Source organism: Saccopteryx leptura, chromosome 4 (genome assembly GCF_036850995.1).
Source record: "Saccopteryx leptura isolate mSacLep1 chromosome 4, mSacLep1_pri_phased_curated, whole genome shotgun sequence".
NCBI lineage: Eukaryota > Metazoa > Chordata > Mammalia > Chiroptera > Emballonuridae > Saccopteryx > Saccopteryx leptura.
This window is the reverse complement of record NC_089506.1, coordinates 38,225,130-38,286,077: the sequence shown is the minus strand read 5'-3', so window position 1 is coordinate 38,286,077 and position 60,948 is coordinate 38,225,130. Positions and strand designations below refer to the sequence as shown.

General features: G+C 40.3%; 1 protein-coding gene across 7 annotated transcripts; it reads right to left on the bottom strand.

The window, feature by feature from the left end:
- Positions 1 to 14,592: 14,592 nt before the first annotated feature.
- On the bottom strand, positions 14,593 to 52,092 carry ANKRD10 (ankyrin repeat domain 10). 7 transcript variants are annotated; one of them, XM_066380554.1, is made up of 7 exons: positions 51,722 to 52,092; positions 47,376 to 47,528; positions 41,957 to 42,048; positions 40,698 to 40,733; positions 29,683 to 29,918; positions 19,351 to 19,446; positions 14,593 to 16,199 (listed from the first exon to the last, which is right to left on the bottom strand). In XM_066380554.1, the coding sequence occupies exons 1-7, from the start codon at positions 51,929 to 51,931 to the stop codon at positions 15,724 to 15,726; spliced, it is 1,299 nt and encodes a 432-aa protein (XP_066236651.1). In that variant the 5' UTR covers positions 51,932 to 52,092; the 3' UTR covers positions 14,593 to 15,723. The 7 variants fall into 7 exon arrangements, with proteins under 7 accessions (XP_066236651.1, XP_066236647.1, XP_066236652.1 ...); XM_066380550.1 differs by lacking the exon at positions 51,722 to 52,092 and adding an exon at positions 51,003 to 51,677; XM_066380553.1 differs by lacking the exons at positions 14,593 to 16,199; positions 51,722 to 52,092 and adding exons at positions 16,276 to 16,972; positions 51,003 to 51,677.
- Between the last annotated feature and the right edge of the window lie 8,856 nt (positions 52,093 to 60,948).

Here is a 60,948-nt window from a genome sequence, read left to right as displayed (position 1 = left end):
GAGTGATGAGATGTCACTTCTGAGACTAGGCTTCGAGGACTGTGGCTTCTGATGTGGGAGCCCCTTCTCATATTCTTTTTTGCTCATTTAGAGGAAAGCTAGCTGCTATAATGTGAGTTTCCCTATGGAGAGGTCCACATGGTAAGGAAAGAAGGGAGGCCGCAACAAGCAGCCAGTAAAGAACTGATGTCCTCAGTCCAACAATTCGTGAGAAACTGAATCCTGCACCAACTCTGAGAGTGAGCTTGGAGACAGACCCCCTATGGCACTCTGAGATTAGGCTGCTCCCTGTCTGCACCCAGCTAGGCTGCACTGACATCCTGATGCATAGAAACGGAGAGATAATAAACATTCTTTTAAGGATCTAAGTGCTCGGTACACAGCAATAGATACCTAACACAATGTCACAGTGTAAACTGTGAATGTTTCTCCAGCATACTACTAGAATTGGGACTACTGGTTCTTGGTGTGCATGTCTTCAACTTTATTTTGATTGTCAGGAAGCTACATGTAAAGATATTGGATCAGAAATAAGACAAGTAGTGACTCAGTTATAACTCAAACCAGTAAAGTGATTTTTAATTTGTGCTTGGCCTAAATTAATATAACTAAATATCATTCTCAGCATTCTTCTATACCACTGTTTTTACTATTTTGTATATGGTTGCTGGTCGCAAGTTCCACAATGATGAAACATCCAAGTATTTGTAGTAATTGTGCTCTACAGAATGAATTAGCAAATGCTGAGCCATGGCTTCTAGGGGAAATACAGGGCTAGGTTCCTGAAAGCCTTTGGTCATATCTTCACCAAACCAACCATTCATAAATTTGTTTTATGTGTGTTTCTGTTTAAAGACACCTAGCTTCATATATATTATTGATTCTTTAACATTGAACTTAGGGCCAACAGCACTTTAACTCCTGACTGAATGAAGCACTTTCTCTACAAGGCATCTGAAAGCCTTCCTGCACTTAGAAGGAACCCTAGACAGTAACTCAGCACTATACCTGGGGGCCATATAAGGAAATCTTATCAACAAGAAGCACAAAAATGTAACACTATTCCATGAAAAGGACACTTGTTAGAGTCTGAGAGCTGGAATGAGAAGACCTTGTTCACCTTGCAGCTGCAAACATGTGTTGGGCGACTCAAAATTTTCACTACTCTGCATGTGTCTATGAACGACCGCAAAAACGCCGTGAGTGTGGATTTTAGGGTTACAAATAGATTGTAGCAAGTCAGTGAACGCACAAATTTGGAATCTTCCGATAACGAGGATCAACTACACATATATCTGAATGACTCTAAGATCTGAAAGCGGACTGTGCCCTAATCACGCCCCGTTGTGATTTGTTTTAATGAATTTCTTCCTGGCACATCCAGAGTGGATGCTGTGCCAGCTGTCGACTCATAGCTTCTTAAGCCCACATTCACCCTTACCCCTGCTCTGGGATAACAGACTGAACCCCAAGCTTGTCTCCATCACTGTGGGCATGACGCTAAGCTCTGTCAGTGGAGGGCACTAAGGGACCCAGCAGGAGGATGGAGCCTCTTCCTGGTTGAGATGTGTTTTGCATTTTCTTGCCCCGCAATGGTGGTGCATGCCCATGTGGTTGGTAGTGGTGGGGTAGCTGGAGGTACTCTGACTCAGTCATTCCCTCAGTGACATTGAAGCCAGGGCCTGGTGACCACCTCGCTGTGACCGTCCCACATGGACTCCAGATGCTCCAGGCCTCTTGATGGCAGCAGTGACCTCTGGGTGCCCACGCCAGCCTCAGCTTCCCTTCATCGCAGAAACGTGCTCCCTGCTTGCTGGGTCTGTGGACTCTCCCTGGTCCAGGCATTTGGGGCACATCACCATCCAGGGGGCTGTAACCACAGCTCCCCCTTGAGGCTCCAACTGCAGCCTGGGCCAGGGACCCCTCTGCAAACTTGTGCTTCCTTAGTCCTCCCCCTCAGCCCTGGCATACATTTAGAACTGTCTTCCCAGCTGTATCACTCATTATTCTCCCTTTATAGTTTAGTCATTTTTCTATATTAAACTACCCTCTAACTTACTGTGCGGTTTGTCTGCTGTGGGGTCCCAGAGGGATACAGACGTCCCAAGGATACCGTTTCTCCTTCCCCTGTCTGAGACCCTCCCCTCCCAACCACCTTCAAATCCTTTACCCATTTCATTCAGCCTTTGCAGCTTCTCTTTCTTAACCTCATTCCCACTTCTAAAACCACCATCTAAAACTCCTCATTTCAGATTACCCACCAAAGCAGCTAGCCTGTTTCTTTTTTTTTTTTTTTTTTTTTTTTTTTTTGTATTTTTCTGAAGCTGGAAACGGGGAGAGAGTCAGACAGACTCCCGCATGCGCCCGACCGGGATCCACCCGGCACGCCCACCATGGGCGACGCTCTGCCCACCAGGGGGCGATGCTCTGCCCCTCCGGGGCGTCGCTCTGCCGCGACCAGAGCCACTCTAGCGCCTGGGGCAGAGGCCAAGGAGCCATCCCCAGCGCCCGGGCCATCTTTGCTCCAATGGAGCCTTGGCTGCAGGAGGGGAAGAGAGAGACAGAGAGGAAGGGGGGGGGGGGTGGCGAAGCAAATGGGCGCTTCTCCTGTGTGCCCTGGCCAGGAATCGAACCCGGGACTTCTGCACGCCAGGCCGACGCTCTACCGCTGAGCCAACCGACCAGGGCCTAGCCTGTTTCTAAGACTAGGTTTCTGAGACCTAATCAAGTCTTAGTTTCCCACCCTATGAAACCAAAGAGAGGTTTGTGCAGATGCTCATTCCTGCATTATTAGTAACAGAAAAAAAAAAGACACCATAAACATCCCACTTGCCTGAGTCAAATTTATTTGTGCGTATTTGAGGGGAGGCAGTTTGCCACCTCAAAAAATGCCTTTTGGGATATTATTTTAAGGCGGTTAATTTTAAAAAACAAAAGTCTTGGGAAGAAATTCTGATCTTCCCCTTGCTTAAAAGAATTTGGAGCAGTTCCTCTGTCCATCATTATAGATACCTATAGTTTACCATGAACTAAATGGGGGAGACACAAAGGAACCGAGTCAGGCCTGTTGGATAGAAGTCCTGTCTGGGTCACATTGTCCAAGGTGGCCAGCAAACATTTGTATTCATCTGGATTGCCTTCCTCCCCTTTGCAGTCCTAAACCACACAGACACACCCTTCTCCTTAGCTTCCTAAGGCGTGTAAACCTTAACTGCCCTATTTGTCCTGGGGCCCCATAGTTTTATGGACTGCCATATAGACATAATACATTTAGTTACCTTCTATTTATCTGTCTCATGTCAATTTATTAGTCTAGCCAGAACTTAGAAGGGTAGAAGGAAAATTATTTTTCCTCTGCTACAAATTGTTCTGTTGCTTAATAGACTGGTCCTTTTGGTGCATCATTAAGACAAAGTCTGGCAAATATGCATCTTTGAAACTTAAGATTGTTTCTAGTTCTCCCCAATTACTGTTTCTCACCCTTAGACTCCAATCCAACCCCGTCCACCTCTGCGTGCCCTCTTTAGCCCTCACCTTCTCTGCAGCCCAGCCAGGGATTGATGAGCAAATGCCCAGTACACTCTAGTTCTCATGCTGCATCTTTCCTCTGGCCGAGACTGCTCTCTGCAGGGCGGGATCTCTCCCGAGCCCTCAGAAGTGCCTGGGTTCTTTCACACCGGCCCCTGTACTGCTTCTAGACCATCACCCCCTCATCACCCTGGGCCGTTCCCTCCTCCCTTGAGGGTTTGCGTGCCTGGCTCACTCTTGCTCTACAAGTTACTCAAGTCATAACTTGGGGCTATGTCAGGGTTCACAAAGTGATTCAGTTCCTTGAGCTCGTCTACTGTCTCATCCCTTCACTTCCCTGGCTGCATTGCCGTGACTATCTACCCACCCGTCAGGGCCCTCACTGCAAACACGCCCCAGCCCTCATCCCCTACTTTCCAGCCAACATTCAACAGCCAGAACCACCAGCACCACTGTCTGTGCCACTTGCCAGCCTTCTGTTCCCTCTAAGACCCCTCGCACTCCCGCCTCCACCAGCTTACACCTGTGCCTTATCCCAGCTACTCCAATGACTTTCTGTGCTTAGCTGTACTTGCTTAGCTGAACTATAATTCAGATTAAGTCCAATGTGACTACCAACTCTTCTGTCCAGTATCACTTTTAGTTGCATAGTTACCAACATGAGATGATACCAGTATCTACACCCCATGTCCAGCCTGTTGACTCTCACCTTCTGTTGGGTAAATAAGTGTGTTGAGGTTTGCTTGCTTGTCTTTTGCGTTGGCGTGGGGCAGCGCCATGTGTGTATAGTCTACGGAAGGCTGCGGTGCTTGCCCTCAGGGCGGCAGATTGCAAATTGTGGATTGCCTGCTTCCATGGGAAGAGTGATTGTTTGCTGGAGAAGGGGTCCCCCCCCACAATAACCTCAGGCCTGTTTTGTTGGAGAGTCCTGAGAGAGGGAGAGAGTGCTGAGGGGCTTGGTTTGGCCCAGCCTGTTTGGCTGGGGAGTGCTGAGGCAGGTGAGGGCCTGTGAGTCTGGGTGAGTCTGGAGAGCTGAGGGGCTTGGGAGCCCTGGGAGAAAGGGAAGCGGTTTTCCTGCCTGTTTGCTCATCCCTGTTACAAGACTTTAATAAATGGAATGGCCCATCATTTTCTGGCTCCACTGTTCCTTTATCGTCTGCCCGAATCCAGTGAGAACCTGCTTGGCCATGGCAGTGCCCCCCCCCCCCCCCGCCCTACAGCTGGTATAGTCAGCAAGATAGGGATCAGATTGGTATGGAGGCACAGACACCCTTGAAGAGTGTGGTAGACTGGTCGTTGCTCCCCATTGTATGGTTCCCCATGGCTGTCCTTTTGGGGACCGTGGGCTGGCTGTTTTATTTATTTATTTTTAAAATTATTTTTATTTTATTTATTCATTTCAGAGAAGAGAGAAAGAGAGAGAAGGTGGGGAGGAGCAGGAAGCATCAACTCCCACATGTGCCCCGACCAGGCAAGCCCAGGGTTTCAAACCAGCGACCCCAGCGTTCCAGGTCAAGGTTCTATCCACTGTGCCACCACAGGTCAGGCGGGCTGGCTGTTTTATACAACCCTGCGAGATGCTGCCCAAAGCGAACAGCTCCAGGATGATCTGCAGACCCAGCAGCAGCAATGGCTTGAACTGGACAAGGAGGCCGACTGGGTTTGAGAGCTGCAGATGCAGGCTGAGTACCAATGGTGCCTGGAACTGGAATGGTCTCTGGAGAAGGAGGCCAAATGGGTTCATGAGTTTCAGTCTGCCCTGGAAATTGAACGCTGGCAGCAGCAGTCATTGGAGGAACATCTGCAGTTTCAGCTTTAGGCTGAGAGCCGGTAGCTGCAGGAGTCAAAGATGGAGTTGTGTTGGCAGAGTGGCTCTGAGTCCTGGGGGCAGGCGTTTCCAGCTCCTCTTCTGAGGATGAGGAGGCTCGGGCTGAAGCTGCGTCCATAGGTAAGAACCCAGGAGCAAAGAGTACCTCCCTGGTAGGGTTGCTGCGATTGTAGGACATAGGGGTGGATGGCATCGTGCTCTCCAGAACAGAGATAAAGAGGTTGGCCACTGTTGCCACGTGCTCCTCCTCAAGGCTGTGTCTTCAGAACTGCCATGACTACAGGGATGAGGGGGGAGGCCTGAGGCCACATGTGAACCCAGTTGCCTGTAATGGACTTTTACCTTGATGATTTGCACAGACAGCTGGACTGATCACTGAGAGGTGTAATGGACTCTTAGACTGCGGCCAGAGGGGGTACTTGCTCCCTTGTTGAATGGACATGCCACTTTTGAACAGTATGAGACCCTGATGGGGGTGGGCAGCTTGTGGAAGCCCTCCTGCACCAGGTAACTGCTCTCATCCAGTTGCAGAGGCACCAAGGACACTTTAGTTTCCATGGACACAGCCCTGGACTATACAGGCCTTCCCACCTACCGTGGAGTAGGGGGCTAGAGACGGACCTCCAATGTGCACCTTGGCAGAGTGCTCAGGGAGACATTGTGAAGGGCACCTTTGAAATTGTTGTAATTGTATAACTTGTGCTGTTGCTGCAGTCTGCTTATGTAATTTACCTCATTCCTCACACAGGGATACTTGTGGTGTAGACTGTGAAGCGAGCAATCCTATAGGGGTGGAATGTTGGGTAAACAAGCGTGTTTAGGTTTGTGTGTATTTTGCACTGGCGCAGGGGAGTGCCATGTGGGTATAGTCTATGGAAGTCTGTGCCATGCGTTCAGTCTGTGTAAGGCTGTGGGTGCTTGCCCTCAGGGCAGCAGATTGGAAATTGCGAATTGCCTGCCTCCATGGGAAGGGCGATTGTTTGCTGTTTGCTGGAGAAGGTCCCCTCCCCACGAGAACCCCCTAAGCCTGTTTTGCTGGAGAGTCCGGGAGAGGGAGAGTGCTGAAGGGCGTGGGAGCCCCGGGAGAAAGGAAAGCGATCTTCCTTGCCTGTTTGCTCGTCTGCTGTTTATGAGACTTGAACCCTTTGAGTGGTGAGTTTTTTTCATGCTCACGGACGGACCCCTGGGAGTGAGGTTTTTTTTTCAAAAAATGAAATTAGTTTCAGTTACAGTTTTATTAACTTAAAATCATGTTTGCTTGATAACCAATTTATGGAAAAAGAACATACATTTGCCTTTTTTTAATGTGGCGATCATGCTCTGGACCAGGGGTTGGGAACCTTTTTGGCTGAGAGAGCCATGAACGCCACATATTTTAAAATGTAATTCTATGAGAGCCATACAATATGTTTAACACTAAATACAAGTATATGTGTGCATTTTATGTAAGACCAACACTTTTAAAGTACAATAAGTCTCTAAATTCTTTTTAATAATGTTATGCTGTTGCTAACAAATGATGAATAAAGTACTTCTTACCATTAATGCGACTTCTGGTGCTGCATGGTTTTGCTGATGGCTTTGTTGTCTGGTTGATACGTGGTGAGGTTAAGCTTCATGCAGGCGTTGAGACTTCCATCCATTAAACGTGATCTTAGGTTGGTCTTAACGTTCTTTAGATGTGAGAAAGACTGCTCACATGAATACGTAGAGCCAAACATTGTCAGTACAGCAATACTCACATGCTGCAGTGTGTGGTATGTGATGGGAAGCGCGTTCCAAGTTTTGACAATCAGCTGGTCCGCAGGTTGAAGTTTTTTCATTTCTCCCCACTTGTGTTCGCTCACCAACTCTGCTTACTGTCGTGCAAGTCTTTCCAAATCTTCATTCAGTGACTTGAACTTATTCACCCACATGTCTGAGGCCTTCAGGTCAGCAGTTTGTAGCTCAAAATCTCTGACGGAGACACCAAGGATGTAACTCAGGTCAGTGCTGTCTACTGCACACTCGTGTGGATGAGTGATGAACTTAAAAAGACGAGTGCGCTCACGAAATTCTCCAAAGTGCACTTTGAATGACTGCAGGAGATTAGATGTGAAGCCCGCTAGCTGCTGGAGATCAAGATGTTGAGCAGGATCACTTGCTGTGCATGCATCTTTAAACTCTTCCAGTTTTTCAAAGTATAGTAAACAACTTGTTTCAATGTCGGCAATGAAGAGTTCCAGCTTGTTTTCAAATGCAAACACTGTTTGTTGAAGGGATAAGACTGTATTTCCAATGCCTTGCATTTTCACACTGAGCTGGTTCAGATGTTCAGTCATGTCCATGAGATAGTAGAACTTCAGGAGCCACTCAGTGTTAGCTAACTCAGGGTGCTCGATTTTTTTCATTTCAAGAAAAAATCCGGATTTCGATCAGACAAGCTGTGAAATGGCTGAGCACCTTCCCTCTTGACAACCAACGCACACTGCTGTGCAGAAGCAGACCAGGATAATTATTCCCAACTTCATCCAGCAGTGTTTTAAACTGGCAATCATTTAAAGCTCAGCAACGATAAAGTTGACCACCTGAATGACCAGTGACATCATCTCACCAAGCTGCTCGCCACACATCTGAGCACAAAGCGCCTCCTGATGTAGGATGCAGTGAAAACTTAGGATGGGTCTCTTTTCATGTTCATGAAGAAGCGCTACAAATCCTGTTTTCCCCCACCATGCACAGAGCACCATCAGTACACACCAAAATAAGTTTATCCATCGGTAGATTGTTTTCTTTAGTGAATTCAGTGAAAGACTTGAATAAATCCTCCCCTCTTGTTGTCTCTTTCATAGGCAAAACAGCAAGACTTCCCTCATGTAGTGTGTCACCGACAGCATACCTTGCAATCACGCTGAACTGGGATAAATGGCTTACATCTGTTGACTCATCCAAAGCGAGAGAAAAGAATGGTGATGGTGCTGCATTTATGTCCTTCACTTGTGTTGCCTCAATTTGATTTGCCATCATGATAGTACAATCATGAACAGTTCTTGCTGACAGAGGCATGTCTTTTATTCACTTGATTATCTTGTCTTTATCTGAAAAGTTGTCAACAAGTTCATTGGCAACATCAAGCATGAATGTTTTGGCATACTTTCAATTTCTCACAATTGCTAAAGCACCAGCAAAGCTAGCTGAATTCCAGTCATCTTGTTGGGTCCAAACACAGAGTTGCTGCTGACTAGCTTGCACTCTGCACAGTAGCTCTTGACATGCTTTCTTCCTGCTGTATCCTGCTGGATATCTTGATGCAAATGTAGTATGGCATGTGTTGAAGTGCTGCTTTATATTTGACCGTTTCATCAATGCAATTTTATCATTGTATATTAGACACACTGCAGAACATGCTCTCTCCACAAAGGCAAATCCCTCTGCCCATTCCTGCTGAAAAGTACAATACTCCTCATCCTTTTTTTCTTTTAGCCATCCTTTTTGTCAAAAGGGTTTCTGCAGTTAGCTAGCTGACTACTTGATTAAAAGGAGGAAAGTTTATTTCCTGACCTCACAACAACCCGTGTACGTTATGCATTATCCAATAAAAATTTGGTGTTGTCCCGGAGGACAGCTGTGATCGGCTCCAGCCACCCGCAACCATGAACATGAGCGATAGGAAATGAATGGATTGTAATACATGAGAATGTTTTATATTTTTAACATTATTTTTTTATTAAAGATTTGTCTGCAAGCCAGATGCAGCCATCAAAAGAGCCGCATCTGGATTGCGAGCCATAGGTTCCGGACCCCTGCTCTGGACGGTCAGGAGGCATGAGTACCTACATGAATATTCAAACTACTTAAAGGGTTAATAAACAGAATGGCCCTCTATTTTCTGGCTCCACAGTTCCTTTACCGTCTGCCCAAATCCAATAAGAACCTGTATGGCCATGGCAGTGGCCCCCTGCCCCCTTACAAACCAACTCCTCAATGTGTCCCTTAGAAAATTGGAGGAATCTGGAGAAAGCTTGCACAAACTTGCACCCACACTGACCACCTAGCCCTCTGCCCGCTTCATGGTGAGGAGAACCCTGCCATTTCTCTCGTCCTCAGGAAGGCCCACCTCTCACCTGCACACCAGTCCTCCTTCTGTATCTTCCCATCTTCAAACTCTCTTGATGACACGTCCCCTTTCCCCTATGGCCTATTTCTTGGCTCTCCTTTTCAGGGAAACTCTTCAAAATGTATTGTTTCTGTTTCCTATTAGTCTTCTCCCATTTGCTGTTGTCTTCATAACAAAAAATAATAACCTAGAGAAAAGCTGATAAATTCAATAAACACCCCTCTAGAGTCCCAGCACTGATCAGTCACTGAGATCTCATTGCTCCAAACACTGAGGGCAGTTATTCAAGCAGTTCTCAACTATGAGCTGCAGACTCCTGTGGGCCTCAGGCCATTTTAGGGGACCCAAAAGTTCACTAGTATATTACCAAGATGTGATTTCCTTCTTTCCTATGTTGACACTTGCACTGATGGTTCAAAAGCAGTGGTCAAAGCCTTAGCAACAACTGTCTTGGTTATCATGATATTCCTCACTGTTTTGCAGTTTTAAAAAAAGTCATTTAAGGGTGTCCTTGATGCAGTAAAAATAATTTTTTAAATCTGAACCAGTGAGTACATTCTGTGTGATAAAATAGGAAGTATGCACAAAGGACTTTAGTTGCATACCAGAGTACAATGATGTCTCCAGGAAAAGCACTTGTGTGGCTGTTGTGTTACAATGTAATTTTTTTTTTCTGAAAATATCATTTTTATGTCAAAAAAATGAGACAAACTATGGTTATTAAGACGTGTTTTGAAGGTGTGATTTCAAAAAATTAAGTGAGCCTGCCACTTCAAGGAAAACAACTGACAGGTATTTGTGGCCATTGATAAAGTCTGAGCTTTCAAGCAAAAATTAAAATATAGCAAAACTTGTATCCACTACCATGTGTTTCACAGCTTTCTGACTTTTATGTTTGTCCATGGTATGTGATTTTTAGTATTAAATAATGGGATGTTTCAAAATTTGGACAGTCTGCAGAACTCAGGTAAAAAATATTTTCCAAATAGCTAATGTATGATGTTATAAAAATCAAACATGGTTAGAGGTTCATTCAAAGTTCAAGATAAAAAGATTTAATGTAAAAAAAAGTAAATTCATTAATACTGGTTTCTGATTCAATACTGCAATTAACCTTTAAGAAACTACCACTACGGTTTTGGTGTTAGGTCAAATCCCCATGACTAACTGCAAAAGCTATTAAATATCCCTCCCTTTCTCAATTACAATATCTGTATTAGGACAGATTTTCCTGAAGTACCTCAACCGAAACATTTATTTAGTATTACTTTCAGCCAGCAATGTTCTAAAGTTTCAGTGTAGTCATCTTAAACAGCTTTTAAGATATATTCCGAGTTTTTTTATGGTTTGGGTGTCTAAGGTGACCAATCGTCCTCCTTTAGGGAGGACAGTCCTTCTTTTGTAAGTTCCGTCCTCCCTTGAAAAGTGTCCTCCTTTTTGATATTGGAAGATTAATCTGTAAATGTCCGTATTCGATTGATGCAGAGTGAATCCATTGCATGTGATGTGACGTATTTGTATTTGACATGATGATTAGTCAAGGATCAGTACAGTGCGGCGAGATGCGATTATGAGACGCATGCGCTCCACACGGGATACCTTGAGAGCGCGCAAACAGCTTTGTGTACTTTTTACTGAAACATGACACGGCACATACGACATTGTAGACTCATGATTATTTCTTTCTCAGTGAATATTCCATCATAAACAGGTAAGCACAATTCACGTTTTATTAATTCGTTATCTATTTAATAATTTCCAAATACGTATAATTTTACTCACAAGTATTTTCCCAAAATTCGAGTTTTAAATTGGAAATCTAACCTCAAACCAAATTAATAATGCATTTTGATTAAATAGTTGCATAAAACAGACGTTTAATTAGAAAATGATAAATACATCCGAATATCACTCCAAATTAGTGGTTTTGTTCAATATTTAGTTTTACTAAATGAGTACTTCTTTCTTACAATTATTAAAAATTAATAGGCATGTAAGCATAATTACAGTATAAAATATTACAAATGTTATGCATTTATTATATTATAGTGTATTATTGTTGTTGCAATGAATAAAATGTTTCTTTTATTTACGATATTGTTTTCTTCAATTTATTTTTGTCCTCCTTTTCATTGTAAAAAAGTTGGTCACCTTAGTGTTACTATGAACGAATTTTTATTTCATCATTTCCCAATTGTTTGCCACTAGTATTTTAAGAATACAAGCACTTAAAAGTCTTCAGACCAAGATGAATCAGTGAGCTATTATAATATTTCAGAATGAACTTAACTTAGGTGAGTTAAGCATAGCAAAATATAAGCTTATTTTTAATCAAGTGTTAAAACGTCCTCCTTCCTCTTTAAGTTTTAATTAAATCCCCCCCAAATACATACAAAGTAGACAGAATAAACCTTCATGTACCTAATGTCAATGTCAGCTCATACCCAATCCTGTTTGACCTTTGTCTCCACTCACTTTCCTACACTATTTTGAAGCAAATTACAGGCCTGATATAATTCTATCTTAGTTTCCTTATGTATCTCTAAACAAGAACTTAGTATACTAGTAGTGTCAATGACTCTGCAGTACAATATGACAAACTTTGTATCAATACCCACTAAAGTATGGATATTGCCCTACAATAGATTCCATGCAATATTTTTTCCCTAAAAAAGCAGTCATTGTCCAACTTCCAAGACTAACCAAATGTCTTGACCATTGGCATCTTTTTAAGAGATTCACTTAATGTTTTCCAGCAAATATTAAGTAGGAAGTTTCTGAAATACCTTAAATTGTCAAGAAGGGAATAAATGGCATTAGGTTTCAGCTCTCTTGTTTAGGGGTGGAAGTAGTTCTTGGGTCAGTTGGTAAAAAATATTTCCAAGGCCACCTGGGTTTGGAGCTTGACTACCTGGACCTGTGTGGACTTGGGAGAAGGTGGTGCTGACGGTCAGCATCTTCTGTTCTCACAGTCATTTTTGTGACACTTCCAAAGCCTAACGTTCCCTCTTTTGGTCTGAAATTTTACAATATGAGGTTTACAACATCTTCAGCATATGTTGGTGGTTTAGGTTAAATGAAAGAAAATTCAGTCTCTTCTGAAAAGTCAGGTCAGTGGTTCTCAAACTTTTTGAAGTCGGGGCACATTTAAAGTCCTACAAATAATTGTAGGCGTACTATATACAAATTTCTGAGAAATATGTTATAATAATTAAGTCAAATATTAAAGAAAAAAAAGTCCAAACGTGCTTTTATGGTAATCCAATGAAATAAATATGACAAAATTAAATTTATTCTGGCATTAAAAACATTTTTGTTATATTTTTTGTTATGCTTTTTAGAATATGTAAAAAAGGGGTTAAAAAATAAAACAACAACAAAAAAGTTATCTTTTTATATATATACATTCTTAGTAAGATTTAGTAAATTTGGCAGGTCCCAGTGTGAATGTTTTTTTTTTCATTCTTGTGTTTATGAGAAACATGAGCCTGATGTGTCCTAAGCAATTTCTTCAATGTTTGGACATATATTTGAAAAGCAAATTCTCATTTCCTCATTAATACATTGAAGAATTCCTTTTTTTACTTTTAATTGTGTTGAGTGCAGAAAACCCCCACCATACATATCATCTTAACTTTACACCAAAGGATAGAAGAAACTTGCCTCCAGTCTTCCCAGGAACCTGGGGGGTAGTGTAAGCAATCCAGCACCACAGCTTAACAGCCTTTTGCAACCTAATCAGGCAAGTGAGGTGGGGGGTTGGGCAGACTGTCGGCTTATAGCCAATTCCCCACACCTCTGTCCCCCCAAAATCTAAACTGCAAAAACCCTATTGGTTTTTTGGTCCCCAACAGACACATATTTCTCTGGAATACCATAGGGCACACCTGGAAATCTAGGGTGCACCAGTGTGCCCTGGCGCACACTTGGATAACCAGAGTCAGGCACTCAATTCAGAAACATTCCTTGGGGATCCCTTAGGAGACATTGAAATAAAAAAGTTTTACAGTAATACGTGTACAGTAAAATGTGTTTTAAATAACAAAGAGGCATGCCAAATGGCTATTTAGTAACTGTAAGTTAAACTTTAAAAAGGCCTATATTCAGCCTGACCAGGCGGTGGCGCAGTGGATAGAGTGTCAGATTGGGATGCGGAGGACCCAGGTTCGAGACCCCAAGGTTGCCAGCTTGGCGTGGGCTCATCTGGTTTGAGCAAAGCTCACCAGCTTGGACCCAAGGTCGCTGGCTCGAGCAAGGGGTTACTCGGTCTGCTGAAGGCCCACGGTCAAGGCACATATGAGAAAGCAATCAATGAAAAACTAAGGTGTCCCGACGAAAAACTGATGATTGATGCTTCTCATCTCTCTCTGTTCCTATCTGTCTGTACCTATCTATCCCTCTCTCTGACTCTGTCTCTGTAAAAAAACAAACAAAAAACAAATAAAAAGGCCTATATTCATTAGTATATGCTGACTCAAAGAAGTTCAGTAAATACAGTAGCTGAAAATAACACAAGGACCTTGAAACCATGTTAACACAATAAATTTAAAAAAAAAAGGACAATATAGTTAGCTGACAGGAATTTATTATCTGTCGCCCCTCCAACCCCAATCCAACAAGACAAAGCTTTCATAAATGTAGAGTATAAATCAAAGGTGGTAAAGAATACTACATGGGGGGGATCAGAAAAGTAAAATCTTATATGCAAAATGAAAGGCAATACTACATTTTTTTTTCTGTGACAAAGAGAGAGGGACAGATAGGGACAGACAGACAGGAAGGGAGATGAGAAACATAGATTCTTTGTTGTGGCACTTTAGCTGTTCATTGATTGCTTTCCCATGTGCCTTGATGGGGGGGGCGGGGACGGGTGGGGGGGGCTACAGCAGACAAAGTGACCCCTTGCTCAAGCCAGGGACCTGGGGTTCCAGCTGGTGAGCTGTACTCAAACCAGATGAGCCTGTGCTCAAGCCAGTGACCTTGGGGTTTCGAACCTGGGTCCTCTGTGTCTCAGTCTGACGGTCCATCCACTGCACCACCACCCAGTCAAGCGGCAATACTAAATTTCTACCTCCGTTCCCATTCCTTCCAGATACCCCCACTCTTCACGCTTGGAAAGAAACTACAGCCTAGGAAAAGATTGAGTGTGAGAGTTTTTTATTCAATTTGAAAAGGACACTTTAAAAACAAAATGTTAGTAATACTCTAGAACATTGGGTTGTTCATTTGACATTTTCTCTATCTTCACCAATTTTTATTACAAAAATCAGAAAAGTAAAAATTTGTTACAATATTTGCACAGTGTAACACTAGTCACCTAAACAAAAGCTAAATTTCTATAAAACCATAAACTTAATAGTTTGAGAGTCAAAATTCTCTCAGTTTACTGGATATACATAGTGATATATATTTGAAAGCAGAAACCCCCAAAGGACAAAAGAAGGAATAAAGAAAATATGTCAGAATAGTCAGTTAAATATTTTGACCTTCAGTTCCTACAAATAGTAAAGTCCACTACATATAAAGGAAACTGTTCTGTGGTAAAAATTCTAAAGACAAAGTAGGAAATGTGTAATAAAAACAGTTAGTCAAAAGTCAGTCCCAGGTTGCGTGTGTTTTCAGTGAAACCCAGGGAGTGAGTTACATTATTAAAGAAGGGACATGACTTATGCCTCCAAACCACTATGTATGTCTACAAGTAAAACCTTCACAAGGCAAGCTGCGAAGTTTCAATGAAAGACTTTCAAAAACACAAATGTTCTTTTCTTTATACAAATCACTGCAAATAATCTTTGTAAAGCTGTACCTTGCATAGGGTAACAGCTGTCCTCTGTCAAAAACTCTGCAGGAATGAGTGAAAGCAAGCTTTTCAAAATGATGCCCATGTGCAAAGAGTTAAATTACCAAGCACCTCACTGCTGCCTCCAATTCATCTTGATCATATATAATTTGACAAAAGGAAAAAATGCCAATTTATGGCAACAGTATTCAAAAGAAAATATTGAGACAGGCAGTAGAAAAATTAAATTCCGAAAGTGCATCGTTTAAGAGGCCTGCTGTCCTTGGAAGAAACAACTGTGCACTAAATAAACCCTACTCATGCATGCACTAGGACTCACAAGAAACTTGTCAAATACGTTTATTTTTTCAGAAAGTTAAAGTATAAAAAAATAGGACAAGTTGTGGCATTCCTTTAAGTTGATGCAGTATTAGTATTCTGAGTCAGTTACTAGGAAGGATCGATGCTTCCAGACATAGCCGGGCCACTTGTCTAAGAGCCGCGGTAGAGGTTCATGGTGCCCAGGATGGCACTGTCGTATCTTTCTTCCACCTTCACAGAATTGGAATGCTCTATTACACTATTAAGCTCAGGGATGCTTTCAGCAGTGTCCCCAAACCCATGGTAATGTCCATAGTGCAAGTTTTCCCCAATATCTTCTACCCAGGAAGGCCTGTTAGCTATGCAGCTACTCGGACTCCCGTTCAGGTGCAGAGAACCGCACATCTCGGGGTTAACGCTCATGGTCTTTTCTGACTCCTCAGTCCCATTAACACAGAGAGAACCCTGGCTACTCGGAAATGGCCGTCCCGGAACTAATCCATTGCTAATTCCATTAGATCCTGTTAAGCACTGGTCATTCCTGCATTCCATCCCATTGAGCTGAGTCGTGGAAGGGAAGTCCAAATGTCCATTGATGACACATCCATTTGTCAATGTATTCGATACGGAGCTACTGTTTTTCATATCTGCATTAAGAAATACACCTGTCACCAAAATTCAGAACCAGAGGGGAGAAAAAACTATAAAATGCTTCATTGCTGCTACAATTTTAAGGAATTTATTTAGTTTCTTTCCTTTTAAACAAACCAGTTCCTTTTCCAAAGTAAAAACTGTACATAGGTTTAAAAATAAAACACAACAGTAGCACTTGCCTGGTAAGATAGGAAACACTTATAAATTTCAGTAGTGTTCGGGAGCCAAATGAAAAAATGTAAGTTGACAAATGTACTGCATGAAAAATACCAATAGTACAGAAAAGCTGTCATAAAAACTTCCCATTAGTGACTAGTTTCAAAGAATGGTTTTGAAAATCACCCCTGAAAAAGTCCTTCAGAACCGAATGTTAAGGATTCCACAGAGAGCTGAAAAAAACCCACAAACTCTCCAGCTCTCATGAAGCAGGTGAATTAAGGCAGCTCCTCGGACTAGGTGAGCTAGTGTCATACCTCACAAGTAGGGAAGCATACACAGGAATATGAAAAGGAATTGTTTTTCCTCATGACACTCAAGGCTATATAGTACTTCTGCAAAATGCCACATAGCAGCTCCGCAGAGTACAGAGACTACAGGAAGGAGCTAATGGTTCTCATGCATACAGTCTTGGGCCAATAGCAGTTCTGAAGAGTTTCTTCTGAGTTCAGCAATTACGGTGATTATGATATCCAAGGTTCCACTTTCAAAACCAACTTAGGTTGGAAAATGTTGCTAGTTTAATCTGCATCCATTAAGAGAAGGATGTCTTACCAAAAAAAAAAAAAAAAAAAAAAAGTCAATCACAGAACACGTGGGCACAAGAGAATAGGCAATTTAAGGTATTTTTCTGTATAATGCAACTAGAGTTAATAGTCAATTTCACAGGAATTCACAGAATAGTATATAGTATAGAGAATGATCTAAAATTACATCTTGCTCGATAACACTAAAGTTTATCACAACGTTCTGCACTGTTGAAGCATGGTATGATAGTAAACACAGAGAAGCTGAGCTATGAGATGAGGGCCCATTTTGTACATAAGATCACCCTAACACAGGGCACACCGTGTGACTCTCCCCAGGAAGCGCCTCCTTTCAGGTTCACCACCTACAGACCTCTGATCTGCATTTGAACACAGGTTTCTGCATGTCCTGCAAAACTCCCTGCCAACAAAAAAATCACGGCTTGTTCAGTGAACAAAAATATCTTCTAAACATTCCATTAATCATTGATTTTCTGGCAATTTAAGTGACAATTATGGTTTAATAATTGCTATAAATTCTTCAGAGGATTGTGAAATTAAAAAAAAATTAAATGACAGCTTTTCTATTTAGATAAAACTCAAGGCTAGAGAACAAGTATTTCAAGAACTGAACATGAAATAAAATAAAAAGAAAAAAAACCAAGTTGTTCCAGGGAAATATTTATATTAACTTTTAACAAAAAATAAAAGTATAAACTGTTCTTGGGTGATAAAACTCACAGAGCTAGTGGCAACTTTGATAGTTAGGAAGACAAATACTGGTATACCACTAACAAAGATGAAAACTGCATTTCTGGGTGATGGGTCTGCAAAAGTAATGAGCACCGCCTCAGAGATGAATGCACGAGACTCGCTTTTTCATTTAATGCTCTGTGTGCAGTTTTCCTGTAGTGGCCAGTTAAAGTAAATTAGTTCTATTATACAATCTCAAAATCAAGGTTAGTTGATAACCTTGATTCATTATGAAAAATCTAATAAAACTGAGCATGAGAATAGCAGACATGCTCGAGACTAGCTAGACACCACCTCACTTGGCCAGGACTCTCACACCTCTGGCCATCTCTAATCTTGTCCTTCGTTCGGTCCCAAACAGCCTTTCAGGACGCACACCTCCCTCTCACCCGCTGGCTTATCTACAAGTCATCTCGAGCGATTTAAAATTTTGTTTATTCAGTCAGACGGTTTTATAAATGAAATGGTGGAACATATGGGAATGCTTACTTGGCACCTGTATATATATATAAGCTGGGCTTGAAAAGAGTGCGGCTTTTCAATGTTATGTTCAAGCCTGGTATTAAATTTAACCCAAAACGTTTGAAGATTCAAGAATGATTATGCCTGTCTCTTTTAAAGCATGTAGCAATGCCATTTTTTAAAAGCTAACTTTGAGCTTTGTTTCATTTAATTATTTGGCAAAAACAACAATTGTAGCTTCTAGAATGATACACATTTATTTTACTGAAATGATTTTTTTCATTTCAGGGGAACAAAATATGTAATCTTTTATCCTCAGTGAAGAATTTAGCATAAAGATGTATTAATAAAACTTTTTAAAAGCCAGTATTTCTAAATATGGTACCATGTTAAAAGAATGGCTAAAATGTTTTCATGGTCACCTAAATCAAAGGATGATTAAAAAAAGCATTAACTAAATGGATAAAACTTTATTCTAAAAGCTAAAAGAAACTAAGCCTTTGCATTTTAAAAACTGATGATTATCAATACTAAAATTTAATGTACTAAAAATTTTAGCAATAGAATGTGTTGTGAGACATGGTGTTCATTGTTTATTACTAGGCCTAGAGTGCAAGGCACAGAAAGCAGAACCACCACTGAGTGTCAAGTGACAGACTCTACTGGCGTGACTGGTTACAAGTCAAAACCACAATGTTTACTAGTTCTCAATATTTATAGCGAGTCATCCTTTTTGCTGTTTATCACTTTGTAATTACCAGCATCAGATAATCCTTTGATATATTCACCCAAAGTCCTCTATCAGAAAATTAAAAATGCAAAATCTTATTAAAATTAAACAAGGCACATTAAGCAAAAGTTTAAAATCAAAATAGAAAGATTGCACTTATATTTTTCATATCCACAGAATGCATCAAAAACACTTATCCTTGTATCTACAAACTTGCCCAAGATATGCAAATTATAACATTCTTTAAAACACTGGACAACAAAGTGCAAAAGTCGATTGAGAGAAGCTTATGTTAGAAATAATATGCATACTGATTCTTGCAACGACAAGGGGTCTGCATTGCTGAAACAGTATATATTTCTATTTCTTTTAGTCCAACAGAACCACCCTCCTGCTGTTTGGTGTCTTCGACCATTGGACTGTTGTTGCAGCTAATGGGAAACTGTCCACTCCCACCTGTTACAACAGCAAATTCTCTATCAACGAGCATTTTGTCAGGATCGTCTTCCACCTCGCCGTTCACTGGTGGCATGGAGTAATCCAAGCTCTGAGCTGCACAGGAAACAAACACAGTTTTAGATTGCCTGTACATACAAGACTTTACGACAGATGTTCCTCATTCTTTTTGTTAGGGCACTGAACATTCCACAATTGTCAAATAATTTCATAATCAACAGATGATGAACTTAGTACACTACCAAGAAACCTTTCCAGTGTATTTCCCAAAGTATGCAGTTTCAATGAAAAGTCAAGGAATTTAAGATGCCTATTTTAGTTTTACTGATAACTTAAACTCTCATTTTAGACTGTTATCATCCAGAGACATTTACAAAAACATCTCTAAAATTCAGCACTCTAAATTATGCTCCAAAATATTCATTTGTTTTTCATAAAGAAATACTAGAACAATTCTTTTTTTTTTTTTTTTTTTCATTTTTCTAAAGCTGGAAACAGGGAGAGACAGTCAGACAGACTCCCGCATGCGCCCGACCGGGATCCACCCGGCACGCCCACCATGGGGCGATGCTCTGCCCACCAGGGGGCGATAATCTGCCCATCCTGGGCGTCGCCATGTTGCGACCAGAGCCACTCTAGCGCCTGGGGCAGAGGCCACAGAGCCATCCCCAGTGCCCGGGCCATCTTTGCTCCAATGGAGCCTTGGCTGCGGGAGGGGAAGAGAGAGACAGAGAGGAAGGCCCGGCGGAGGGGTGGAGAAGCAAATGGGCGCTTCTCCTGTGTGCCCTGGCCGGGAATCGAACCCGGGTCCTCCGTATAGAACAATTCTTAACAAAATAAATACCATGGAAATGATTCACACACAAGAAAATATTCAGTAATTTCAGTAACAGAAAATAAAGTACAAGTCACCTCTTGACAGGCCTGTCAATGCTATCCCAATGTGGCACTAGCCCCTGAGCTTCAGGATACAGTAAAACTGGGGGGGGGGGGGTACATTAGTCTTAGTTTCAAGATATTTAGAGCTGAAGCTACATGTACATTTCTTATAAAACTGTCATTCCCGGTATCTTAAGATACTTTCCCTCCAAGTATTATAAATTCTGTGCAAACCAAACCAAACCAAACCACTTCTTCCTGCAAACTCTAGTAACCCTCACTTCTCAGGAGCAGCCACTTCCATCTGATAAGGACAAATCTAGTCTTCAACATGTTTTTTCCAAAATCAGATCCTAACAATCACTTTTATGCTTTATTCACTTACCATGGCATGAGTGTATGCCATCAATTAGGTACAAAAGAATATTTGAAGTTAGAAATCTACTGTATTATAACTCTCCTACCACCAAATTTCCAGTTTGGGTTGCTTCAGTTTTCTTTCCTATCATGAATATCTTAACTATCCTTATAAAAAAGCACCTTTGTACACATTTCTGGTTCTTTACTCAGATAAATATCCAGCATTATTTTGGGGTCAAAAATATATACAACAAATAAGTAACAACTTTTAGTGCTAAGTATTCCAAGTAAGTAGGGACTTGAACTTTGAGCAGCTTTAATTACTAGTTTAGAAGCACACAAGTCATTTCTTCTGTGAGAGCAGAGTGGCAAGAAAGGAGATGAGATGCATCAACTCTTAGTTGTGCCACTTTTTGGTTGTTCACTGCTTTTCAAACAGGCCTTGACGGGGAATGGGAAGGCCCCAGGTGAGTTAGTGACCCCTTGCCCAAGCCAGCAACCTCAGGGTTTCAAATCTAGGACCTCAGCATCCCAGGTCGACGTTCTATCCACTGTGCCACTGTGGTCAGGGACAAGTCATTTTCAATATAGAAATTAGCATATTGCAGATTATTCCCTTAACTGTTAAGACCATAGATGACAATGTAGTCTTAGTGAAAGAGAAACCCAGATTCTGAATTAGTATGTGGAATAGAACAGTGTTATTTTGGGGTTTTAAAAATATTTGTTTTTCAGATTTTATTTATTTAAGAGAGGAGAGAGAGAGAGAGAGTAAAGGGAGAGGGGAGGAGAAGGAAGCATCAACTCCCCTATGTACCTTCACCGATAAAGCCTAGGGTTTCAAACCAGCGACCTCAGCGTTTCAGGTCGACGCTTGATCCACTGTGCCACCACAGGTCATAAGAGTGTTATTTTGTGTAGTTGCAAAAAAACATGTCTGTGCAGGTGACGAGGCCAAAAGCATTCTACAAATATAGATGCTTTGAAAAACCAGAGGCATTAAACCATGGATTTTTAGCCTTTTCCACTCAATGCTTTTTGTAATCCTCCACAGGCCCCAAATCAGTATGAAACAAGGAACTTTTAAGAGATTAGTGGTAAATAGGCCACCTTAAAAAAGGGTGGAGATGTGACAGGAGGTCAATCCGATACCAACTGACAAAATCCACACAACTCTCAGTTCTTGAGAGATAAACCTGCAGTCAGTGTGGGTCTGGTTTCTTCCTTCAACCCTCTCCATTGTCAGATAAGCCAAATAAGCAGTTAACTGAGAACTGGTGCAGACTATCGTGGCAAACCCACAAACATCCTTGTAAAAAAGACATCACTGGGGATGCAATAATGCTTTAAGTAGCCACATCCTTGTCTGGTTTTGTTCTGGAATTCCAGTGCCACTGTCTGCTGGGGAAAATGGCAACCAAGTTGTATCTGCAATTCCGGATCTGTGAAGAGCAGGTTTAAAAAAAAACGTGGACAGATGGACATGAAGGCCACCCCCAAAATCTTTGCAAAAGGACATTTGTCAATTCATCCCTTGAGACCTGTGCCTAGTCTAGTACCCCATGTCAACAAATGAAGCACACACTCTAGCCATAAAAGGCACAAACACAGAAAGCAACCAATAAAACCAAAATGAATCACCATTTCAGGGAAGAGGTGGAAGTGGGACATGAAGGAAGACCAGCCACGAGGGGGTCCCGAGTCAGTGGCCAAGTTAGTTTGGGGACATTCAACACAAAAATGTGTATATAAAAAGGAGCTGGGACACAATGCCATTTTAAAGCAAAAACTAGCCCTTTCACTCAAGGCCTATGAGGTACAGTAAGGTTCCATTTAGCAGATTATCTTTTGTTAATATAGGTAATTTCTCATTAGAGGATAAAAATTAAACAAAACCAAATGCTTTTATATTTTGCTACTCAAACTTTTCAATGTGGGAAGCTCTTTAATGTGCTAGGCATATGTTAACACAGCCAGCCAAGAATTTCTTTCTCCGTAGATAGACAATCTTTGTAGCGAGCTGTTCCCACAAAATAGCTGCATGGCTATTTCATTACTTTGCTGATAATACAGCTCCCCCAGAAGCTTGGGTAATATATTTTATAGTCTTCACTTCTTCTCAGCACCCACAGAGTACTCAAATTAGCTAGGTGGGGGCACTAAGGTTGCACCTGCTTTTTAAAATTGTTTGTCATAAAATTAAAACTAGTTTCTCAGAATATTAATATTGAACCTGAACTTGACTCCTTTCCCTATAACCACAGATGTCACTTGTGATATTTTCTCCCACATGTATCTACCGCCATTGCCACAGGAACTGTTTAAACATTCCACGTTGCATTTGAGAAAGGTGGCCTGAAACCCATCAGAAAAAGCCTCCTTCCAAAACTGTAAATTTTTATTGTATTTGTTTTAGAAGAGCACCTTCCTGTTTTCCTATTAACTTCCACAGTTAAAAAGGAAAATTACTGATTATTTTGTTGTGTCCTTACCATTTAGTTGCTGCCAAAGCAGGTATTTGTTGAGCTTCTAGTACACATTAAACAATACACACTTATGAAGAAAAACAATCTAAAATTGGCTCAAGATAAACAGCTTCCTTTCCCCACAGGCATAGTTACTGCCCAAATCCTCTCATCCTTGAACTCAGGAGCTAATATTCCACTCAGGAAAGTGCCCAGGACAACAGAGTTCTGCATTTATATTCCCATCTAAAAGTCAAGGGTTGAAAAAACCCTCTAAAGCCAATTCTCAGGGAACTTCTAAAACTACATAAACTGAAAAAGCAGTTTAAAACGTAGGAATGGCCCTATTTAACACCCAGACATTCCCTATACCAGGAACACCATCTGATGTACAAAAACTGCCAAGTAGTTTCATACAGTGGTTTAAGTGAAGTTTGGGGTAGTGACCTTTCTTTGCGCATTTTTATGATGCCAGAGGGCCTTCCCAGGTGCAGACCTACACCACCTAAGGGGCAATGGTGGGGGTCGGGCGCAGGTCACTTAACTGGGAATTGACCTCAGTTCCCCATAAAAAGAACCAGAAAGCAGTATTTCCCACCAGCCATTACTAATTAGAACTATTCTGTTCTACAGAGCACTTTTAACCCAAATGACTACCTTTAAAATAAAGGTCATGTTGATAAAAATAGTACTTAAGCTAGTGTGAAGGTGGTTCTACTCTAAGGGAACGTTTTCTGGCACTTTTGACAGTCCATACTGCAGCAGACCAGGGGGTGGGGCAGTGGAGGTGGAAAGGACATTGAGTAGCACTGACAATACTGGAAACACTAAGATGTTTGGGGTTAAAATAACTCGCATGTGGCCCTGGCTAGTTGGCTCAGTGGTAGAGCGTCGGCCTGGCGTGCGGGAGTCCCAGGTCTGATTCCCGGCCAGGGCACACAGGAGAGGCGCCTATCTGCTTCTCCACCCCTCCCCCTCTCCTTCCTCTCTCTTTCTCTTCCCCTCCCGCAGCCAAGGCTCCATTGGAGCAGTTTGCCCGGATGCTGAGGATGGCTCTGTGGCCTCTGCCTCAGGCTCTAGAATGGCTCTGATTGTGGCAGAGCTCCGCCCCAAGATGGTCAGAGCATTGCCCCCTTGGTGGGCATGCCAGGTGGATCCCGGTCCTGCACATGCAGGAGTCTGTCTGCCTCCTCGTTTCCAACTTCGGAAAAATACAAAAATAATAATAAAATAACTTGAATGAAAGGTACACGTGAAGCAGACCATCCTGAAGAGGTGCCAGCGGTTGATTCCCACAGTAGCGGTAGCTGTCCACTGCTGGGAAGTGACGGGGCACCTGAGGTTGGCTGAATTCAAAGTTGCAAAGTAGGAATCACAGAAATCGCTTGGTTAAGTGTAATTCACTGAGATCAGTTATAAAATGCTATATCTTTAGGGATTAAAACAACCAATTGTTATTCAAACACAATTAGGTATTCTCTAAAATTCTCAAATTTTTAGAAACAAATATAGCCATTTACTTCAGGTTTGAGAACACTAATATAAATGAGACTCCACCTCATGTCTATAGAATAAAGAGCTACATTGAAAAACTGATTTCTTGTGGCCCTAGCTGGTTGGCTCAGCAGTAGAGCGTCGGCCTGGCGTGTGGGGGACCCGGGTTCGATTCCCGGCCAGGGCACATAGGAGAAGCGCCCATTTGCTTCTCCACTCCCCCTCCTTCCTCTCTCTCTCTCTTCCCCTCCGCAGCTGAGGCTCCATTGGAGCAAGGATGGCCCAGGCGCTGGGGATGGCTCCTTGGCCTCTGCCCCAGGCGCTAGAGTTGCTCTGGTTGCGACAGAGTGACGCCCCGGAGGGGCAGAGCGTCGCCCCTGGTGGGCGTACCGGGTGGATCCCGGTCAGGCGCATGCGGGAGTCTGTCTAACTCTCTCTCCCCCCGTTTCCAGCTTCAGAAAAATACAAGAAAAAAAAAAAAAATTTCTTGAATCTCACATTTAAATAACTAGCTAATATACTCTACTTATGTGCTCAGCTACACCCACCCTCCTGTCCCCATCATTAAGGCTGTCAACATGAACAATTAAGTAAAAAAAAAAAAATGTTAAATTCACCCTGGTAGTGTGTTGAGAAACTTTCTCACTAATTTTAAAGTGAGTCACATTGAAGATAATTTCCTAAAAGATGTTTTTATATTATATAAGTACCTACAGGTTATGTATGAGATGCTAAAATCAGTAATATACCTACCTATTTGAGTAAAACAAAACTAGTAAACATCTGAGACCTGGTATTACCAAACCTACTTCTTATGTAAATTGTCTCCAAAATAAATCTGTAAGTGACTTGGTCTGTCATTCAGTGCCTCTCCCCACTCAAGGTTCTAGAGCTGCAACCCCAAAAGTTACTGGCTAAAAACAAGATAAAGGTTTCTGTCATGGGTGGGACAGCTCTTTTCAAACCAGGATCACTGATAATTTGAACAGTAACTCTTTTTTTTATTTTATTTTATTTTTTTCTTTCATTTTTCTGAAGCTGGAAACAGGGAGAGACAGTCAGACAGACTCCCGCATGCGCCCGACCGGGATCCACCCGGCACGCCCACCAGGGGCGACACTCTGCCCACCAGGGGGCGATGCTCTGCCCATCCTGGGCGTCGCCATGTTGCAACCAGAGCCACTCTAGCGCCTGAGGCAGAGGCCACAGAGCCATCCCCAGCGCCCGGGCCATCTTTGTCCAATGGAGCCTTGGCTGCGGGAGGGGAAGAGAGAGACAGAGAGGAAAGCGCGGCGGAAGGGTGGAGAAGCAAATGGGTGCTTCTCCTGTGTGCCCTGGCTGGGAATCGAACCCGGGTCCTCCGCACGCTAGGTCAACGCTCTACCACTGAGCCAACCGGCCAGGGCTTGAACAGTAACTCTTAAGAAATACATATATGGATAATTGTATTGTGTGTTAGTCCTGAAGATTAAGAATGCTAACTAAACCAACCTGTACAAAGCAGCTCCATCTGAAGTCCTTTCATTTGATCTTGAGCAAATGGTTTATAAATGGGGGAAAACCCCAAACCTAATTATATAGATACTTCCTTGCACATCATAAATGAACTAAATCCCATATTGGGGAAATATCATCCCAAAATACTTTGCATCAAAATTAACCGCTCAAATAACTGGATTTTATTTTACACTGGAGTTCATGGCCACATCTATTACCATCTGTGTTCTGACCAAAGTGCATTCTGATATTTGCATAAATGACTGCATGGAAGATATTTTAAAGTGTAAATACACTTTACATTATTTTATAGTATAACTTGCTTCCAAAGGACAGTTTATATTTGAGCAGTACAAAAGGCCTACCCCTGGTTGGCAAACTGCAGCTCGCGAACCACATGCGGCTCTTTGGCCCCTTGAGTATGGCTCTTCTACAAAGTATCACATGCGGGTGCTACCTCAATAAGTAATGTACCTACCTGTATAGTTTAAGTTTAAAAAACTTGGCTCTCAAAAGAAATTTCAATCGTTGTACTGTTGGTATTTGGCTCTGTTGACTAATGAGTTTGCTGACCAGGAGTAGGCATTATTACTCATTTTAGTTCTTTTACATAGTTTCCAAGGGAAAATCACTCCAATTACCTTAAAATGTTTGAAAAGTTTATTAACGAGAGATACTATTTTCTGTGGAGAAGAGTTACTTTCAGACATGATTTCATAGTAAAGTAAGAATTAAAGAGTGAATTTTACAGGGCATATATTTAAGAGTTGGTTCAAACTATGAATTATGTAGCTAAGATATTATATTAGATGCCCATAGGAGAAATCAAACTTGTACTTCAACGAAGAGAAAAAAAGATTTTACACTCTACTAAATACGTTCACATGTAGCTATTTTAGAAGTATTTTATATGCACAATACATTAGAAAAAAATACTTCCACTTTGGCAGAACCAAAAATTAATCTTCAAAATGAACTCAGAATGAGTCAAGACTTAAGATCATATATTTAGGCCTGACCTGTGGTGGCGCAGTGGATAAAACATCAACCTAGAATGCTGAGGTTGCTGGTTCAAAACCCCAGGCTTGCCTGGTTAAGGCACATATGGGAGTTAATGCTTCCTGCTCCTCCCTGTTCTCTCTTTTTCTCTCTCTAATAAAAATGAATAAATAAAAATCTAAGATAAAATTTCCATTAAAAAAATCACGTATTTTAAAAGAGCAAATAAAGACAAAATGCCAGAAATGTAATGAACTAAAGTAATCAAGCTTGAATTGCATACTAAAAAATTGGTCAAATAGAAATGACCTATGAAGCCATAAACAATTTCATGCAAAACACTCATGCAGTGGGGGGGGGGGGGGGGGGGGGGGGGACACGGGACGGGACGGGACGACAAGATCTTATTTTAGTAATCAAGAATTACTGCCCCAATACACCACTCACAGCAAGTATGTAATGGTGACATAAAAAAAGAAAAAACCTACTCTTCCTTCCCCAGAGAGAGCAGTGGTAGGAGTGGGGGTGGAATGAATATACCTATCTCTGCTTACAAATAGGAATTATACACACTCTTAAGTGACATGTGGGATAATCTCAGGACTTAATCTCACCACCAAAGACGGGAATATTAGAAAGTTTAGGGAGTAAATAACTAAAGTAATGCTCAGTAGACAAATGATTAACACTGGAAGAGGAGAAATGAGGTTGCCATCACTTCATGCACATGTGGAGCAGCGCTCAGCCTTAGGTCTGCATTATTATTTCCTGCAAACTTAAATGAATGCCAGACGTCAACCACTTTTATTCTGAATTGAAATCCTCAGGCTATTAGGAATGGGCAATTTGGGAAAGCTGCATGTTGAATTTAATGTGCAAAATGTGAATCGCTAACCCTGGTTCATCAAAATGAATCCTCGTCTGGAGAAGGAAAATAAAATCCCCTGAGAATCTTCATGATGCTTCAAACCAAGTGTGTGTAGTAATAGGGTTTAGAAAAATTAAATTCAAGTTTCAAGAATCCTTGGAAAGGCTTATTAGTACACTTAAAACAGTGAGGTATTAGCCAAATCAGCTAACTGCAAAACCTTCAGAAACAAGTTTAAAAATCACTCTAGGTACATTTCTGTGTCTTTTTAGATTAAGTGACAATCCTTAAAAACAAATAAACAAAACAAAAATAAACCCCAGAATTTAAAATTTATCCTATAAACTTACATACATGGACAAAGACACACAATTCTTGCATGAAGGCATGATGAAGCTAACATAATATCATTCCAACATATTAATCAGGCATTAAATAAACAAAAAAGAATTATTTTTAAAAAGTGGATGCTCTTAAAGAGCTTTTTAAAATACATTAGAATATATTGAAACATGTTACAAATAAATGTTGAGTAATACTTCACCATTAAAAAACGCCACTTTTAAACTTTGCACCTTCTAGATGATTAGGCTCCTAATTTATAAACACTATGAATTTGATAAACTCTTACATTTGAGTTTTCATGCATTCATTTCTACAAAAATGTCACATAATCACAAGTTTTCATAATGACCAAGACCTTAAAAGTTATGAAGTAGGGAACACAATTTGTCCTAAAATAACCCTCTTTTCATCTGGATATACTTCAGTTAAAGTAAAGAGACAGAGCACTGAAAAAAGGATAGTGTTGACCCACATCAAATTTAAAGTCAACTAAAACCTTGAGCCAGCCGGCTTTTCTCACACTAGTATTACTTGACTTTTTTTAAAAGCCAAAAGGCACAACTTGTATTTAATTTCAGCAAATCTTATCTGAGTGCATAATTTCAGTGATTACTTTTTACTGCCATCTCTACATTTCCTTCTAAATAAGTTTGCTAAACATTCCTGCCAAACTATTAGTCTTCTGATTAAGATATTTTACATATAGATATATGTATACATAATTTTTTTCCTAGATACAAGGAAGGTTTTTTTCAACTTAAAGAGCGACTAGCTGATTCTGATTATTTGCAAACTCCAAAACTAAGACAAAAAGGTTTGGAAGGATACCTAAAACTTGACTTACCTTAGAGACTTAAGTCCTCAATGGCAAAAAGATACATCAGATCATGTGACAAACACACAACACTACAATGTGAGGTATGAAGACCAGCTGAGGCTAAATCACGTGCAGGTAGAAGAGTACAACCAACATCTACATTCCCAGATGTGAAACTATGTTTTACTACCAGACCAACAATTGTTACAAGCTCAGGAACATTTACAGGAAAACAAAAAAATCAGGCACAGTGGCAGATTTTTTTAATAGTTATATTTCCAACAGATACAACAATCAGAAAAATCTAATTCATGGCAGGTAAACCCGGTGTGCAGAAAAGTTATATACACACATTTATATTTGAGCTGTCAACACTGTCCTGTTACATCCTCCCCTTTTTGTTAAATGGCCAATCTTCAAAGTAGCAATACAGGAAAAACTCCACCAACACTGCACCAGAATCCTCCGGGAACAGTGCCACCTTAAGTGAAGGTCTCATCTTGAAGGTGCTTTCAGCCATGAAAAGGTAAAACATGTTAAAAAATAAAAAATAAGTAAAAATAAAAAGGAAACAAGTGTGCTCTCTCCCGCCCACAAAGTGGTCTCACCTTCGGTTCTAGCTTTCTTCACTCCAAAAGGTTCCGAATCTTCCAAGCATCTCTTGCGATTTGTTCCCACACTAGCATGATTAGGAAATATATTCTGATGGCCCCCATTTAAGGTGCCATTATCATAGAAACGGTTCAGATGACAATTCTGGAGGTTCAAGAGAAACTGGGTACATTCTTGGAAACCCTGGGTTTGAGCAATGTCTGCTGCTGTCAGGCCACTGGCATTTCTCAGGCTGTACAACACAAAAACACTGAATTACACCCCATTAGCATTTTCATCTGGTCTCTGCTCCTGCCGAACTGACTAACTATCTGAAGGTGATATGAAAGAGTATACAGATTTACTTCATTAAAGAAGGAGTTACTCATCCTAGCTCTGTAACTAACTTCTCTCTTATGCACATTCGATTACTAAGCAAGATTTGGGAGATAGTAATTTAAAAATCAATATAGTACACTTTAAAAAAAGGCATCTTCCTATTTAACTTCTCAAATAATTTTTTGTTAGTCTGAAGAACCTAAATTTATGCTAACTTCAGACTTAACCTGAATTCTATACTATCTGCACTTAATTTTAATAATTCATTTCTTTAGCTTGAATAAGATCATAACAAACAAACATGTACTGAAATTGTCCATGGCATTCATAACAATTGGCTTCCTAAAAACAAAGGTGTGTAATTTACTTACTGACAAGCCAGATTTTATGCTAACATGTGACACTATAAGTGGAAGTTTAAAAGGATATCCTGACATTTAAATAATGTATCATCAAACTGGAGGTGTGAAAAGCTGAGGGTTTTGTGTTTTATTTTTATTTTTTGGTCTTGCTTAGAAAAAACTTGTAGGAATTGGCATTCTAGAGCATTTGAGTGAATGTTTCCTGTGAAAGCCTAATGACTATTCTAGGAACTCATGCCCTAGGCTAAGAGTCCTACTACTGAAAAGAATCAACATCTTATGTGGCTAATAACCCTAACAAGTAGAAGTCTGATATCTTCTACTACAAAAGCTAAGATTCAAATTAAAGAAGTGGTGGCAGAACGTAAGTGATATAACTGAGTAAGATGAATATAAAAGAACCAGTTGAGCTTGTAGATATTAGAAAAAAATAAAAATTTAGAGAATGAAAGCAACTCCATGTTGAAGTTTCCCTGGAGGACAAGAAAATACACTCTGTGCAATAGATCCGCAAAAAAAGCAAAACAAATGTTAACTACAGGTTGATAAACTGAAACTGCAGAAGTATCAACAGCAAAGAAACTTCCTATACCTACTCAGCAAGCTATGCTAAGAACAGAGAAAATGTATGATGGTATCAAATAAGGTTTTATTTTGTGTAAGGGAAATAACCAATGCAGAACCTTCGATGCTTATTTCCTAGGTTAATATTTAAAAATATTTTTTTTTAAAAAACTGGAAAATCAGGGACAAATAAGGGTTTCTCATTTTAAAAGATAACAGTAAGCCTAGAAATCATTATTTCCAGTCATCATACTCATAAAACTCCAACCTCAGGAATGAAAAATCTATTTTTGGGCTATCACTAAACATGTCTTCACTTCTCAGGAGATGAGATAAATGTATTATACATTTTAAAGAAAGGCAAAAGCCAAATTCAATTTTATCAGATCTAAAAGAGACAAGATTTAAGAATCCCAGAAACCCACAATATTTTCTTAAACATGTAAGGCAGTTGTGAGCAACTACTGGGGACTAAAATTGACATTTTAATTTTACCTAATAGCTGTGAATTCTGATGAATATTATTCTATAATTCTTAGTATTTTTATTTTGATATATAAATTAAATGAAAAGTAAACACTGAGGTTTGGGCATAGCAAATTACATGTATACAAAATGACCATATACTTTTTAATATTAACATGTTATTCAAATATTAACACTTTTTTATGTTATTAAAGTGTATAGCTGGATGATTTTCAAATGGTGTATTTAATTTTCATCACAAGTGAAGATGGTCCAAAAAGGTCCATCAAGAATATAAACAAAAAAATAAGTTGCCACCTGAAAATTAAAAAAAAAAAAAAAAAATCTAACTTTGAAAATTTGAATAAAAAGACCCAGAACATAAGCAAAGTTTACACAATGATCATTTCTAACTAAATATGGACGTCCTTTCCAAAATCAAATACAGAAATGAGAAGCTGCTGTTTAAAATTAGAATAAAATTGAGAATGAGGATTACTCCTTATCAGAGAATAAAAAAGAACAAAACATAGATTTTTTTTTTTAATGTTAGCATTTACCACCATAAGTTCCAGTTCACCAAGGAAAGCTTGTTTAAGGAGCATGCTAACATTCTAAAGTTGTTAAAAAGAGTAACATTCAAAATACACTTAATCCTTTACTCTTCATTCAGAAACTAAACAGTAGATTGAATTGGGTTAGAACAGCAAGTTTACTGTTCTTTCAAGAAAATATAACCTTAAAGAAAAATAAGCAACAAAGTAGTTCCAATATCCAGAGACCATAGAGCAGGGGTCCCCAAACTTTTTACACAGGGGGCCAGTTCACTGTCCCTCGGACTGTTGGAGGGCTGGACATTAAAAAAAAACTATGAACAAATCCCTATGCACACTGCATGTATCTTATTTTAAAGTAAAAAAACCAAAACAGGAGCAAATACAATATTTAAAATAAAGAACAAGTAAATTTAAATCAATAAACTGACCAGTATTTCAATGGGAACTATGCTCCTCTCACTGACCACCAATGAAAGAGGTGCCCCTTCCGAAAGTGCAGCAGGAGCCAGATAAATGGCCTCAGGGGGCCGCATGTGGCCCACGGGCCTTAGTTTGGGGACCCCTGTCATAGAGTGTACCGTATTTCCCCATGTGTAAGATGCACTTTATCCTGAAAAATTTGGGGTCTAAAACCTGGGTGTGCCTTTTATAGTGGTTGTAGTTTTTTCACTTGCATTTCCCGCTTTTTCAGGCTTGTTTTGCGCTCATTGTTGAAGACAGTGATTCATCATCAGACACAGATAAGGACAAGCTAATGAATGGGAGTTTTGACAGAGACAAGAAGTTGTATGGATTTTATGTCGAATAAAACTTTAGTTCAATTAACTTTATGTAATACATTTTTTTCAAATTTTGGGCCCCAAAATTAAGGTTGCATCTTATACATGGGAGCATCTTAAACATGGGGAAATACGGTAAATATCTGAGCAGGAGGAGTATCTGCCTAAATCTAAGATAATACAGCCAACATCACCTTACCCTGCCTCCTCCCCTACCAAAAGTAGTCAACCACTTGAACAGAACCTGATTGAGAAAGAGTTAACCAATTTTTGAGGCTGTGTGAAGTATTATATTCAAAACTCAAAGGAACTACAGCCAACTCATGCTATATACTACCTATGCATGGACCACACAAGTAAGAGAGAACCACCACAAGTCAAACTGAACTTCTACTGGTTCCTCATATTAACTCTGGGGAACTGGAAGTCAGTAACCCATAGGGACGTCTAAACATTCTATAAAATATATGAACAGGTACCAGAATCTGGGGCATTTGATAACTGGGAAAATCAATTGGGAGATTATAATTTTGGCCACATTCCAATAGTATTATAGGAAATAGACAAAAAGTATCCTTTCCCTGCTTCCTGTGAGTGCTAAGATTTCAATTATATTATTTCTCATGTTACTAAGGACTGAATGTACATAATACACAGTTTAATAGCCTTGATATTCCTCTCAAGCAAAAGATTACTAATACTTGACACTGATACACAACAACCAAACCCTTAAAACCCCTCTTCTGCCTAAATGTTCTCTTTCCCATTTCCTCTCCTCCTTACCTACACATTCATTACTCCAGTCCCCACCCCTGTGAAATGTTTAACTCACTAATTCTGCTTTGCTCACATTTAAAAACTTGCAAGTGGCTGTTCAATTGTTGAATGCACATTTCAGAAACTGGAAAGGAATGTTAGGCATCATCTAATCCAGGGTTAGGTACTGTTTCTGCAAATGGCTAGAAAATAACTATTTTAGGCCTTAGAAGCCAGTCTCAATCACAACTACTCTGTCATTGTAGCCTGAAAGCAGCCTTAGACAATATGTAAACAACTGAGCTCAACTATATATTAACAAACCTTTATTGAGGAGTATTGAAATTAAAATTTAATATGAGAGTCACAAAATATTTTTAAATTTTTTTGTTCAACCATTAAATATGTAAAAATCATTCTTAGTTTACAGGTCATTCAAAAACAAGCAGCATGGTGGGTCTGTTAACATTTAACTAATAAACAAAACTGGTAACCAGTCCTTTTTTTTTTTCCTAGCGAGACAGACAGGAAGGAAATGAGATGAGAAGCATCAACTCATAGTTGTGGCACTTTAGTTGTTCATTGATTGCTTCTGATATGTCCTGTTGTTGATCCCATGGTCAACCCGGTCATCCTGTGTGCTCAAGCGGCAACCTCATAATTTTGAACCTGGGACCTCAGCGTCCCAGGTCAATGCTCTATCCACTGCACTACCACTGGTCAGGCAGTCCTCTCTATTCTTAACAGCTGTCTATGGATTCCTGAAAAAAGTCTTTCTAGTAGTGTCATAAACTATTCAATTCAAACAAAAATAAAACCTTTTAAAAAGTTGCCAAATCTATTAAATCACTAAATGTTAAATACCAAGAAAAATATCTAAAGGTAAAATTACATTCTTTACAAGAATGTAAAATAAAGGACCTTGAGAGAGCATGTAGAATACAATCATTTTTATTCTATTTGAGAGTTCCCTGTTTAAAGTTCTGTTTTATAATTCAGTTACGCAATGTGTTTAATACGAATAATATAAAAACTGTCTTTATAGGGTTTAATTTCAAAAACCACTTTTTAATGTTTAATAGTAGAGAGAAGACTTTCAAATGTACTACAGAGTCTGAAAATCACAAGTTTCCAAATAAAAACTAAAATAATTATTACATGGAATTATTCTCAAAACATTTTAATTGTTAATAAAGGAAGCTCAAGTCTTAAATTTTTCTTATATAAGCTGTTCTATTTTTTTTTTTTTCTTTCATTTTTCTGAAGCTGGAAATGGAGAGACAGTCAGACAGACTCCCGCATGCGCCCAACCGGGATCCACCCGGCACGCCCACCAGGGGGCGATGCTCTGCCCATCCTGGGCGTCGCCATATTGCGACCAGAGCCACTCTAGCGCCTGGGGCAGAGGCCACAGAGCCATCCCCAGCGCCCGGGCCATCTTTGCTCCAATGGAGCCTCGGCTGCGGGAGGGGAAGAGAGAGACAGAGAGGAAAGCGTGGCGGAGGGGTGGAGAAGCAAATGGGCGCTTCTCCTGTGTGCCCTGGCCAGGAATCGAACCCGGGTCCTCCGCACGCTAGGCCGACGCTCTACCGCTGAGCCAACCGGCCAGGGCAAGCTATTCTATTTTTAAGAATGTTTCAATTTTGATGTTTTAAAATTTTGTTTTAAGAGCTGAAACAGTAATACTAGTTAAAATGAATTGTCAATGCATTAAACCTCCAAACTCTACTCAGTGTTTCAGGTTTAAGTAGGTATTAAACCTAAAGTATCATGTTAGTTTCCTAAAATTCAATGGGAGCTGGCATATTAATGTGATTTAGAATTAAAAGGTTCTGTAATTTCATATTCAAATGTGGTACTATGTTCTATCAGAACACTTTTAACAGTCAAGCCTTCACCCTTCAATCAATTCACAGATATTCGCTGTGGGTGTACGATAAGGCCACAGTGCACTAACTGTTGGCCATTACTATCAACCTCAAGTGAGGTACTGGTTAAGATAAGGGTTAATGTGAACTGTAGACTTTATACACTAATTTAAAAAAGTACAGTATTTGGAAAAAAATGTTCAAAATCACTGCCAAAAACTTATTGTGCATGATAATTGGGGCAGTAACGACAGTACAGACATTATTTTTACACTATTTTTAAAAACATCCACTTTTTAATTTAGCATCTTCAGTTTGATATACTTGGGCAAACAGATTACACCTGATCTAAAATCTTCCTTTGTCTATTTCTGAAAATAAGAGGGTCCCCCACGGGACCAAGTTGTTTAATAGCTCTAAGTTACCATCTCTGGTCCTAACATCCAATTTAAAAATCTTTGAAAACGGGCAGAAATGTAAAGAGATCAGGTATCTGTTAACTTGATTTCCAAACTGGGTCTAGTATGTTGAAGGTTTAAAATTTATTTTCTTTAAATGAAAGTTGACATAATCAGATGTTTAGGCTAGTCAGATCAATTTGCTACTATTTATAATGGAAGTGATCTGCAGGTTCTAGTTTCTGTACCAGTGAGCCAGAAGATGAAAAGCCATCTTTGGGCAGACACCCATTTTCTCCCAATAGTTCCTAATAGTCTTTCAAAATTAGAATATAAAAACAGGGGAGACATAAAATAATCTTTACTATAAATTACTTGCTTTGCTGAATAACTGGCAAAATCAAGATTTTCTTTTTTAAAACTTGATTAAAGTTAAAATATAAATGCATATATATATATACATATACATACATACAGACATTTTCTGTAATAAAATTCTGAATAGAATATTAAACTTATTATATCTAAGAATCTCTATCCAAAGAACTCTAAAACACTCCCCCCATCTATTTTCCACTTACAGTGTCACAACATTAGACTATATGAGAAGCCATTCTAATAAGAACTTTTTATTTTTAACCTGAAAAACCACAGATCAGGAAATACCTGAAAGATAATTTTTAGAATCTGACTTGTCACATCACCTTCAGGACGTTTTCTTTTTGTTAATGCCATGTGACAATAAAGAATAACCACAAATTTTTATATAAATAATATTTCTGTTAAAGTTCTGATCTCAACTTAACTACTGTTAGTTTACAAATAAAAAGGTAGATATCATAAATTAGGGTAAGCAAAGCATGCAAATCTAAAGAATCTATATCTGAATTCCTAGATTAGCATTAAAACCAATCACCGCAACAAATACCTCAACAGTATGCCTCGTGTGGAGAAAGGAAGCCATACTGAACATTCAATGCCACAACTGTAAGGTTTTCGGAGAAGCACCTGTGGCAGTTTCAGCAGTTTCTATATGGAATGCTCCCCCTTTCTAGGATTACTTGAAAAAATCAAGTCAATTCGAATTACGTAGCTGTAAAACATTGACATGTGTAGTTTTTACAGATTCAGAATCTTCTGTGTGATTTAAAACGGGCAATGGTTCATAAAACAGGAAACTTAAATAATAAGGGATCACATATTTGCAGGCAACATTTGGATTAAAAATACATATACATACATAAGGTGCAGAAGCACATTTATTGAGCGTAAGCCATTGTCATGTGACCTCCTTGACCAAAAGTTATTGCTCTAAAACACTGCCTTCTTAATCACTTGTAATAATTTTTAGCATGAAGCCAATTTAATTGTCATTTCAACAAAATTTAACAGTATGGACTAAAAACCATTATTAACTCACGATTCTGGTTACTTTAAAATTTGGTATGCTGTATCTCAAATACATTAGTAACTATTCCTAGATGGAAATAAGCAAATATGGAATCATTAAAAAAAAAGATTAAAAACATTACTAAATGTCCATTTGTACAACAAAACATTAGCAAACATCTTAAAATTTCTTCAGTAAAAGAAAATGTGTATTTTTAACCCTTTGGTATCCAAATTCTTATATAATTATGAAGACTTTCTTAAACATATTCTTTAGGTAACAATAGGAAGAAACTATTTTTTAAAGTTTCTACCTAAATAAATTTGGTGCCAAGTTTTCATTTTAAGTTCAACATTAATAAGAATAGCTGTACATTGCAATGAACCCCAATTATGTTTGCATACATTAAAATATAAGAGTATCATTCAAAAATGATGAAATATTTAACATGCTCCCACTATATTTTAGGAAAGGAAAAATAATATTTATATTTAGAAATCACTGGTTTTATTTGAAAGCACTATTTATAGAAGCAATAGTTAACTATTAAAACCTAATAACTTGAATAGTTATTCAAGTATGAAAATACTAAAAATTCTCAACTACTTTGTCAACAACTCTACAATATTATCAGACCACCATCTGCTCTTGCCCAGCAGGCTGAACTTTAATAGCTATTTCAGGAAGTTAATTCCTTTATCTTGCTTGTAACACTTTAATACAAGAAAAAAAGACCCAGGGAATAGCAAGATCCAACAAGTTTGCCAAAATAATAATAGTTAAGGGAGGCAACACTAGGTAAGAGTGACTAAAGACAGGATCCAAAATCAGAAACTACTAATTCAGAGTTTTAATTCTAATAAATTTCATAGTTGGACTATTATTACTCTGTAGGACAAATAAGTGAATAAAAAGAAACCACAAAAAGTAAAAGAAACCACAAATTTCAAACATAAATGAATGGTTAATAAAGTAAATCTGAGTTACATCTTGCCATAGGCAAAAGTTGTAAAGACACTTCTTACACTAATATTAAAAATATGCTTATCACATGATTTGCCCTAATGAAAATTTTGCTTCCAGACAGGGCTCTATGGGTAAACAAATAAAGGTGGGTCATATATATGGTCACCAATTATGAATCAAACTAAACCAACTCCATTTCAATAAAAAAATTTCTAAAAGTTCAGCAACATACTTTTTTTTTTTGCAACATTAAAACAAAGTCTATTAATATCACATTTTGGACTTTTATTATTATAGCCGACTGTGCCTGTTTTCTAAATTAGGCAAGAAAGACTTTTTAGAGTTGAGTCACTGAACTTGTTTATATAAGGCTACAGATGCTTCTTCAGCTATCTGATGATCATAGTTAAGTTATTCTTGGGACCAAAATAATTAAGTTAAAATACATGTAGTCCATTTGAAAATCTGGTTACCACAGAATTAACGGCTTCTACAGAAATATTATCCTATACAAAATTTTGAGACTTTGTCATAATCTAATCAAACCCTAGTACTGTATAATGTGGTATTAAAATGGTCTAGGAAATTTGCCTGAGACGTTTAAGTAAGTCTGGCTTCACTCTAAATTCTGCTAAATCCCTTATTTTTACTCTGAGGCATAAAAATGTTACGTTAATACCTGGTTGATATGGGAACATTCTCCACTTTAATCACTCAAGAAAATAAATACAAAGTAACCAAAATTAATCAGTGCCAACATACTAAAAGACAATACAAGGCTCAAAATCTGCACTTTACAATGTTGGTAATAAAATCGCCTTCTAAATTATCAGCAGATAGCAAGTTTCCAAACACCTTGTAGTAAAATCATAGCAAAACGATCTTATATTGTAACTACTTTGATCACAAAAAAAAAAATGAGGCAACAACTTTTCCATGTTAGTATATGTCCTCCTACCAATCAAAAATCCTAGATGTGAAACAAGCAGCACTCAAATACTGGCTGCCATGAAAAACTGAATAAATGAAATTAAGGATGACAAACTTAATGAAAACTCCATACTTGACATATTTGAGAAAAAAAATGAGAAGCATCTAGAAGTTTAGATCATTTTTAAGTATACAAACATTTAGTGAGGTCACAGAACTGACATTTAATCCTGTGTAATTTTAGTTTTAGATCTAAACAATAATGACCATCATATAAGTAGAAACAAACCATACATGAAAAAGAAAACTTGGCACCAAAACTCAAGATGTAAAATAAGAGAAGAAAAAGAAACTCCATCAATATACTCACGTGTGGTGCTAGAAAATGTAATACGATGCACAGCAGTTGACATGCGTTATCTTAGAGATGCAGCCTACATTGACAAGTTAGTTATACAACAAACCATTCTAGCCACAGATGTGTGGTACACTTGCCCTCACCACTATCTACACCAATGATCAAAAAGCAGCAACTTAAGACTTTGGCCACTTTATGCAGTGGATAAAAAGCAAAATAGGAATTAACAAAATTATTAAATACCACCAAGTGTGATAAAATATTGGTAAGACAGTTTTTAATCTATTCACAGGAAGAGAAAAAATATTTTATTATCTCCTAAGTATTATGGCATGTAATGTGAAGAACTAATAATCTAGCCTGTTCTGAACTAAAAAAAACAAATAATTTTAAGTAAATTAATGATGTGCCCCTTGATCTTAAAACAAGAAAATGACATTTGCTAAAACTACACTTTACTATATAAGCAGCATTACTGGATAACAAGTACAATAGATCCAGGTATCATAATTTGGGGAAATCAAACTATTATTGATTTGTTGGTAGACTAAAACTGTTAAAACTATAAAAACGCACAGAACAAACATCAAAAAGCAATTTACAATTTAGCTTACTGGCACAATTGACATTTTATCTAGATGTTAAAACTAAATAACCCCATATAAAATTAATGATTACTTGTGCTCCATCTCCAGGCCAAAGACTAATAATAATTTTAATAATCGCTTTTGGCTAGGTGGCTCAGGCTAAATATTTCTAAAAAATATTTTAAAGTTCAGTCAAGGGAAATCACCATAATGCAGGGTCTCGAGGGAGTGGCTCTTATACTGAGAAGGAAAAACAGACTGGCACTTGAAGCCATGCTCAGTCACACTTGGTGGAAAAGAGACACTCGAAGGTCCTGTAACCAAGGACAGAATTGTAAATAAAATGATCTCATTTTAAAGACACCTATTAAAAGGACATAGCAATAGATATTTATTGTCTTAAAGGATTAAGCTATCCATTAAAATGAGTATAACTAACATTTTAGTAATAAAATGTTCAGGACCAATTAATATTGTTTAGAAAAATAAATCATTAAAAAGATCAACTTCTAATTATTTCAATAAATGACAAGCAATTTAATCAATTATTTTATGACTGTATTTTATAAGCAAAGCTTATTGTTAAAAACGAGTTTTTAATCTGAATACAGCTAAGAAAACTGCATATGTATCTTTGCTTTAAAGCAATCCACTGAGAATCATCTCAATGTTTTTAACATCATATAATAGATATTCAATTGTTTTTACGTTACCTTAAGTCATAACTACATATGAAATCACGAGGTTCCCTGCAATGTAACAGTTAATACAGATCATATTTATAATACTAAATCACTACATAAGTAAATGATCCAAGCCCAAACTAATGACTAATCTTCACAACAATACTTAATGAAACAGAAGCTAAGATACTAAGAGCCTAATGATAGCCCCTGGTATTAGACAGGTCTTGCATCAACCTATATGAATTTTTTACTGTTCAGGGTCTATTTTCAGTATTGATTAAATACAGAGTCAAAACAATGAAGTGGAAACCAAAGGGTTAAACTAAGTTAGTTTGGTGGGTTTTGTTTCTCCCAGTGTTTAAAATTTCACATTTCCAATTAGAATAAAGTGGTTTGTAATTAATTTTTATGAAATATTCAAGACACTCAAGGTAAAACAAAAAAGCTGATATTATCATAGTTATTTTGGTTATTACAGCTCTATAGCTTACACTCAACATTTAAGGGTGAAAACTGCATCCATTTTGTTAATGCTGTGAACTGCAGAAGAAAAAATTTTATAACATAAAATCTTTAAGAGAAAATAAATACAAATAAATTTACTACCTAAAATAAATGTATAATGTCACTGCTAGCTAATGATTCAAATACAAAATAACATTGTAAAATAGATATTCTTAAAAATATTGTTTTACAAGTCATAAATAAGCTAGTTGATGCTAACTGGGCTACAACAAGGATATCCTAAAATAATTCCATCAGTATCAAAAGCTCAGAGAGAGTTTGATGTTTTTAATGGATAGTTACATTTTACAATGTTATATATCATCAAAAGTCGTAATAGGTCACCATCTGCTAAAAGATGAGGAAATAAAATTTAGAAAAGCTAACTGTCTGCAAGAGTTTTTTGAGCCAATGCTTAAATCCAATCCAAGGCCTTTGTTTTGAAATTACAATTTAGCAAGGAAAGTTTTAAGACTTGCCCACAGAGATACTAGTTAGTGGCAAAGTCATTGTCGCTAGGTTTCAAATGTTATTAGTCAATTGTTCTTTCTATCCTAATATGCTCTCTCTCATGGCAAGAATTCTGATAGTGCTATGAAACCAAGGCCCCTTCTGCTGGTCAACTTAACCTACACAATTCTGCTATCATCGACCGATCTAAAAATCAAAATTATATTACTAACATTAAAATCAAAGTTTAGTTTGCTTGCTCTAAATACTGTCTCTAAACACAAACACCCTTTACTACATCTTAGTTGGGAAGAATAAACAAAGACACTTACTCGATGTGAGCCCCGTTAGCCACCAGGGCACTGATGCAGTCTAGGCTCCCAGAGCGAGCCGCTTTGTGAATAGGAGTCTCGCCCTCACAGTCCTAAAACAACAAAAAGCAACACACATAAATACTCAGACACAAGACTTCTGATTTTAAAGTAAATAATTAACATAGTCCATGTATCGTATCATTCAACTTTGAAATAAAACAATGTGATAATCCCAATTTAAAGCAGAACACAAAGAAATGTAGATGTGAAGAGAAAATAAGAGCAGACCAGGAAAAGGGCAACGATTCAATCAAGAACAAAAAAATCTGTGGGGCTTCTATAGCAGTGATAGCTAATATGATAGCATGTATACTCTAGATCAGGGGTAGTCAACCTTTTTATACCTACCGCCCACTTTTGTATCTCTGTTGGTAGTAAAATTTTCTAATCGCCCACTGGTTCCACAGTAATGGTGATTTATAAAGTAGGGAAGTAACTTTATAAAATTTATAAAGCAGAGTTACAGCAAGTTAAAGCATATAATAATAATTACTTATCAAGTACTTGATGTCAGATTTTCGCTAAGTTTGGCAGAATAAATCTTTATAAAACAACTTACTATAGTTAAATCTATCTTTTTATTTATACTTTGGTTGCCCACCATGAAAGCTGGAAAGCCCACTAGTGGGTGGTAGGGACCAGGTTGACTACCACTGCTCTAGATGGTTTGGAAATAACTTTATGCTGAATCTTAGCACAAATATATTGCAAATAAGAGCCAAAATAATTATCTTCTGACAAGTAAAAAAAAAAGTAATCAAGGCCAAGAAATAGCACCAGTATCTAATGTGTAGTCTGGTTTACCTGTATCTATCTACCACAAGGCTAGCTTGAGTCAAGATATCATCAGTGCCTCCTTTGGGTCTTTTTTTTAAAACCTGAACTTGAATTAGGACTATACTTTAGAAAACTGGTTGAGGTTAAAAGGTCAGGAAATGATCGGAAGGAAGAACACGGGTGTCAAACATAGGTAGCTTGTATACAATGCAGGCTGTTTGTGATGGAAACTCTGTTCAAGGCCTTCGCTTAGAAAGGCTGCATTAGAACCAGATTTGAGCTTCAAAAAACAATGCTGGAGGAGGTAGAGGAAGGAACAGACTCCGGGAAACAGTTATGAACACTACTTGTAGTCATTCAAAAAAAAATATGCATTAGTTTACACTGCACAAATGGAAAAAAATCTGAATCACAACTTCATTTGTAGGCTCTTATGTAAACAAGAGGTAAAGAAAGATACAACAATCAAGAGAAGTTATTTTGCTAAATAAATTGATTTAGGACTTTTGCCTGGGAAATTCCAAGTGGCTAAGCAGCAACAGTTCCTGAATCGGTCACACTTCAAAGTCACTGGAAGCTGAACTTGGCTGAAGAAGAATACCACATTAATTAAGGATAAAGACATAAAGTAGGAGTGGGGCAACTGCGAAAATTATCTAGTACTTAGAAAACAGTTTGTTGATAAACCCAGTTAATATTTGAGCTCCTCACCAATGCAGAGTAACTCACAGGAGGAGAACTGAGGTGAGGGCTAAAGTGGAAAGATGTTACATTAGTTTACACACACACACTCACACACACACACACACACACACACACACACACACACACACCCACCCCCGAAAGGCCTGACTGTTTAGTAGAGGGAAATGTGTGCACATTTATTTTAAAGTACACTCAAGTGATGTAGACTAAATGTAATAATCCCATTTTTGAAGAAACACATAAAACCATGTAGTTATACAAAGAACTATCTACTGAACTCAGATTTTATAAAAAACAAAAACATACTCCTACCCCCCCAAAAATTGGGGGGGCAGGTACATAATGAGGACAAATAAAAATTCCACATAAGTATTGCCAGAAAAAGAGATTTAGATGAGATTTTGCAGGGAACAAAACACAAAAAGCAAAACAACAACAAAACCCCTCAAGAAATATAGTATTGTTTTGTTTTTTTAAAAGCTACCTTTAGAACAAGAAGAAAAAAGCAAGGGTTTTTGCTATTTCCAAAAGATGAAGGAGCAATTAACAGATAACAGAGAAAAAGCAAAACTACCCTGCTCCTGTTCTGTTACAAAAGGAAAACATCATTAATATAAAGGGCAGAATAAACACTAAAGAAAATTGCAGCCAAGCCCCGGCTTGATTGGTTAGGGCAATGTCTGGATACCCAAAGGTTGCTGGTTCGATCCCTGGTCATGGCACATAAAGAAACAGATCGATATTTCTGTTTTCTCTCTTTCCTTCTCTCTCTAAAATCAATTAAAATAAAACAAAAAGCAAACAATCAAAAGAAGCTCTGCAGCCAAGAGAGTATGAGTAAAGAGCCATTTTACGGTTACATTTCAGACCAACAACATTTCAAAAATACGTACCAAACAGTTTATAGTATGATTCTAGAAGTATTGTTGCTAACGCTGACTAATAAAGGAAGTGAGAGAAGTTACCAGAAGTCTGAACACAGACAAGTCACCTTTAATTTTCATTAAAAAAAAAAAAAATTATAATCTAATCTAGTTATAAGAAAAAATAAAAGCAACATCATATGCCAGCAAAACTGTAAAAGGAGTATTGCAAATATAAAAAATTACACTCGTGGGTAGTCACTATAAACCAGTAATTTTCAACCAGCGCACTGCAGGAATTTTTAAAACACGTAATACCTGACTATTTAGTCAGGGACACTGACCTCTTTTCCCTTAGATTGTCAAATAAAAAAATGACAATAGCCTACATAATAGCTGTCTGGTGTGAATGAATCAAAATTATACCTATTTTTTTGGTCAGATCAGCAAAAAATATATTTTTTGGTGTGCTACAGAATTTTAGTAATTAGTTTGTATGTGTCATGGGACGAAACGCTGCTACAGACATAAAAATAAATCACTTGAAAACTAACTTCACTTCCTTTGTGTAAATTTAGAACACTGAATCTCTAGACAATACATCTAAGTTTCAGAAACCCCCATGGCAACCTTAGAAATGGCAGATAGTATCTACTAAACTTGAAAAAAAGGTTAGTCATTAACATACCAAAAGATTAAAACTAATAGATGGGTTAAAACAAAATATTATTAAGAAATACAATGCTAGGTTCAAAAAACTTACATGTATACAAGCAAACAAACAAAAAAAGCTAAGAAAAACCTGGATTTGGCTTTGTAATAGTTTATCTGTTAAATGAGAAAAACCATCTACCTCAAGATGAGTCAACAGTGTGTTGAAGGAATCAAGAAAAGGGCTACTGGGACCTCAAAGGTCTCCGAGTACCTGTCACAGCAGTCCTACGGTTACCTAGTGGAGTAAGACGACATCGGAGATTCAGACCGAAGCTCAGCACATGGGACCACAGCCAACTGAGATCTTCTCAGGAGCAATGCCAGGATGCTCAATAAATACAAGCAACATCCTCACACATGAGATAACTTGGGGATATTGAGCCAGGAGAGCAGTTAAAATAGAGGGCACCCTCGTTGGGTGGCTCAGTTGGTTAGAGCATCACCTCGATGTGCCAATGTTACATGTTAGATCCCCAGTCAGGGCACAGACGACAATCAACCAAATCGATGTTTCTCTCTCAAATCAACAACAACAAAAACATAGAAAGGGCTGTGAGGAGGTGGAATCTGGGGACGGTAGCCCTGGGAGCAGAGTGCAGGAGAGATTTCCACACAGTGTTCTCTCTAGAGGAGGGGGGGGGGGGGGGGCAAACATTTTACCTGTGAAAAATACTGAGCTGCTAAAAACGTTACACGGAAAGTGGACATCTATATTTTAAAAAGTCTGAAAAATAGCATTAGACAATTTCTTTAGCTATAAATCAGAAGCTACAGAACAATTTAATGAGAACATACAGAATATTCTGTAAATTCCATATTAAATATTAATTACTGCCATTCATGGCTTGTCCATATTTTTTTGATATGAAGATTAAGCCATAGAACAAGTAAATGATTTGCCCAAGGCCAGAGAGAGATGAGGAAGCAAAGTGTGGAAACAGGCCCCAGTGCCCTTTCTACTGGGAGAAAGGGAGAGGAGAGAATGCAGGACTAGGAATGCGATGGGTGAGAGACAGGTACTGCCTAGATCAATAATGATCAAGTCAGTGACTCCTGAATTAGTGGGTAAAAGTAACAAAGCAGAGTGGTCTGTATGTATAAAGGCATCCATGTGTTGAGAAGGAAGGAAGAGAAAGGAAGTAGCACAGTAAGCCTAAAAATTGTGCCACCTCGAATTCCAGTTTATAACCGAAACAGGCCTAAAATCCAGGGCTCTCCCTGTACAGTCCTCACTCCGAAAAGTCTATTATGAAGAGCAAATTCCCTCTCTATCTCTCATTCCCCTTTCCCACTGATCCTTGTGTTACATTACTGCTAAAACACCTTTTCTCAATTACTTGCTTTGTAGGTGGGTAGCTGTGTTATTATCTCTAGGAGAGTGGCTCTCAAATACGTTATAAGTGATTATCAAGGGATGAATCTAAGGAAAGACAAAAAAGAAGAGGAAATAACAGTTCATTTACAAACAGTAGGCCCTTGATAATTATTAGTAGGAAAAGGACATAAAAATAGGTCAAAGGGAAAAACTAAAAGCAGAGAGGCATAAAGACTAGCTACAAATCCTGAGGCACAAGTCCCTTAGAAGAATCCATCCTGGAGCAGGGTACTGAGACTGGGGACACTCCGGTCAGACCGTCCATGAAGTCTTTTACCAAATGCTTGTTCAGGGCAGTTCCCTTAAATAAGCGAAACTCTCTTCTAGTGTGGTGGGTTTTTTTTAACAACTGACAAGGAATACTGAAAACACACCATGAAAAAAACTTCCACTCTCATGTTCATGTATGTCTGAATACAAAAATCCTTCCATTTGGTGTTCAGGAGTCACTTCCTATAGATACATGGCTACTTATCTGCATCATCATCACTCCCAATTTATATCTGAAGCAACATTAACTCAAGTTGGTCACTCTGCTAAGGCTAACTGAACCACAGAGGTGATTTAATAGCCATTCTTTTGCTAGCATGGATATGTTTTCACAATTATCAGTGGAAATGACACTAAGGCAGCTGTGAGCAGGGAAGCCAGGAAAGCTGGGCTCAAGGCCAGATTCCTTCAGTTACAGCTATAACCTTGAGCAAATCAGTTGGGTCACTGTGGTTCACAGTAAGGCTTATAACAGGTGAGACTACTCTAAAAGCAGAAAGCATTGCTATATGAAAGGCCTGTTATCCACATGTAACTTAAACATAAATTCTAACTAGCCCACAGGTAGAAGTATCAAGTTCTAATTAAGGCCTTGATTGAAAACTCAACATCATGTAATTATAACTGGAAAAAGAAAACAAAACAAACCAAGTCAACATTGGCACTCCCTTACCGGTTTGTTAATGCTGGCCCCTGCTTGAATCAACCACAGGAGGCACTGAGGATGTCCCCCAAAAGCAGCGATGTGGGCTGGGGTCTGTGCATAGCGGGTAGTGGAGACATCAAGTGTGGCTCCTGCTCTCACCAACTGTATTAAGCACTCCAACTTCAAAGACAGGAGGAGGAGAAATGAAACATGCATAAATGTCGGTATACCATTAAATGTTACACAATCTAAATTCTATAAGAGATTAAGTGGCATTTTCTGTTACAAAATTGTTTTTTCTATTTAAGGAAACAAAGTAAGTCATTCCATCCTAATACCATGCAAATTTTAAAAGGCATTTAAAAGAACATTTTTCCTTGTAAAAAAGTCACAGGACTGATAGTCAAAAATATTGATACTACACAAATTTAAACACTTTGTTTTTCCTACACTTGAAAAAGACAAAATAAGATTTGATTGCTTATTCAGACTTCTATCAAAACTAGGTTTTGCCACTTCATATACTATTTTAAAGAATAAAAATGTTACAGTGATTGGTGTTTAAAAAAGGTTTGTGGGCCCTGGCCGGTTGGCTCAGCGTTAAGTGTGTTTGCCGGCAGGTGGAGGCCCCGGGTTCGAGTCTGGGTCAAGGCACACAGGAGAAGCGCCCATCTGCTTCTCCACCCCTTCCCCTCTTCTTCCTCTCTATCTCTCTCTTCCCCTCCTGCAGTCAACGCTCTATTGAAGCAAAGTTGGCCCAGGCGCTGAAGATGGCTCCATGGCCTCCGCCTGAGGCGCTAGGATGGCTCAGGCAGAAAAGGAGCAACATCGCCCCCTGGTGGGCATGCTGAGTGGATCCCGGTCGGACGCATACCGGAGTCTGTCTGGCTGCCTCCCCCGCTTCTAACTTCGGAAAGATATACACAAAAAAGTTTGTGTAGCCCTGGTAAACTCCTCATAGTCAAAGGCTGTTTTCTGCAGTCTGTACAACTGTACACCTTTGTACAATGCAGCATTTGATGAATACTCAATTGAGGCCCACCCTTAAGATTATTTTCTCAGAAAAAAAGATGTGTAGAGTGAGAGAGTGAGAGGGCAGGCTTAAGTCTTTTCAAACTGATTGTACAGAGAGAAAAATACAAAAAAAGGGTTAGAGCATTGCTGAGCTCTGTACCTAGCAGGTGACTAAAAGAAAGACAGGAGTCAAGATAAGACTTTGCAGCCAGGTGCCATATTATACTAGCCTCTGGGTAAAAGAATTCACACTCAAACAAACATTTAACAAATGCCTACCACATGCCAAGCACTGTCCAAGAAGGCCTGTTGTTCTCAAGGACTTACACTCTTCCACCTGGTGTGTCCTCAGATGCTGGACTCCAGACTGCCCTGTTTCCCCTCACGAAGCACCATGCACATTAATTGCCAAAATTCTTTCTCTTCCAGAGGACAGACCTCAAATGAAGAACAAATAGCTACATTCCCATCTTACCCCACCTCCCTATCCTCTTTCAGCAATTTACGCCTTTCCTTGCAAAGGACAGATTACTGCAATCAACATTTTTGTGAGAGGAACTCTCACAGTTGGGAGTATACCAATTTAAAACATGACCTCTGTCTTCAAGGAACTTGAATCTGGAGTGGCAGCTGAGAGACAACTTGGGTATATTTTTATATATTACCTTTATTAATGTACTAAGTGAAAAAGTGCCAATACTAGTGATAAAATGAACAGCTGCCAAATTCAACAAAAATGAAACAGATGAAAATCAATAGGCAGGCTAAAAACAGTTCATCTTAATATCAATTGAGAGCTCCCTGGACTGAAATCTGTTATCTCTCAGTTCAATTTAGGATATTAGGCTTGGAATTCTGGAAAAATATTGTTTAATAGCTTGTAAAAGCAAGGTATAATTAGAGATTTTAAATGTTTAGTGCTCTGGGAACAAATAAATAAGCCTCTTAAAAAGTTAGGTGACTTGTGCACAATTGGCACATTTCCAGGAACACAAGCTTGAAAGTTGGGAATACTTAATAATATGTTAAATGTTAAGTTTGGTTTTGCACAGGCCAAGAACAGCGCAGGCATAGATGTATATAAAATAAGGAAAGCTGTTTTCAAGGGGTGGGGGTACTTACTGGATTGGGCACCTATAGCCCTGAATCCTGGTCTAATTTCTGTCCAAAGAGTTTTTTCTCAAAGACTGAATGATGCTTTTTCTATGGCCCCTTCTGTATCAAAGGCTCTACAATCATGATTAAAGACAACTGAAAACACTACAGTGACTGTCTCTAGTTACAGCATTTGCCCTCTTTGGTTCATCTATTAAGTATGTTCTGTAAAAGAGACCTACAAAAGTCTTTTACTTTTGTCAAAATACACACAACGTAACATTTACCATTTAAGCATTTTAAAGTAGTCATGGCCATTATTATTCCCTAGAAACTATACTCAAAGTCACCCTTGGATTAAGAAATACTCTAAATGACCATTTGTAGTGAGGCTTAAGCATTCTACAGAATGTACTGGCTTATCACACAATACTGTGTCATTCTCTACCAGGGTAGGAAAGATAGGCATCAACAGGGGAATCTTTAAAAAACAAACAAACCTGTCCTTGCTGTTACAAGGCTCCCCCCAAAACAAAGAGGGACAAAAAAATGTTGAGAATCAGTGCTTTGAGTTACCTACAGTAATGTAAAAATAAATCAGAGCAAGATGTACTCCGGAGGGAGATAATGCCTCAGATTACTGATTGCCTTGGGAAATCTACATTCAAGGCTACAAAGGGAAGGGCAGAAAAGGGTTCTATTACTTTGTTTAAGACACTGATTTCCCACGGGTGCCCATTTTCAGTAACTGGTACTACAGTAACACAACTTTAGAAACCTGTGCCATGGGATCTTACAGCTGATTAGGTTACTTGCCTCACCCTTACTATCTTAACTCCCTTTCAATTCGTTCAATAAAATATACCTCTGACTTTCCCACTTCATGAGGGGAATCAGAAACTGTTTCCCAAAAGACACAATGGTATTGTGAGTGCAGCACCAAGAAGTGAAAAGTAAAGAAACTTCATCAACTGCAAATTCAAATGTTAAGATCTTGAAATAAGCTGTGGTCGCATTGTCCTACATCTATTTCTGCAAAAACATTTCTTTGCTTCAATCTAACCTCATCACTTCCCAGGGAAACATTTTTAACTGCCCCTGATATTTGGCAGATAAATCTTAGTCCTTTCTGAAATGCACTGTAAATCTCACTTAATGACTGCTTCTCTGATCAAACAAACTCATTTACTGCACTGACAGGAAAAAGTTCGTCTGATCTTTAAAAAATTTAAAGTAGCAATCTGTTATCAAATTACCAAAGAAAGACAATCCTACCTTGTTTAACACCTTTACAGTAATTTACACGTAAGATGATACAACCCTCGCTAACTCTAGTAGACCTAGGAGAACTAAATGTCTCCGCAGCACAGACAACCTTCTAAACACTCCCCAAAACCTTTTACTTTCAAGTGTCACCGTTCATTTTACACAACGGCCCGGTGACTTGACAATTCAATCAGGTTATTTATTCCACCACCGAAATCATCTGTATGTAATACAACCTTCAGCTAAGAGAGAAGCTTTCTCCAGATAGCTCGCGGTCACCTCGTTCAAGCGGGACCAGGACGCAGGCCCGGGCCGCGGAGCAGGGGACAGGGGAGGGGGCGCCTCCGAAGCAGCGCGGGGCAGGGATTCCGACAGCCGCAGACCCCTTCCGGCTCCGGCTCCGGCTCCCGCGGACGCGGCTCCACGCTGGCGACACTCGGCATTTAGGGACGTTAACCCGGCCCACCGATCCTCCGCATTTCGCGCGGCTCCGCTCCCGGCGCCTGTAATCCTCCCCTGGGTCAGAGCGGGAGCGAGAAGACCTGCAGGGCCCGCAGTCACACAGCGCCCGGGTTCCGACGCCCGCGGCGTCCCCCAGGCGCGCCGGGACTCGGGCAGCCGCGCGCCCCCTCGAGGGCCTCGTCTCCGCACCGCCACCCGCGGGGCCGGCCGGCCGCGAGAGGCCCGGGTTCTCGGCGCAGCGAGCGGGGGTGGGCCCGAGCCTCCCTCCCGACCACAGGCGCCGCTCCGCACTCGGCCAGGGGCGGCGCCTCCGGGAAGCCGGCGCCTCCGGGAGGCCGCCCCCGTTTGAAACTTGCGCCGCCGCACAGGCGCCCCAGGCCCCTCCGGGCGCCTCCGGGCCCACTTCCGCCCCGCGCTCCCGGCACGCCCCGGGCCCCTCGGGGCGCCGTCGCTGCGTTCCCGCGCCTCAGCCCCCATCTTCCCCGACCCTCACAGAGAAGCAGCGGAAAATGGCGCCTTAAAGCGCCCGCGCCCACCTTGCCGAAGTGCGCGGCCCAGTGCACGGGCGTCCAGCCGTAGAAGGAGTCCTCGGCGGCTAAGTGGGCAGGCGGCGTCTGCTGCAGCAGCGAGCAGAGCGCGGCCAGGTCCCCGTCGCGGCAGGCGCGGTGCAGCGGGAAGCGGAGCGACAGCAGCTCCTCGCTAGAGAAGCCCGCTTCCACACCCGGGCCCGCTCCCGCCGCCGACATGGTCCGTCACCGAAGAGCGTGCGCCGCCGGGCTAGGAGGACGCGTCGGTGACGACTTGAGATGCCGCCGCCGCCGCCGCCGCCGCCCGAGCACAAAGGAGCACAAGCAGCCGCTGCCGCCGCCACCGCCGCGTCCCGCCGGCTGCCGAGCGGAGCGCGCACGGGGGGCGGGGCTGAGGGCGGGGTCGCAGCGGCCGGGCCTGAGGCTGGCGCCGGGAGACGCGGGGTCTGAGGGAGGCTTGGCACGGTGTGGGCGGGGCCTGGCGGGGTCCGAGGCGCTGCAGACGCCTCGGGCGGTGGGGGCTGAGAGCGACCCGGGCCGGGGGCGGGGGCGGGGGCCGGGAGCTGGAGGCGGTGCCGCGGTGCTCGGGGGTCGGGGTGGAGCCGGCGGCAGCGGAGAGGGCCGGGAGTGGGGGCGGGGCATGGCGGCCCGGGAAGGGGCTGAGGGCGGGCCGCGGGGCCCCCCGCCAGACACTGGGCCGGCAGGGCGCTGTTGGTTCCGCGGCGGGCGGCCCCGCAGTGGGGCCTTTGGGAAGAAGCCCGCCCGCCCTAATAAAATGCCTCGGAGCCTCAGGTTTGGGGTTTTGTGACCTTCCCACAAGCGGGATGCTGGTCCCCGGGAGGTTTCGGTCGCGCGCCTATAATCGCCCAGTGGGAGACCACTGCTCCTTAAGGCCCGAGATCCCGGTCCGGGAGCAGAGGACCAGTTCCCGCGCTTTCTGCCCTAACTAGGGCGCCTGCTGGTCGTTTGCGAGAATGGACAGCTACAATGCTGAGGGAAAAAATTGCTGCATGCAATGAAATAGTAAATTCTACTTCAATCACTGAAATATTTTTTTATTTTATTGACTTGAGGGAGAGAGAGAAAAGAGGAGAAAGAGGAATGTCGATTTGTTGTTCCACTTCGCATTCTTGGTTGATTCTTGTATGTGCCCTGACCGGATGGCACTGCAACCTTGGCATATCTGGAGGATGCTCCAGCCAAGTGACCAAGTGAGTTACCAGGCCAGGGCTAATCATTGTTATTTTGTTTGTTTTTTAAATAGATTTTTTTTCTGATAATGAGTAAAATGGGAAAATTATCAATAATTTTTACTATCGAGAAATAACCACTTAACGTTTATGGGTATTTACTTATAGTACTTTTCTATATATAATATAAAGAGAGTTTGATTTGTATATATTCTTTTTCCTTGTGTATATTGCTTCCTTTTTTTTTTCTTTTACAAGATTCTAATCACAGTAATCAAACTAAGTGGGCAACCACATGTCTGATGCATAAATAGGACATTGCCCCATTAGTTAATAAAACAACAAATTAGAAATAGCGCCTCACAAAGGGAAATTGTTAACTTACAGTATGAACAACAGCTATCCATACAAGAAATGTGTTGAGTACAATGGTGAATGAAACACATTGGGAAGTGCTCTAGATCAGGGGTCCCCAAACTTTTTACTCAGGGGGCCAGTTCACTGTCCCTCAGACCGTTGGAGGGCCGGACTATAAAAAAAACAACAAATCTCTATGCACACTGCACATATCTTATTTTAAAGTAAAAAAACAAAACGGGAACAAATACAATATTTAAAATAAAGAACAAGTAAATTAAAATCAACAAACTGACCAGTATTTCAATGGGAACTATAGGCCTGCTTTTGGCTAATGAGATGGTCAATGTCTGGTTCCATATTTGTCACTGCTAGCGGTAACAAGTGATATGACGCGCTTCTGGAGTCGTGACGCGTGAGTCCCGCTTCACCGTAAGTAGTACTGTATGTGAGCGACGCCGTGCTTTGCGGCGCTGCCACATACAGTACTCCAGGATGCATCCTGTGCTCCTCTCACTGACCACCAATGAAAGAAGTGCCCCTTCTGGAAGTGCGGCAGGCCGGATAAATGGCCTCAGGGGGCCACATGTGGCCCATGGGCCGTAGTTTGGGGACCCCTGCTCTAGATAAAGTGATAAAAACTAGCAAATGTTTCAATTTAGTGAGCAATTACTAATAAATGGGAAATACTAATGAGATTTATACTGTCTTCTCTTGAGCTTATAATTTATTAAATGTGGCAAGAAAGAATATTTCAGTAGTTCAAGCAATATACTTTTGTTTGGACCAAAAAAGTAGAAATATGCTTAAATGCATTTCAAGCTTGATCTATTCCAGAATTCAGTCATTTCTTTTTGTATACACTATGCTGATATTAATCAAATTATCTATTTATGATATACATCCTTATAATGATTCCCACCCTTCCTAGGAAAGAGGCATTCCATTTTGGGAAAGGACAAAATCCTGCCTTCTGATCCATAGTAAGCAAAGGGAGGGATTACTCTTTCTTACTCTGCATTCTGCAAATGATGAAACTGAGACACAGATAAGCTAAGGAACTTGCCCAAGGACAAACTTCCTACATTACTGTGCCAGAGGTTAGAATAATATCCAGACCTAGTTTCCACCCCAGTGTTAAGTTTTTTTAACCTTGGAATTTATTTTGCATAAAGAAAAATAAAGTAGGTTATAGTGATAGGATTCATAGAGGGCATCCTTCCTCAATTAATATGACTTTCTGTTTTTTTAGCGTTACTTGGACTATATACACATTTAAGTAGCTGTAGAGAAATAGGACAGCATATATATATGATGATAGATCTCTACAATATGTCTCATAATTGTGGATATGAGAATTATAAGGGGGAGTCTATTGAGTGTTTCCAAATGCACCTCTTAAAACTTTTTCCAATTTCTGATTATCTTTAGGACTCTTGTTTCTAAAAAGTTCTAGGAAAAACGGGAAAAAATAGTAGATTCATAACACATCTTTTGATTTTATTTGACAAAGCAACCAGAAATAAATGACAAAGTTTCTCTTCCTGACCCAACTCTATTCTGGCTCCCTGAATTTCAACGAGGCCTCCATTTTTGGACTTGTGCATTCGTCTCCTCATTGTCCAGTTTGAGCAAGGCTATTAAGTTGGATTAGTTAGAATCCCCATCCCCATATATGATCACCCCTGATGTCTAATCAGTTCCTCATTCCCTACAGCCCTCAGCTGCTATCTGCTCACCCTCTCCTGCCTTCAGCAAGAATCCTGTCAAGTTGGTTTAGCCAGAATTCCTGATGTTTAGCTGATGTTTCCATTTTCCATCCATAGACACCCAGCTTGTGTTGTGGCTATACATTCCAACTTGTACATGCTGTGTTGAGAATTGAGTCCAATCTCCCCCACTGTAAGAAATAATTGGGTCTTACCCATTACAGTGGTCCCTATACCCATCGTGATGGCCCTACTTGAGTAAATACCCTACCATGCCTTAACAAGAATCACTGAACAATTTTCTTCTTTAATTGTTTGAATAATTTTTTTTAACCTAGCAAACTTGGGTATTTAAAGATATGATTTAAATAAACAAAAGAAAGCAAGAAGACACAAGACTCAGTACAGTGGTACCTTGAGATACGAATTTAATTGGTTCTGTAACGAAGCTCGTAAGTCAACTCGTATATCAAAAGGCCGATACTGAACCCGTGCACCAGTGCGCCAACTAGCGGCAGCTTCCCGAATCACAACTCATATTTCGGAATTTTGCTCCGATCTCAAACAAAAACACGGACCAGCCTGGCCTGTGGTGGCGCAGTGGATAAAGCGTCGACCTGGAAATGCTGAGGTCGCCGGTTCGAAACCCTGGGCTTGCCTGGTCAGGGCACATATGGGAGTTGATGCTTCCAGCTCCTCCCCCCTGTCTCTCTCTCCTCTCTCTCTCTCTCTGTCTCTCTCTCTCCTCTCTAAAATGAATAAATAAAATAAAAATTAAAAAAAAAACAAAAACAAAAAAAAAACACGGACCAAATCGCAGCTCGTATCTTAAAAAAGTATGTTGGTCTGTTCGTATCTCAAGGTACCACTGAATATCAAAACCAATCCCCAAAACCCTGTGTGTAAGATTGGCATTGTGGTTTTCCAAAAGAAAGAATTGCTTTGTGTGAGGAATTGCTCAAATTGGATGTGTAACCATACAAAGGAGCTGTCATTTATTTTTTTAATTATTTAGAAAATTAAATTTAACAGGGTGACATTGATCAATAAGCGTACATAGGTTTCAGGTAAATATCTCCACATCATTTGAACAGTTGATTATGTTCTGTCTGGACCAGTGAGGTGCTTTGCTATGGTGCCAGGTAAGAGGAGGGTGTGGGGCTCAGAGAGAGAAACAGACCTGACTTATAGTTGATTCTGGAGGGTGGGAAGTCCCATTCTGATGGTGCCCTCACCCTGCTCTAAAAGTGAGACCAGAATGTTACTGTTCTATCATCTATTTTTTCTCCCCTCCCATCCATTTCCCACCATGTTGCCAGATCCATCTTTTAAGAAGGCAAATCTGCTTAAAATTGGACATAATTGTATCTTGGTCTGTTCAGGCTGCCATAACAAAATACCATAGGCTTTGGCTGGGTAACTTAGTTTGAGCATCAGAGCATCATCCTGATACACCAAAGTTGAGGTTTTCATCCCTGGTCAGGGCACAAGAATCAACCTATGAATGCATAAATAATGGAACAACAAATTGATGTCTCTTTCTGTTTCTCTAAAGTCAATCAATTAAAAAAAAAACAGAACAGACTAGAGACCTTAAACAACAGAAATGTATTTCTCACCGTTCTGGAGGCTGGAAGTCTGAGATCAGGGTGCCAATACCATTGGGTTCTGGTAAGAAGCCTCTTCCTGATCCATAGATGGTCACCTTCTTGCTGTGTCCTCATTTGGGGGAGGGGGAGCCATCTCTCTCAGGTCTCCTCATACTGTATAAGGGCACTAATCCCATCATGGGGCCCGCCCTCCTGACCTCTTCTAACCCTAACCACCTCCAAAAGGCCCAACTCCAAATCGCATCACATTGGTATGAGTTTTGGGGAGACACAAATATTCAGTCCATAGCAAACAATTTCCCAAACTTTGGTCATTCAGATGCCAACTGAATTTTCACCACTTCTATGTGGATTTTTATATCCATGTAGGATCTGTGCTATGCACATTTTTCTTAAAATAGGTTAACTTTTTAAAACTTACCAACTTTATATCTTCTTCATTAACAAAACATTCACAAGTTATGGTGCTGGTTACATATTCTTTCCTACCCGTTTAAACAAATACACAACAAAATAAAGTTTGTTTAAGTGCTTTCCAAATCTGTCTGCTCTCACCGTTAGTGGTACTCACACCTTGCTTTGGAAATTGCTCCCCAAGCAATAAAATCTACAGCTGAGGCCTGTCCGTCTATTGCCCCACGAAAGGCTGTTTACTCAGTTCTTAAAACTGAGTTTGCCTCTGCCAGAAGCTTTTCCTGCCCTGTCCCCAGTATACTCTCTCTGTTTTGGGTTGACCTGTATTCCCCCCAAAATTGTGTGTTGACATCTAACCCCTAGTATCTCAAAATGTGACTTTATTTGGAAACGGGGTTGTTGCAGATGTAACTAGTTAAGATGTGATCATAGTAGAGAACAGGCCCCTAATCCAATGTGACTGGTGTCCTTATAAAAAAAGGGAAATTTGGGGCACAGATGCACACAGAGGAAGAACAACATGGGAAGATGAAGTCAGAGATCAGGGTAATGCAGCAGAGGCCAAGAGGCACCAAGGAGGCTAGGAAGCACCAGGAGCCGGGAAAGGCATGGGATGGATTCTCCCTCACAGCCTTAGGAGCAGTCAACCTGTGGATACCTTCATTCTGGACTTCTGGACTTCACACTGAGAGAATGTACATATTTTGTTGTTCAAGCTCCCTGTTTGTGGTACTTTATTATGGCAGCACCAACACATCCTACTGTCCTGGTTTGATCTGGAGACACCGAAGACTGGGAGACTCCCTCACAGCTCTGCTTAGACACCTTTGAACGTACCTGACTCCTCTGTCTTCTTTCAAAAGCCATGACCCTGGTGACAACAGGAGCTTTGTTCCTCACGAGACACTTCTGGGAGGAGAGTTTCCAGATGTCTAGAATTTTAGTTTCCAGTCACCCCCAAGTGAAAAAATTTTAAAACTCGACAAATAAATGTTATTTATTTTAAATTATAAAATAAAATTTAAAAAACGACAAAATGAAATATTAAATAAAGGAAATCTTGATAGCAAGAGGTGTGCCCTGAGACTGCCTCCACATTAGTGGATCCGTTGATGAGTAGAAACATGCCCTCAGTTTGCTCCTGGAGGCTCTTAAGTGTGAAAGCAGATGCTTGTCTCCAGAGGTTGCCTCTGTCTGCTCTGGAAGGGAGCCCCCAGGCATGTCAGAGAACTCACTCTGAAAATACTGTGCTTTCCACTTCCTACCAGGTGTTCTGTTGAATAAAATTAGGGATTGATGCCTCGCTCCCTCTCTCTCTTCAGGTCTGTTTCTGTTTCCACCTCAGTCTCTCTCTCTCTCTCTCTCCTCTCTCTCTCTGTTTCTCCCTCTAGCTGTCTCTGCATCTTTCTCTGTTACTATCTCTCTGCTTCTCCCTCTCCCTATCTCTGTTTCTCTCTTTTCATCTCTTTTATTCCTTCTCTTCATCTCTTCCTCTCTTTCTGTCTCTTCCTCTCTGTCCTTCTCTCTCTCTCTCTCTCTCTCTCTCTCTATTTCTCCCTCGGTCTCTCTCCCTTTCTTTCTGTCTCCGTACCTCTCTGTCTCTATGTCTCTCCATTATCACTGTATCCCTTCCACCAGGACAGTGCCCCACCCACAGTAAGCCCCCAACACAAATTTGTTAACTGACATGAAATTGCAGGCTGAATCTCAGATCAGGTGGCGGCTCATTTTCAGAAAGGGGTGACCTGTTATGGACCAGGGATTTTGGTTATAAGGAACATAAAAATTCTAGAATCTTATCGATTGTCCTGTGTCTTACTTATATCTTGTTTAAAAAGTGACTAGCAGTATAATGGAAAAAAATTTTTTTCCTTCCTAGGCAAAAAACTAGGGCAAACCCTAGTTTTTCCCTACTGTGTGTCTCTACCTTCAGAGAGAACATTCACTTTAAACACTCTGGTCAACAAATATGTGGTGATTTAGAATAAGAGATTCTAATAGTATCTTATCACTTAGGAAATTACAATGGATTTAGGAGCTCTCCTGGGAACTGTGGACAGAGGCCAAAAGGACCTATGCTCCATTCAGAAGCAGATTTGTGATAGTAGAATACTTGGGGATGAAGGGGTGTAAGTTCTGAAGAAAGAAGAAACAGCAGGATGGTCAGGTACCTGCCATCCTAAAGGCAAAGGCAGCCAGGGTTAGGGCTGCTCCTGAGGAGGGGCCGGCTGACCACCAATGATGACCACATGTAGTCTGCTGTCCCCTTGACCTTTAACTTGGCAACCGTGAAGTCCTTTCAAATGTTCTAGCCTATTCCTTAATTTCCCAGTGTTATTATTGGAGAGAAAAGTCCCTAGTGAGTCATCACTATTATTAAAGTATGCTTCAACATTGCCACTGGGTGGGGTTGGTGACTTCCCTCAGCAGAGCTGGCCAGGAAATCCCCCACGTGGCCACCCTGAGGCCCATTTCCCTCCAGACATAGCCATAGTTCTCAGAAGGAGGCAGCTAATCATGCTCACTGGACCAGACCCAGGCACCTGGTGCAACCGCATCTTCCTCACCCTTCCTGAAATTCCCACTGTTGAATTTATTCCTTAAGAATGTTGCAGAAACAAGAGCATTTAGCCTAACAGGAATCTCTGTTACCAAGGATAACGTAATCCCAAACATTTGATAAAATAACAGGAAGTAAGTCGTCAAATTAAAAGTACTCTTACTCATCACTGTCTAACAGAGAGGAACTTAAGTGAGTGGATGCAAGAGAACTGAGGCAGCATGGAGAGGCCATGTGAGCCAGGAACGCAGAGGCTACCAGGGAGTGAGGTTGCAGCGAAAACATCCTGTCACTCGGGTCTCAAGATGGTCTGTACCTGGAAGACAAACACATGAGCATCTGACTTTTTATCCACTCTACTAGAATCCTGCACCCCTGGTCCTTTCAAACGCGAGAGTGATTGTGGAGCCTGAGGAGGAGCAGTCAGAGTGGGAGGTGGAGACGCAGCGCCATCCTGCAGTGGTGGCCCAGGGCACTGCAGCTGGGTACTTTCACCTCTCATTTTGGCGACTTCTCCCCCTTTCTCCATTTCTGAGGGCTGCGTGGTATCTTAGGAAAGATTAATGGGTCTCCCTTGCTGGAGGGAGGAGTATCTCTCAGTCTCTCTAGCTTAGTCTCCTCATTTGTTATAGAAAGACAAAAATGACCTAATTTGGGCACAATGGTCGTTGTCAGAATCAGATAAGATTGCGGATATGAAAAGGATTTTTAGATTGTGAAGATGCAGGTTATTATATGTTCCGCAAAGAACTTTATTATTGACTCTGCCACCAGGCAATTTATAAAAATTTTAGTTACTAGTTTTCCTGGTATGAGGTATTGCCGTTAGATTCGTTCTTTCTCTTAAAGGCTAAATTACAGTGGTCAAGGCCTCCAAAGGCCTTGTTGTCAGAAAGTGGCACCACTTTAAGTGCCTGCCAGCTACTGTGCGTGTCCCCTGGACCCTGCCCTGTTCCTAAGACCAATGGCCCCTCCTAGGCACTGGCATCTACAGGGCTGCTGGTGACAGCATGCTGACCTGTGGCCAGGAGGCACTGCCCACCCCTGGCCTCTTCATCCCCCAAATAGAATAATCTCCTGTAATTTCATACCAGATGCTGTCATATTTGTTGTATACATTTTCATACACACACACACAAATATAAGTATACTTATATATTAACTACCCAAGATTGTTTTCATGTAAACTGGAATCATATTACAGACTGTCTGTAGCAGAGTCATTGCTTACTAAAGTTTAGGCAATTTTCCTTGCTGGTAATAGAATTTGCTATTATTCTTTTAAATAGCTATGTAGTACACAGATGTGTGTATGTAACATAATTTATTTACTCATCCTTTATTGATGAACTTTTTTTTGCAATTATAAGCAATGGTGCAATGAATATACTTATAT

Coding starts and splice junctions, on each gene's coding strand:
- ANKRD10 (XM_066380550.1), bottom strand. CDS start 51,662: ATGGGGGCTGAGGCGCGGGAACGCAGCGACGGCGCCCCGAGGGGCCCG. Junction 29,919..40,697: donor ATATGTAGTTATGACTTAAG/GTAACGTAAAAA, acceptor TGTGTTGTACAG/CCTGAGAAATGCCAGTGGCC. Junction 19,447..29,682: donor GAAGAAAGCTAGAACCGAAG/GTGAGACCACTT, acceptor TTTCCTGTGCAG/CTCAGAGCTTGGATTACTCC.